At 34.6% G+C, this 71,323-nt stretch overlaps 8 protein-coding genes, 1 long non-coding RNA gene and 1 pseudogene across 12 annotated transcripts in view; 3 read left to right on the forward strand and 7 right to left on the reverse strand.

The window, feature by feature from the left end:
* Positions 1-1,514: 1,514 nt before the first annotated feature.
* On the reverse strand, positions 1,515-3,203 carry LOC114715649 (gibberellin 20 oxidase 1). The gene is made up of 3 exons (XM_028900508.1): positions 2,535-3,203; positions 2,115-2,436; positions 1,515-1,954 (listed from the first exon to the last, which is right to left on the reverse strand). The coding sequence occupies exons 1-3, from the start codon at positions 3,092-3,094 to the stop codon at positions 1,691-1,693; spliced, it is 1,146 nt and encodes a 381-aa protein (XP_028756341.1). The 5' UTR covers positions 3,095-3,203; the 3' UTR covers positions 1,515-1,690.
* A 12,821-nt stretch (positions 3,204-16,024) lies between these two features.
* LOC114715664 (uncharacterized) lies at positions 16,025-18,656 on the forward strand (annotated as a pseudogene).
* A 2,512-nt stretch (positions 18,657-21,168) lies between these two features.
* LOC114715650 (uncharacterized) lies at positions 21,169-24,588 on the reverse strand. Its single transcript, XM_028900509.1, has 4 exons — positions 23,708-24,588; positions 23,530-23,612; positions 22,303-23,406; positions 21,169-22,106 (listed from the first exon to the last, which is right to left on the reverse strand). Exons 1-4 carry the CDS (start codon positions 23,904-23,906, stop codon positions 21,420-21,422), a joined length of 2,073 nt encoding a protein of 690 aa, XP_028756342.1. The 5' UTR covers positions 23,907-24,588; the 3' UTR covers positions 21,169-21,419.
* A 4,729-nt stretch (positions 24,589-29,317) lies between these two features.
* Positions 29,318-34,782, reverse strand: LOC114715666 (MADS-box protein AGL42-like). 3 transcript variants are annotated; one of them, XM_028900531.1, is made up of 6 exons: positions 34,395-34,782; positions 31,656-31,737; positions 30,952-31,013; positions 30,711-30,852; positions 30,575-30,616; positions 29,318-29,761 (listed from the first exon to the last, which is right to left on the reverse strand). In XM_028900531.1, the coding sequence occupies exons 1-6, from the start codon at positions 34,574-34,576 to the stop codon at positions 29,657-29,659; spliced, it is 615 nt and encodes a 204-aa protein (XP_028756364.1). In that variant the 5' UTR covers positions 34,577-34,782; the 3' UTR covers positions 29,318-29,656. The 3 variants fall into 3 exon arrangements, with proteins under 3 accessions (XP_028756364.1, XP_028756363.1, XP_028756362.1); XM_028900530.1 differs by having other exon boundaries at positions 30,952-31,016; XM_028900529.1 differs by having other exon boundaries at positions 31,656-31,743.
* Positions 34,783-38,970: 4,188 nt separating this feature from the next.
* Positions 38,971-40,570, reverse strand: LOC114715663 (transcription factor TCP19-like). Its single transcript, XM_028900526.1, is given in 3 exon segments — positions 38,971-39,346; positions 39,349-40,323; positions 40,419-40,570. Coding segments are annotated over 2 exon segments (1,110 nt in total). The 5' UTR covers positions 40,267-40,323; positions 40,419-40,570; the 3' UTR covers positions 38,971-39,154.
* Positions 40,571-46,004: 5,434 nt separating this feature from the next.
* Positions 46,005-49,100, forward strand: LOC114715661 (pentatricopeptide repeat-containing protein At4g38010). Its single transcript, XM_028900525.1, has 2 exons — positions 46,005-47,925; positions 49,031-49,100. Exon 1 carries the CDS (start codon positions 46,132-46,134, stop codon positions 47,902-47,904), a length of 1,773 nt encoding a protein of 590 aa, XP_028756358.1. The 5' UTR covers positions 46,005-46,131; the 3' UTR covers positions 47,905-47,925; positions 49,031-49,100.
* On the reverse strand, positions 48,880-51,427 carry LOC114715660 (molybdenum cofactor sulfurase-like). The gene has a single exon (XM_028900524.1). It carries the CDS (start codon positions 50,916-50,918, stop codon positions 48,999-49,001), a length of 1,920 nt encoding a protein of 639 aa, XP_028756357.1. The 5' UTR covers positions 50,919-51,427; the 3' UTR covers positions 48,880-48,998.
* An 8,734-nt stretch (positions 51,428-60,161) lies between these two features.
* LOC114715658 (uncharacterized) lies at positions 60,162-60,995 on the reverse strand. The gene has a single exon (XM_028900523.1). The coding sequence runs from the start codon at positions 60,961-60,963 to the stop codon at positions 60,604-60,606; it is 360 nt and encodes a 119-aa protein (XP_028756356.1). The 5' UTR covers positions 60,964-60,995; the 3' UTR covers positions 60,162-60,603.
* Positions 60,996-65,480: 4,485 nt separating this feature from the next.
* LOC114715659 (uncharacterized) lies at positions 65,481-66,750 on the reverse strand. The gene is made up of 3 exons (XR_003737566.1): positions 66,739-66,750; positions 66,120-66,127; positions 65,481-65,555 (listed from the first exon to the last, which is right to left on the reverse strand). It is a non-coding gene; the product is annotated as an uncharacterized LOC114715659 (long non-coding RNA).
* A 4,436-nt stretch (positions 66,751-71,186) lies between these two features.
* LOC114715657 (calcium-dependent protein kinase 26-like) overlaps positions 71,187-71,323 on the forward strand; it is a 3,818-nt gene continuing 3,681 nt past the window's right edge. The window contains exon 1 of one of the 2 annotated variants that reach the window (XM_028900520.1): positions 71,187-71,323. This exon is cut by the window's right edge and continues 55 nt beyond it. The gene's annotated coding sequence lies outside the window, so the exon portion shown is untranslated. The other variant, XM_028900522.1, reaches the window with a different exon arrangement.

Consider the following 71,323-nt stretch of genomic DNA (forward strand, 5'->3'; position numbering starts at 1 on the left):
AACCCTTATTACTTCTTATATCAATATTAAATATTAATTAATATATTTCATTTAGTGCGACTCTAGGTTATCTGTAAATCAATACTCTACTTTGAAATATAAGTATGGATTTTGCATCTGCATATAGTTTGGGGGGCCTAGCTAGACAGAATTATTATGAAAGGACTCATCAGGGAGACCGCATATTATCATTTTCATTTTGCTTTTGCTTTATTTATTTATATATTTTCTTCTTCCCAGTGAAGGATAAAGATTAAAAAATAATCTGCAGAGGAATGTTGCAGCATTTAAAGACAGTATTTCTTCTGCGTCCAATTTGCATAAGCCTCCAAATTTCCAGGCATCATACATCTAAATACTAATAAAAACCAAAACAATTCCCCTGTGGATTTTTGTTCCCCAGTAACTACGAATCATTCAAACTGTGGGCCACCTGTTATTTTGGAGTTATTTGCTGGTTTTTTGACCTTATTCCTTAATAGCTCCAAGAGCTTCATAATAAAGAAATAACCTATATTGCTGCACTTGGAGCTGGAACATAGGATTCATTAGCAAATTGTCATTTTTTGTTAATTAGTCACGCTAATAATCTTTGTTTGGTTCCCTAAAATGGGTTATTTAGGAAAATATCAATACATAAAGGTCCTAGTTTGATAGTCTTAAGAGAAAGTTAATTGTTTTTTTCTTCTCACAGACGCCAAGATGTACACCTTTTTGAATATATCCAGAGGTTTGAATCTTTGACCTCTACCATCATCCCTCATCATCTTTACCACCTGAAAAGATATGCAATTTTATTATATTTCTATTTTAGGAGGTTTTTGGATGGAAACCAAACCATAGTTTCAAAAGTATTTTTACAGTTTACAAAGTAAATATGTGAAGAAGTTTGTCTTGTTTTTGTAGAAAAATGCTTTTTAGAAGCACTTTTAAGGGTTGTCAAACACCTCCTTAATTACATTCACTTTTCCATTTCATTCCATTTAGCAGATAATCAAACCAAGAAAATAAGAATTATGTACTGTTTGAAGCATTGGAAGCATAAACCCTTTTCAACAATGAATTAAAAGAAACTAACCCTATAGGGTTGTGTTCATTGGGAGCCAAAAAGAAGTTGTAATGTGTAATTAGGTACATTGTCACAAATTCAAATTAGAAGCAGTTTTTCTTTACAAAGAAGAAAAAAACAAAAGAATGAGGGGGAAAAGGTAGACAACTCCCTCTCTTAAAGCACTTATCAAAGATCGACGGCCTATTTGGTTGATATTTTCTAATAATTAAATGAAGTTTAGGACAGTGATCAGCGGTGAAGAATCCTACATGATCTCATGACTTATGGGTGGGCTTTAACTTCTTGTACCAAGTAGGTCCTCCTTGCTATAAAGCAAATAGAAAGAAGGGCTGCTTTTCTATTGGGAAAAAAAAAAGTGGCATAGATTTACCATATCACTTATTCATATTATGCACATTACATGAAGACACAAAATTATTGCAGTCAACAATCATTCTATATCTTCTAATAAAGGCTACAAAATCATTTTATTCATTTCTTATCACTCTTGTACATTCCCTCTTTCCCTTCATTACACAAAAACATTCACTTCTCCCTCCCTCCCCTGCTTCACCAAAACTCCTCTGTTTTCTGTTGAGAGTGTTAAAATCCAACAGACTAGTATTATCCTCTGAGATTTCAGGACTTGTTTCGTTGAACCCAGTCGGTAAATTGCTTGAGGGTGTTCATGTCTGCTCTGTAATGTTTCTGAGTGAACTCATGAAACATAGGCCATGTAAAATCTGGGTACATCCTTGGGCTCACATGGTCCACTAATTCACTTGGTGGAGTCACCACCTTATCATCTCTCGGGCACAAAAAGAAGGCAAGAGATTTTCTTGTTGTTTGGCTGTTCACAACTGCCCTATGCAAGCAACTCTTGTATCTCCCATTTGAAAGAGCCTATATCAGAAAGACAAAAAAGGGTTTAGAAGTTAGTCACATCGTGTATGAAATTCTAGAAGAACAGGCAAGACCTGGAAAAGAATGTTTTGCCACGAGCTGAACATCGAATGTGAGAAGAAAACGAAAAATAGAAGGAAAAAGAAAATCAAGAACATGCCATGAAGGTGTCGCCAACATTGACCACAAAAGCATTGAAATTAGGGCTAATGGAGTGCCACTCATTGTCGACATAAACTTGGAGGCCACCCACTTTGTCTTGGTGAAGAATAGTTAAAGAGGTTGGATCACAGTGAGGACCAGTGCCTAGAGTGAGGTCTGGTTTTTGACAAGGTGGGTAATAATTGAGCCTCATTATCGAATTGTTCTCATCAAAGAATTCCCTAAAGCACGTTCTCCCAACTCCGAGGCTCATTCCCAAAAGCTCCATTATAACCAAAGAAAGATCGCTCATGGCTTGGCAATACTCCTGATAAACCATCCTGTTTAACGATAATCATTTACTCAGTCAACAGATGAACACGAAGAGCATATATAACAACAACAATATATATATATTTGATGAAACCAATATGATTACCCGAATTGCTCGAACTCGTGGCCCATTTTTTGGCATAAGTAATCTTTGACGAGGTTTTGTGAGTGTTTGTTTGCTGAGAATTGGAAAGAGAGCGTCTCTTTCCAGGGGAGTTTAGAGGAGAATCTGCCAGTGAAGCTACTAGCATAGCCACAGGGCTCCCCTGGTTTTCTCTGAGCTCCCTGTTTCTGAGACAGGGGAAGCTCAAAGAAGTCGTCCATGAAACGGTGGGCATCAGAGATCAATCTAGAATCAATCCCATGGTTAACAACAAGGAAGAAGCCATGCTTTCTGCATGCCTCACCCACAAGTCTAGAAGCTTCCATGGCTGCAAAAGGGTCTCCAGAAAGAAACCCTCTGAGGTCTATGAGTGGAACAACAAGCTCAGGAGGATTCAAGCATGGCTTCTCTTCATCAGGCCATATAAACTGCTTTGGAAGATGATGTTGGTGCCTGAGAAGAGAGGCATCGAAAACCAGAGGCTCTTCCTCTTTCTCTTCTTTGGTTCCATGTTTTGGTGGGTGAGGCATGGAGGGAACGTTTGTTATGCAGTCAATTGCCATTACTTTAACGTCTGTCTGGAGCTTCTAGCTATGGTGGAAGAAGAGAGAGAGAGGGAAGAGAGAGAGTAATAAGTTTGAAGGAAGGGATGAAGGAAAAGCCAAGGCCGCTTCTGGGTGAGCAAAGGTTGGAATCTTGTATATATAGAGGGATGTCAAATTGTTAATTTCTCACTCCACTGTGGGCTTTAATTTTTTTGAATTTTTGAGCGTTTTTTTGTAGAGGAGGGGCCTAGGAGAGGGCATTTTGCAGGGTAGGCGCAGAGGATATACTAAAGAATCGGTCCCCAGCTTTATGGTACTTGTGTTTGGCCTTGTAGCCTGTATAACGTTTCCCTGGGGCAATTTTGTCACTTTGCTGTTAGTTATTCTCAGTCATTAAAGAAGTGTTTGGATGGAATCAAAATTATGATTTTAAAAGTCTTTTTACTGCATATGAAATAAATATGTGGAGAAATTTATTTTGATTTGTGAAAAAGTATTTTTTTAGAAACACTTCTGATACTTTCCAAATACCAAATCATGTTATGTATGTGAGCAGTTAGTTATCGAACTGCATCAACATCCTCATCATCATATACTGCGAGAGATCTTTTACTAACATAGATGCATCTCATAGTTAACATTATATATACATATATATGTCATTTATGAATAGAGAAAACATGACCCATTTACAATATTCAAAATTATAATTGTAACATAAGTATTAAAAAATGCATTTGATTATATGCCATGGGTATATAAATTCATTAGTCACATAGTAATTTACAAGTAATTATTTTGTAAAATAATACTAAACATATATATGTTAACTTTTTCATGCTCTTCCAAGAGGCATAGACAGCGTTTTTCTTTGGAAAAAATCAAGAGTGTTGCTACTGATAATCTCTCTTTATAAAAAGGAAAAAAAAAACTTAGATAATATTAAGACTCCTATGGCAATACATTGTTTTGACATACTTTTAAACTTTAAAATCATACTATTCTGCCGTACGTGTTGCATGAATTACATTGTAAAAATATGAATGAATTACTCATCAACTTATGTTATTAATTATAATTTAAGACCTTTTTAAACAAAACACATAATAATGAGGTTCTTTCATACAATATCTAAAAATTGTCATTTCCATTCGCAAGAACTTAATTCAAAACCTCATGTTCAGGAGAGTATATGAATCCTTTCATTGGAATCCATATTTGTTGGTTACAAAGATGAGTTTTACTTAATTCGATTCAAATTGTGTCAGGTCAAAAAAAAAAATTGATTCAAATTGTGAGGAGGAGGGAGAACAAAGCAAATAATTATTCGAGAACACAACACTATTATGATGTACGTATTTATTAGGGACATAACTAATGGTGCTGTCAAATATCAAATATTGAGAGACAAGGAGGGGAAGTTGAAGGGCAATTTTATTTTTCTTCTTCTTCCTCCTCTTATTTTAATTCTAATCCTTTATATTAAATTAAACTATGACGTTCTATAGTCATTTACTTTGTTGAGATTTTATCATCTCAATAACATTTTTTAAAAGGTTAAATTTGTACTGTTTAATTTAATTAAATTTAATCTAATGAAAGAGAGAAAAGAGATGAAGGGGTAGGAAAAGATGAGTTGGCTATTTAATGTCCTGAAAGCTGCAAGGGTCGAAAGATTTAAATGACCTTTTTTATGAAATTTAAATGATCTTTTTGTTTTTTGGCAAACATTTAAATGATCCTTTATATAGATAGGTGGGCAAAAACAAATAAAAGTAATTATTTATGCATGAGTTTGGGGCTATTTGGTTTGTTTGATATGATAGAAAATTGTGAGAAAAAAAATTCTTATCAAATTAATTAAGTTCGCTCAGTAAAAGAAAACGTTATCCGCTGGCCAAAAAAAAAGTTAAAAAAACATTATCCTTTTAACTTTTTGGACATATAAAAGAAGCCCCGGGCCACGCGTTCGCATTCATTATTCGTTGATATTTTAAGGTGATAGCTGACATTTTAATTATTTTTTTCGTTGAGGAAGAATTATTAAAAAAAGGATCAATTTTTTCCTTCAATGTTTTTTGAAGAAAAAGAAAACTCCCACATCCAATATGTGAATCAACATCATCGTCAAATTAAAGACCTTCCTGAGCTAAGGTCAAACCTTAATTACCATAGTAATTGGTTGAATATAACTATATGAGAATATTGGAGGCAACATTGACTTGGACTTTCGTTTTTTCAAATCCAAATTTAAATTTTGAAATTAGTATAAATTTTGACTAATTATAGCGCATGTCTGAGAAAAGGATTGGAAAGGAAGAGAAGAAACTACTATGTTTAGCTGAGAACAATTTCATTCTTTAACTGATTTATATAACGAAAACAATATCTTGTTTTAGACTATCGATTTCATTAATTACGGAAAAATTTAACGATAATATTTATCATCACTCGTCATCTGCTTTGACTGTTATACCATGGATCTCATTATTTATTTTAATTATTTATTTATTTTTAGCGAAGGATCTCTCATTATTTATTAAATGCAGTAAATTATGATAGAATTGATTAGAAGTTGTACTTAAGATTCTCCATTTCTCCCTTTTTATTTTGGTTACTGTAATATGCATATATGGATTGAGCTTTGGGGCCTCTAATGTGACTTCTTTTTTTTTTTTTAAGTATTTTTTTAACGTCCCAACCTCTTAAAAAATTTTTCTTCTTTATCAATTTTTTCTTTTAATCATTAAATTTTATATAAGTAACAGTTTGATATCTTATAAAGATGAAATGATGTAGTTTTAACTTTTAAAAAAAAAAAATTCTGCATTATTATTTTTTAAAAAATAAAAAAATTTAAAGCTGCATTATTATGGTAAGATATCAAAATGTTACTCATATAAAATTTAATAATTAAAAAAATTTGAAAAATTAGAACATTGCGAAAGACATTAAAAAAATGCATTGGAGATGGCACATTAGATCCCCGACCCCATTGGATTGATTGTGATTGGAGGGCACATGGGAGATCCATGCTATTTATTTTTTTCCTAATTTAATTATACTATGTGAGGTGATACGACGCCTTGGCTGTGTAGCAACTGGGATGGTAGTGAAAAGTGAAAACGACACGTTCCTTTAATTTGCAATTATTGAGGAGCTTTGCCTAGCTGCATATATCTATATACAATTAAGCAGCTTAATGTTCCAGCTTAATTAAGAACACATATAAAGTAGTAATAATATTAAAAAATTTAAATGTCAAACTTTTCTTATAGTATCAAAGTTACAAGCCACCGATACCTCTCGAAGTTATTATATATAATTGATCAATCCCTCCAATAAAATAAAGATACTTTTTAAAGAATTAAGTAGCCAGTAAATAAAGTAATAACAACAACAACAACTCTTCGAAGAGCATCATATATATGAATTTGAATATTCTTTTGTAAGATTTACAGATAATGGAGTTATTATTCCATGTGCGTTCTTATATAAATAAGATATATATCAAATCCACAAGTTTTCTCCAACATTGACGATGCAAGTTATTGGAGATGATGATGAAAAGATGGGCATAGGATTTTGCTAAATATTACAAGTAGAAAAGTGAGTGTGCCATTTTGAAGACAGAGAGGACTCATCGCGTTCTATCATTTTCCACTGAAAGATGGCTTCCTTTTTGACCAACATGGAAGATCATATCATATATATACATATTTGGTGGTGGGTCATTTTGAGGTTTGGATTTTATCACTAACTTATTGGTTCTTGCACTTAATGGATTACAATCTCGTTTGTCTTGTACCAATTAATTAACTAAATGAGGAATTAATTAACTTGATCCATCTGATGCAAGTGAGCATTTTTAAACAATTCATTTCCCAGTTGCAACAGTTAGTATCACTCAACATCTCCACTTTCGTCTTTCATTTTTATTTTTCAAAAACAATAAACTGTGATGTTTTAATCTCTGTCAACGATATATATATATATATATATATACACACACACTAATTATTGCAATTGACTTGAGTGCTTGAGAATTTTTGCATTGACATCAATTTAATTTTAACATTTTAAATACAAACGCATATTTATAGGAAAATATTAATAGAATTTTGACCTTATCTAGCGAAGCAGACCATTTACTATATTGATTAGAGTTGCGAGCTTCTCTTTCTATTATTGGGAAGTTATATGAACAAACACCTTATTCTTCTTTTGGCATGAGAATATTTGCTTTTGTTTTTCAAACAAAAATTTATGTGAGATACGCGTATTTCGGTATAAGGAAAATTATACTATGTTGTGGTCTCCTGGCCCAGTAAAGCTCAAGTATCTTACTTACATTTTTGGTAAATATGATAAGTCTGTGAGTCATTTCTATTAGCTGAAAGATGATGAGTGTGGTTCTCTATGACCTAAGAGTACAATAACTTTTTTGTAATTGATATTAATATGGAAATCTTGACCACGGCTGCGTCCATGGCTTCTCTTATAATCTGTGCTTTAACAGTACTATTTTAAGGGGGACAAACTTTTTATAAGAAAACGAAATAAGATTTTTTTTTTCTTTAACTGGTTTTTTGAAGAGAAAATATTAATATATTTTTGGTTATTGTTATTGACATGACAATGTACATATGGGGCAGAGAAAATAATAATATACTTTTGCTGTTGTTTGATATTGACATGACAATACATATACATGGGGCATTTTAATTGGTCCACATGCCATAACTTCAGAGTATGATCCCAACAGTTGGCAGTTGGCGCTTGATCAAAAAACAAATCAATTTCTTTTTGTATCAAATTTTTTTATTTATATCAGTTACTCAAAAATAAAGTACCTCAATTTTATAGGGAATGGATCCTCTGAAATTGAGAATCCACGACTTTTCCAAAGTTTGTCTTTTTAAGAGAGAGGGAGCGAGAGAAGAATTAGGGGATTTTTTTTAATACAAATAGTATCAACCCTGTCCTTGATAATTTTTTTATATTCATCCCATTCCAGTAATGTTGTAATATTTTAATGAATTCTTTTTTAAAAATATTTTAAAGGGATAAAAGAAAAACTGGCCGCAAAATAGGGGGAAAACAGAAGAAATGCTTTGGGCGGGGAGAGAGAAAATGGAGTCCATGGAAAAAAATTATAAATAATGTGTATGTTCAATGAGATCAAATCAAAATACTGAGTGGAATAAACTAATATGTGTATAATTGTAATTAAGAACATCTTAAGAAGTCTATAGCAGTATTTCATATTAAAATTTAATATAATGCCCATAGAATTAGAAACTAAGGAGAGAAATATATATACTAACCATCCTTAAAGGAGGGAAACAAGATTCCCTCCTCCCGTGTTGAAAGGGAACATTTTATCTTGATTACTTTAGTTTAAAATATTTGTGAATGAATGGTTTTTTTAGGTTATAATATTAAAATGTCAATAGTGGGTGGACACTTAATGTAAGAATTATACTTAATAAATACTATACAAGTGGAAGGGTCCATAAATTTACCGTCTTAAGATCTTTAAATAAGAGGAGTAAGTTTTTTCTCGTAAGATTCGATGAAAAAGAAAATTATACATGTTATATACGTGTATATTGGTATTCATAATCAGGTTCGATACTTTCCTTACAATAATTTAAAAAATCTGATGCATGATAAGATAGATCAATATATATATATATATAATACTTTGGCTCATCATGTAACGCAAGAGATAAGCATTTTTCGCCAAAAGGACTGTTTTAAAAGGGAAAGTTATGACAACTCAAGAAATCTTATCGAATCCTATAAATATCTGAGCCAGAATCGTATGGTGTTACTTTGTGAGTTGACCTGCATAGTTGAACTTGCCTTTGCCTTTTTACTTTGAATGACACCCCAAAATTACTCCTACGTTTATGTGAACCATTAATTATTGTAATCACCAGACATTAAAAGACTCCAGTATTGATTCCTCATACATGTACTACCTCCGGTCCTTAATATAAGATCTTGTTTGATTTTTATTTTGATCCTAAATATAAGACCCCAATCCACTTTGTCTCTTATATTTAGACTTTTTTTTTTCAAAGTAGCCCTCTTGATAATAAGAGTTCTAGTCAATACACTTGATTAGTAAGGATATTTTAGAAAAGACAACACCTATTTATGACAAATAACTAACTCAACTTACTTTCTTAATCTCCTCAAATTAGTCAAGTGGCTCTTATAATTAAGACCGAAAGTAGTGTTAATTATCCCATCAGCCAACAGGTTCAGAACCTCTCCTCTCCTCTTCTCATCCTTTTTCCTCCTCTCTCTCTCTTTTTTTTTAATCGTTAGATTAACATATTTTAACAGTTTAGATTTTAATTTTTTTAAAAATCATTTATAAATTTTTTTAAAAACATTTAATGCACTTACAACTCATTAGAATTAAATTTTAATATAGTTTGTAATTTATTATTTATTTATTTTTATACTTTAATATTTTAATAATAGTTTTAAAAAGATTTAAATCTGAACCGTTAAAATATTAATCTAACAGTTAAAAAAGAAAGAGAAAAGAAGAGGATGAGAAAGGAAGAAGAGAGGTTCTGAACTGTCAACTAACTATGAGACTAACCCACACACTATGAGACTATCCCATCAATTAAATATTATAAGTAATTCATTTATCATAATTAATATAGCGTATTGACTTTTGATAGAGGTAAATATAGGCAAGAATTTTCATATCTCCATCTAATGGTGTGACTTCCATTTAATTATCTTTTTTGATTCATGTGTAGTGGTTAAACTAGACTCATATTGTTAATCGAACAAGTGCATCAAGAAATGGAGGGGCTGGAATAGAAATTCGATTTGGGATTATGTGGACCATGCTCATGATTTTTGACAACTGAGAATTGATGTGCTCCATGTATTAAAGAGAATTTATAATTTTCTAGGTTTCAGTCATCGTAACTCAAAAAGTCATGGTTCTGAGTTCAAAAACATTTCTTCAAATTTAAATATTTTTTAGGAATATTTAGTGTCTGACTTTCTTAAGTAATTTTTTTATCCACGAATTTTGAACTATTATTATTTCTATTTAAGAGGAATTGATTTTTTTCACTTAATCCCACAACTGTTCGTTAATTGTTTTTTAATCATAGCCTTGTCTTTATTAGTTGGTTAGAGCGGGTAATGAAGAGAATAGATAAAAATCAAGGATATACTAGGAAATTTAAAAGGAATCCTAGCATAATCATCATATTGCAGTTTTTCAATTGATGTGTTAAAACCTTAATCTATTGCGACATATATACATGTAAAACAATTGGAGAGAGTATTGTTATTTCTTGAGAAATATAAATTTATTTTATTAATCTTATCAATTAGGTGAACCTATCATGCATTGCGCAAATATAGTCCAAATAATAGATTCTATTATAGTTTCACAAATTATTACATCAGTTGTAAATACCGAAATTTTATTTCCTGTTTTACAGTGAGAGAGATACAGGGCAAGAGAAAAGATTATTCAATATATACTTAACCAGTTCAAGTATTTATCCTTATGAAACAAGTTTATTTAAATGTGCCGCTCCATACCTTTTGGCCTCAATATATCAAAAGAGATGAGTCAATTATTACCATCAACAAAGAATAGTCTTACATATTTATTAGAATTTTTCTTGAAACGACATGAAAAAAAAAATTAGCAAAGGGTTCTATCTTCATTAGGTTTTGTTTTTGTAAAATAAAATGACCGCCGACAAGATCGGTGGCTCTCCAAAAAAGTCATTCTTAAAAGAGTAAAAGACAACTTTGAGGAAGGAATAAATATATGTATATAAGCAAAAAGCACAGGAAATGATTAATAATCAATAATACAATTAACATGATAATAGTGTAAACTTTTTCACCTTTTAGCTTGTGGCAAATAATAACAGGCATGCATAATTTGTCTTTCAGCTCAATTCAACGTACAAGTTTATTCTACCTAGCTCCTTTGCCTTTCCTTCAACACTCAGTTTTTGCACATTGCCGACAATATCTCGTGGAGAAGATTGTTCCCTGTTGCTAGAGTCCTCTTTTGTACAATGACATCTTCCTTATTTTATTATATTTTTTCACCTCCTTCTTTTTACAAATTATTTCACCAAAACTTGAATTTCCTTACACGGCTTCACCTAATATGCTTGCCGTCTTACCTTAAATAAGTATATATCAAAACCATTCCTTCTGAAGATCATGGCACATAGATGTTGCAATTTTTACCTAACATAAAATATTACTATAAATTGACTAATAAATTACTCTAATTTAATCTTCTTATCCAAGAAAAGGAAGGAGGAATTGATAAGAAAGAATTCTATATAATAGGTGAAAAGAAAAAGTCATCGATATAAGATAAATCAACAATTATTAAATGAAGATGTGCAGCTAAAAACATCAAAAGTTTTAAAACTAAAACAAAAACTCTTAAACAACAATAGTTTTGGAAATTAGAATTGAAGGAGTAAATCAGGTCCTTATTACCCTGTGATGAATCAAACATATTCTTCAGAAAATTTCTTTTCTGAAGTGAAAAACACGTCAACTGATATTTCGTGAAGCTTATAACTAAAAAGGAGAACCAACTGAATCTATATTTTGTTATTCCTTCATCAAAAATATTGTAGCCTTATTTCTCATAATATTGCTGCTGGAGAAAAAGAAAGAAAGAAAGAAAAACATAATAATACAGATAAGGATGGAAGCATCACTAGCTTCTAGTGTGAATCGAGTCAAACTTTGTGTTCCCCTACTTTTGCAATTTGTACCTTCTATCTGTTATGCCTACTGGCATATCTTCTTATAACTTTGTGAACAAAAATCCATCTCTAGTACTTTCTGAACAAAATTGATGAATGAATTATGGCATTTATGGCATCACAATTCACTCAAACATAGTTCCAACAGTAGACTGCACATCCGCAGGAAACGACAACCTTTTTCTCAGTCTGCTGCCTATTGAAATCTTCAGCCTTTTGTCAACTCCATTTTTAATCATGCTTCCGCTTGCTATTATATTTTATTCCCTTATTAAATGATCACCAGTAATAATTCGAATCCCAAGGAGATAATGTGGTTTTTGTAAGCCCAATACTTCTGCGTTTGATATGCTTAGATCTTTCTTGTGGTTAATTGTGAGGTTAAAACTCAAAAAATGTGACCCATGTTGTGTTGATGATGAATTGTACTAATGAGTTTTTTTTTTTTTTTGAAGTTAGAATAGCAGGCAAAATAAAACTCGCAACCCTCCATTTAGAGTGAGAGCATTCATGTCATTAGATTGCAAGGTCATTGGCAAATTACACTGATAAGCAGTATAAGTTGGTTTACAGGCGTTGTTCGGATTAACTAGCTAGCGATGGGTGGGTATTACATGTATAATGAGGTATATGTTCTTATTGCTAAGTCCTGACACACCATCTATGTGTGCATGTATCTACTGTTATAGTTCCATTGATGTAACACCCTTAATACACATAATAGATATCAAGGTACGCAGTTTATAACTTGATTATTTTTTGTCTTCGGACTCACCGGTCTATGGAGTTTTGTAAGAATCGCCAGGTAATATCTGTATCTCAATCCTACTTTTCATACTAGCAAATATGTCCCCTGAAATTCTGAAACTGGCTTTAATTTCCCCAGCTTTTTCCCCAGGAAAACTTTCCGTAATTGTAGTGCCAGAGACAATATCACACTACTATTGGTCTTCACTTTAGGACAAACATTATAAGGCAGAGAAAAAGATATAGATGTGTTTGTGGGAAACATGACGAAGTCCACTAGTAAAGGCAATTATACTAGCATCATGGTGTGTAGTTGTCACAGTATCATGCAAAGTACTGGTAGGGCTAATGAGCAATAATTATCTGCAAAGAAAATTCCGTGAAACAGAAAAACCTAACCAGAGTTTGAAACTAAGTATCAATAACTTTATTAATTAGTTCCCTCTCATCACAGGTCCATATGTACATTATGATTTTACTTTGGATTCTCGCATTACTTTTGTTTTGTGCCATTCTGTTGTTGGTGGATTCTGGTGATCTGGTGCGACATGTAGCTATCAGAAATTATTATTGGGAGGCAAACCAAATATCCCCATTTGATTTTGGCCCATCTTCAAGTTCTTCAAGAAAAAGCTTTATTATAGTATAATCCAATTGATCGACGGTGATGATGACAACCCTAAATGTTTTGTTAACAGGTATAGCTAGCTAGAAAATATATGACCAACGTAGCTTCGCATTTCAGCCTTATTTGTGACACTGATAAAACAAAAACCCAAGGTATATTTATGTGTTGTGTTTAAAACCATAGCTTATTAGTGCTGATTGTTGCGTAGAACTAAACTAATTATTAACTCCTTTCAAAACAAGGAAAATAATCTTTGCTTTTCCTTCAATTAACATTGTTGACTTTCTATATTTTGCATCTGATCAATGAAGTCTAATACTACCTTTAATCGTTAATACGAGAGCTAGTTGACTAATTTGAGTAAAAAAAATTAGTTAAATTAATTATTTATAATAAATAGGTGTTTTCTTCTTTAAAATACTATTATTAATCATGTATATTAGCTAAAACTACTATTTGATGTAATATTTAACATGTGAAACTACTGCAAGGATTATCTTGAGAAAAAAATAAATAAATATGAAAAATAAAATAGATCGGAGTCTTATAGTTAGGACCAAATTAAATATCAAATTAGCTCTTATATTAAAGATAGGAGGTAGCATATATTTGCTTCACTTAACATGCAAAAAAAAGAATATGCTATATATTTTTTCTCGCTTTAGTATCAAAAACAAGGTCAGAAGAAAACTGAAATCTTCTTCTGAAAGATTTACAAAACGCGAGTCTTGACTCACTCTTCTAGCATTGAAGGAAAAATTCATAGAACTTCTGAGAGAGAGAGAGAGAGAGAGAGGGTGGAATAAACGTATTGAATTCCGCAGGGGATTAGGTTTGAAGACAAATTCAAAGTGGTTGTCTCATTTTCAAAATATATTCAAAGATAAGCATATATCCTCTTGGTAATAATCGAGTACTGTATGGAATATGGCGAAATGTATCCCTCTCTTTCTCTTCTTTAATTTTCTGGAAGAGGAATTAATCAGCAACATATATGCTGGCTCATATATAATTTAAATTAAAAAAAATAAAACATATATATAAGCTGAATAATGACATATTACATGTATAACTAGTGACCGTTTCCCACACAAGATGGTCGGAAATTTGTCTCTTCATGGAATTCTGACCAGATCATCAGATCCCTATCATCACCAATCACCTTGCTTCCTTCATATTTGTGATCTGTGACTATGAATGAAGTACTTCAACCTCTCTTTTTGCTCCTTCTCTTCATCTCACCCACCAATTTATGTCTATCAAAAAGATACACCAAATCAGTTTTCCCTGTGTAAAATATTGACCAAATTTCATTTGATAACTTGAATGATCGTTATTAAAATTCTTCCAATATTTATTATTTATAACTAATTATATAAGAAGTTCAACTAGAATTCTAGTTAATTCCTTGTTTAAAATTTGAACTCCCAGCTCAATATGCGCTTTAATTATATTACCTATTACCAGGAAACTTTTCAGAAAAAATCACAAAAAAAGACCATCAAAATTAAAAAAATTACACACAAAAACCTGTTCATAAAAATTATTGTCAAAAACCCATACTATTATTGTCAAAGCTTATACTAATGTTGTAACAGGTTCTTATTTGCAATTTTTCTATTTCAACAATCTTTTTTTTTAAAACGATTTTTCCAACTTTACATGAAAGAGCACTGTATAAAGAGTTATAATTATAATCGTAATAGTTCAGGAACTCTGATTTTACTTAATAAATTAGCCACGATTAAGAGTTAAAATTAATTTACTCTAAAACTCAAGCTTAAAATAAAGAGGTTCCACTTGATGGAGAAAACATATTAAGCGGAAATCTCAGCTGAAATAATATCATGTTGAACTGCAAGGAATTTATATATATGTCAACACATCAATTCCTAGCCTGTTCCAAGAACTCTTCATGATTGTATTTCTTTGGTCATAAATAGATTCAGATTAGGTTTAAGAATAGGAATCAGACAAGCGTTGGTTACGCTAAGGCAGCTTCTTTTGCAAATTGTGCCACTTGGTCTTATGGGTTTGATTTGATGAACCCAGTTGCATGAAACTGCATGGCATCATTTCATAAAAATTTCATAGATCCATATATACTTATTTTAGAAGATTGCATAAAATTAAATCTGATGCTTATGCTGTTAAAGAGATAAAGTGGTATAAAGAAATGATGAATCTGACTGTCATTACTCCTTTGTCTTTATAAGTTTTATCAAATTTTTTTCAATTGAATTATATGCGTAGATATGCTTTTTGGGTTGAAAATGACACTTTGGATAAACAGAGTTGAATAAGCTCTGAAAAGGGACTCTACTTGCTTTAATTTTAATTCTTTAGAAATTTGAATTCAAGATCGAAGTCAAATTCAAATATCACCAACAATTCTGCATGCCCACATAAAAATAGAAAAACAAAATAAATAAATATAATGGGCCCAATATATAGCGGGCCATATCCACTTGCCCATACTATATATCTATAGGCCATAATTTGTGAACTCGCTGTCCGACAGCCCAAAAGCACAAAACAGAAAAGTAGTCCAAAGCGGAAAAAAAAAAGGGAACAGAGGAAATACAACTGGTCTCATTAACCTTTGGAGAAATCTAATGAAGACATGGAATGATGTTGAATGATCTTAATATTTTAGCTACATGCAATACACGTACATTGATATGTTTTTGGCAAAATTGCAATAAAATCCTAAGTTTTATGGAAAGAAATGACAACTTCTCAGTTGTCATTAAAATTTTTTGATAGTGCAAAAAAATGGTTTCCACCAACCCTTGGCTCCAGCCAGAGATAGGACCTGATGGTCTCCCTAGGGAAGTTCCCATCATTACTTACACCCAGACGGTTCTTTTCCTTTCCTCTTCTTGCATTCTATATATTTTCATTCTCTGCTTGCTTGAATGTTTCTATTTTTAATCGGATTTATTGAGGCCCAGCAACTTCAATTGAAGAAGTAAATTCTTCTCTTTTACTCTTTCCTTCCTCTCAATATATTATTATTGCCCTGCTTTCATTTTTTGTTTTTGGGTTCGCATATTTGAAGCGTTGCTCGCAAGCATATTCCAGATACATTGAAGAGAACTATTCTAAAATTCGTGATGTGGAGCGTGGGCTTGCAAATCTTACATTGGACATGAAGCTTACAGCTGGGCCAAAGAAAGCAAGTTCCCATGTTATCATTGTTTCCTGCCCTTTAGGCACAAATAATAATGATAAAATAAATTTTCTATGGCATAGTTATTTGACTCTGCTTTTGTTTGTATGTGCCGCATATTTAAAGGGCTTGAACTTCTGAGAAAGAAAATAGAGCCATCAACAGAGGATTCGTGTGGCCAAGATAAAGGAAGAACGGGCACGAATGGTATGTCGCTTTTACCATTTGCTTTACTCCGTGTACTGCAATTTTCAGATGACAATGTCTGGGTGGGTATATAGCTACTTATTATGGGGCATTTCAACGTGCAATTATCTACGTCGATAATGAGGGGAAATATAGCAAACTCACAAGGTTGATCATAAACTCCTCGATAGATATGCTTAAAGTGAGTTTATCTTATATTGATATGCTGACTGTCCTGTTCTGCACTTTCACCTTCCCCATATACTAAATAAGCAGCAAGTGCTAAAAGTGATGTATTGAGATGCATTATTGCTCAATAACATGTTTGGTCTCATATATGGAAAGAACTACTTTTTCACTTTTACTGAGCAAGCATTTAGATTCATAGTCAACAACTCACTTGAATCATGGTAATGAATATAGAAGCTTTTATATAACTTCACTTGTATGATTATTCTTGTTTCTCTGTGTATTCCCAATGGGGGGGGGGGGTTCTAGAAATTTCACTACTGAACCGTTATTTTCTCTAGAAAATGAACTCAGATCAAATTTAAACTCAGATCGGTTCATCATGACTTTTTACTTATCTCTTCATGTAACCAAAATGCTTTGGATGATAAATCGAACGCATAATTCCACTGAGCATCATCAATTCCTTCCCAAATATAGTACACACTTGATTGCTTGTGCTGCAGGTGTGAGAGTCAGCGACTAAAGCAGCAAGAGTTGAAGAGCAAACAAAAGAAAAGCTATGTGAAGACTTGAGCAATCTGGTAAGTTGATTGTCAATGAAGAGATACTGCACTACTTTTGATAGATCATTTGGTTCTAATATTCAGTTATAGGTCCAAGAGAGTAGTAATTCTCAGCTTTCCCGACTGGAGGAATTAAAAAGACGATTAGAAGTTATGAATCCAGAGTCGAGCATCAACAACTGTTCATCAATTAAGTTTCTTTGCTTTTTTTTCATCATTTAAAAGTGGATGGCTTAGATGACTTTATTCTTTGGTGGAAGGCCTAGATCAGGGACCTTGTTTTCATGATCTGCGGTATTATGTAATATGAGCTTTTCTTTTTAGGGTCAAACATGCCCCCCAAATGCATACTTCATACTGAAAAGAATAGTAAATGAGCCTTTGAACTCAATTACTTTCATGTCCCACTAATAGCGGAAACAATTTTGGCCATATATCAACACCTTCAAGAGGCCAACAGGCTTGATTTACATAACACTGTCATCTTGACAGTGCTAATGGGGACTTGGAGCAAATAAATTCTTTGGAATTTAAACCGGAAATTAGTTCTGCACTCCATAAAATAGGCCCTTTTGTTTGTTTTTCTCTTCATAATATTACTTTATCTGTTTTTTTTCACTCTCCTATAACATCGTGGACTAGACATACTGACACTGGAGACAAATGCGGAGCTTGCCGGGTCAATTATTGGAGGACATATTCAGGCCGTTGAGAGCAAAAGTGGAAATAAATACCTAACTGAAAAGGTTTAGGGACCTAACCTATTATTTTTGAAAGTTCCAAGAATTCTTTGCAAGCGCCCCCGAAGTTTAATTATGCATTTTTTGACTTGTTAGAATGAGAATAATGGGTTGATGGGGAGGCGAGCTTTCTCTGGCTTTTATGTTCTCCACTGAACCTTGAGTGGTTATTTTTGCTTGCTGTTGGTCCTTAATGCATGCTTTTTTTGTGTATGCATATGCATATCATGTCAGTAAATGTAATATTGCACTTGAATTAGGATGGGAGATCAGCAAGTTCTTCTCAGGATAGGACAACACAATGTGCTTCCTCTGTTCCCAACACAAGGAATCCGAGCGGGGAAGTGGCTGTGAATGCTTCCAACCAGAGAAAAAATCAGAAAGTTTTAGTGACAAGTGGGAATAATCCGCAGCCTCCTAACGGGGAAGAAGGAACAAATAACAAGAGGATCAGCATTCAATTTAAAGGAAAAGGAACTGGTGCGGCCCTCAAGGCTAGATCTTCGGGTCCTGGTTGGGCTGATGCTGGTTTTGATGTGGATGGCAGAACTTGAAAGTACTATTACATTATGTGACTGCAATAACAATTTAAGATGAGAAGTCATGGCTTTCCTGTACAGGGGGCATTTCTCACTCTCTTTTCCCAGTGTTTATCCATTAACCTGGAGATCTTTGTATTCTTTCATGGCCAGCCTGTTGATAAAGAAATTGAGTACGGACTCTTCGGATTACTATCTGGTAGCTCAAAGTTTTGGACCTCTTGGGTTCCTTTTAAGTAGAATCAATGACAGCGTACTTGGGCCCCTTTGATGATGTCTTGACTCTCGAACAAAAATTTGAATAACACAACACTGCACAGATTGTGGCCCCCTAAAACACACCTTATAAGCCTCAAACACAAACTAAGTATGAATTGAAGCAATCATATTCAAGTAGAGAGAACTCTTTGTTAATTGACTTTTTTCCTTAAAAAAATAGAATTTACCATTTCAAACCAAAATCAAAATGACTGAATAAGGAACAAAAGGTAGCACCTTTGTGCGAGTGTAGGGAAATCAGAAAAGGTCACTAGGTGGCATGCATCCACACACGAATGATGAAAATAGGAAGGTTGTTAGTGGCAAGTAAATATGGCATTTAAAAGTGAAACCAAAATCAGATATTGATGGCTAAATGGCTAAAGGGAAAAGGCAGAGGGGGTAGGGTCAGAGTGATTGGTTTGAAGCAACATTTCATGGGTAACGTGAGAGGATGATTGAAATTCTTGGGAAATTTTCAAGGAAGACGACATTGTCAGAATGGCAGCCATTCTGCAAACAGAGAGGTGGGACAAGGGCGCCTTTGATACATCATAAATATTCACTCCCTCTTCCTCTGTATCTTCCAATTAAAATTTTGGATCTTAACCTGCGTCTTTAACCATGGGAACTGGAATGCAACCCCACAAAGAACTAAGACTTTGAGGCATCGCTTCAATTTCTGTTTCGTTCCTTTCATGCTCTGTTCTGACCTCACTCATATCTTCACATTGAAAACTTGTTTACTGTTGCATTTAATTTCACCCAAGCTTTTCACCTACTGTTCATGAGCATGTCCTTCGAGGACGACATCCCATGAAATTGGCACGACACATGGACAATTCGAAACAATCCAAAAGGAGTTGAAATCTGAGCACTAAGGAGTGAGAGTGTATATCACATACAGTTTCGAGCTATTAAACTATTCCCTGTGCTTGCTTATAAAAAAAGAAACAAAAGTGAGTGTGATTTTATTTCTTATTATAAGAAACAATTTGCTTTTAAATGATGAACAAGCACAAAACCAGTGAAAGCATCATGGTTTTGACGATAATTTGAAGTCTAGGAAGTAAGAATGGCAGAAAATGCAGGAGCCGAAAATATAATGAAGACTCAGTTGACAAACCAGGAAAAGAAAGAAAGTCACAGACAAAAGATTTCCAATGAGCATTGGTGTTACCCCAAAACTGCAAATTGACCAAAACAAAGTGTAGAATTATTAGGCACAGTCTGTTGGGTTTATCATGATTCATTGCATGGCTTTCCGTTTTAACCATTACGATTAGACACATACATGCTTCCTCTCATGCGTCTTAGTGAGTATTTAGGATACCTTTATCATAAAATCATTTTAAACATTATGATTTAGTTTTCATTCAAACACTTCTTTTTAAATTCTCCACGCTTTCTCTTTCTCCTATTGCTATCATTTTGGCAGGCCTCCCTAATTTTAAAATATAGCGTTTGTTAGATATAAAAATTGAGTGTGATGTAAATTATGTTTAGGTGAAAACCAAATTATGATTTTAAAAGTGTTTTTACGGTATACGAAATAAATATGTACAGGAGATTATCTCGTTTTACGGAAAAATATTTTTTAAAAACACTTATTGGTATTACCAAACACTCCCTTAAGATGATTTTATGATTTTAACTAATCTTGATTTTGATGAATTGGGTAAAAACAACTTTAAAAGAGTGATGTAAACATTAAAAAAAAAACCTTTTTAAACTCAAAATAAAATCTTGCCAATCGATTTACACAAACCAAGAAGTTTATTTTCTTTGTTAAATTTATCATAAAACTCACTTTCCTTCTTATTTATCCCTACTAAATCGTTAATTTTTCCTTTTAAGAGTCTTCGTCAAGAATTAAAATTACTTCTTTTGTTGTTTTAAAAAAGGATTCATAATTAGGGTCAAAATTGAAAAAAAATCATACAAACTCCTCAATGTCTCGTATTTTAAGAAACAATCCAATATCTTGTATACGTTGCTTAGAAAATTCGCACAAAGTCTTACACTCAAAATCAAGAATACTAGTACTTCGAGTTCCGTAGAGTAAATTACTTCTAGAAGTAGCAAATTTTTTTTTTGGCCATTAAGGAGTAGTAATTTTTTTTAACCATAGAAGTTGCTTTACATCAAAATTTTTAGACTAACTCAAAATTAAACAGATCACATTTTCAAAAATAAAATTCATGTACAGCAAGTTTGAATCTTGAAACTCGAGAGAGAGAGCAATGTTGGGATTTTCCCCTTCTTTTTTTTTTTTCCTTCCTAAACTAGTATTGGAAGTTGAATATTGAACATTTTAATTTTTATTGATATGATTCCTGTTGTCCCTAGACCTGACCAATCAAAAAAGAGTTCCGTCCTGGCAGTCAAAATTCACGTGTCCAAAACCCGACCTGCACTGGACCCCACCATCTCTTCACGGGAATCGCCCATCCCTGCCCATGATGATGCCTCCATGTGACGCCCGCTCTGAATCTTGTTCCCAGTAAACGACGTCGTATGCTACTCTAGGCCGCATGGCCCAAGCGCCTCATGCAAGAGCATCTCCAGTATGCTCCTTTCGATTTCTTCCACTAACATTCCTTCTTCTTCTTCTTTACAAGCTAATCCCTCTTTCGTCATCTTCCCCAAATCCTCTCTTTCGATCAACGCATCAATGTCTTCCAGCACTTCACAATTTGCTTCCGGGAAGCTTCGTATTCTTTTGCACACTGCTTCCGCCATCAATTGGGAAGCTAATACATCAGATCCGGGGCAACTACTGTCTTGTTTTCCCCATGGTTTTAGAATCTCCCCCAGAATTTCATCAACCAAATCAAACAGTAATTTCCGGTTGCATCGGAGACCTAGTTGATTGTTTCTTTCTGCGACGTTGCTGACGGAGCATACAGTGGAAGCGGAGGTGGGGCAGTAGCACTGTTCGAGATGGTGAAAAATCGAAGAGTGTAAGGACACTCGATTTCTGGCACCTTCGTTTTCCTCAGTGGTACGGCTCAATATGTTTGTGACGTACTCAAGCTCTGATGGTCCACAGGCTCCGGTTGTGGGTGCACCGTTAGGTTTGTCGTCTTCTTCGTCGTTGTCTTCTCGGGTGGCGAGTATCCATTTCGCTTCCTGTTTGTACGTTTGGCGCGGACAACTAGATAACTGTGTGCTGCGTTTTGATCGTTGAACATCTGGTTCCTGTGGCTGTTTATTTTATATATATATATTTGGAGGGAGGTGAGAGAAACGGGAAATTTGAATGGTCAGAACGGTGTGGTGGTTTACTGTTTATTACCATGTAGGTAGTAAAAACCATACTGCGCAATGCGAATGGCTGAAATTTACTAGTAGCAACCAAAAAGTTCGAATCGAAATAGTATAACTATTCAATTGTCGGTACCTGTTTCTGAGGAATTTTGGTCTCTTGAGGAGAAGGATCTGTCTTGACGGGACGAAGATTTGGTATCCTGGTGAGGTTGAGAAGATTGCTTGTTCTCTTGCTTTTACTCTTGGTGTCACTGGCTCTGGTGGGTGATGGACCTGGAGGGCGAACGAAAAGCTCTTCCTGCTTGTTTCTGTTAAAATCTGATGTTTGACGGGGTTTTTTGAGCCTTGCACTAAACCTTTCATTGGCATCTTTGTTGCATTTTGGGACCGATTTCTGGTTTTGCAACTCCTGCGCGGCAAATGCTTGAGGCTTTGACTTAGTCAAAACTCTTCGATTCTGCTGTTGAATGTTGATTGGTGGATGTGATGGCAGTTTTACTGGGTGTGAATTTTGATCTTTTGGGTTGAGTGGCGATGGGAGTTTGGTGGTTGGCTTCTGCTTCGCTTCCATAAATCTGAGCCTTGGGGAAGAACTAGGTGGACATGGGTTCTCTCCGGGACTGGATTCATCTTTTACTTTCAGTGACGCCTTTGGAGATTTCTTGACTCTGATTTGGACAAGAAGTTCCTCTTTAGGTTGCTCTCTGCTTTTTACAGTGTTGGTGATGTCAAGCCCAACTCGCCGGCTCACACTTTCTTTAACCTGTTTAACGATTTGTCTCGCATAATGGCTTGGACTTCTGCAGCTTTGCTCTTCGAATTTCCTTTTTGAAAATGAGAATCTAGGGAGCTCCGACTCCTCACCAAGACCCAGATTTTCTTTGTTGATTTGGAGAGATAGCCTAGGATCAGCATCAGATCTTCTTGCAGAGGATATTCTAGGAGTCTCAGGCAAGGAACGAGAAGGGGCAATATCACTGCCTGTACTCTTTCTGGGTTTTGTTAGGATGTTTTGCCTCTGTTTATAACGGTGAAGGCGCGAATTCCCCTGCGTGTTCGGAGTAGATATACATGATGAAGAAGAAGGAGGAGATTGAACATCTGGAAGAAGATCTAAACCCATCAATCTGGCAACCAAAGTTGGTGTTTTTGTACATGGAGAGTTGCTGATTTCTGATGAAAGATCGCTCCCACTTCCTCCCTTGGCTCTTCTGCTCGTTTTAATTTGCATTCTCTTCTGGAGTTCCAAAATCAACAAACTATTCGGTGAAGTGGGCAAAATTTCTATCACCATTGTGATTACTCACTTGACAGCATAAACTACTCAAAACAGAAAAAAGGTTGGAATGGATAAACTTACCGGAATTTTTAAATCTTCCTCTTTTGAGATAAAGGACATTGTACCATCCTCTGATTCGAAGCTATTTCTAGGTGCTTCAGCTCCTGAATAATGGAAAAAACTATAAACCATGACTCTAGAAACGAAAATGTAGTCGGGAGCTGGGACCAACATCGTTGAAGAGTAGTTAGAAGAATACCTTTTGGGATGCTCTGGGCTTCTGGGTTGTCAGAGGGAAGCTTGAAAGAAGGTTGCTGCTGTTGAATGGGAAAGTGGAGAGGATGAAAATCAAAGAACTGAAAGAAAGCACACATGCAGCCTGACGGGTTCTGTGCATCTGCGTCTCCTCCTTCCCCTCGTTTTGATGATCTTCCAGTCCAATACCATTCCTTCCCCATAATTGGTAAGCTTGTTAAGCTTGTTATGTCTGCCTTAAGATGACGATGACGATGACCTCGAACTTGAGAAACAGGAAAAAAGATATGGCCTGGAAAAAGTAGTCGTCTCAAACAAATGAGGTTGAAAATGACAGTACCAGAAGCTCTCTTAGATCATCTGAAGAGAAAGACAGGGATGCAGGAGGCTTTGGCATGAAAAGCTATGCAAGCTTTTAAAGGGTATATATTATGCAGATGAAGAAGCGAGAAAAGCGGATCCTTTGAAGCATAAAACGGTCACATTTGATGTAAGGAATTAAGTACAATATAAAGAATGGGGATGCAATCTGAGCGCTTTTCAAAAATTGAGAACCATGTCATCTCTCTCTCTCCCCCCCTCCCCATCTTTCTATCTTTATGGCACTCACTTCCAAGGTTTTACCAGACCAAAGCCCTGCCCTGTTATTGGGAACAGAGATGGGTAAAGGAATTAAGAATTGAGGAAGATGACGATATCCCTATCTCTTGCCCTGTGACTCGCACACTAAAATGTGTTGGGTGTGTCTGTGTGTGCGCGTGTTTTTACTTTTTATATATATAGAGAGAGAAACCCACTCTCCCCTTCCCTTTGCTCACACAACAATGTGATTCCCACACCTTGTAGTTATTTAATGAGAGGTAATATTGGGGATCTGCAAAATCACCACGACCTCTCTCTTTTCAAAACTATCACGGAGACATGCTTTTCAATGTTTATCTAGGAACTAAATAAATTAAATCAGGTTCTTATCAACAGAACCAATCCTTAAATGAATGAATAGTACTATCTTTTGGAAAAATATGATATTGTCATGGTACATTCTACTTCCATTCTAAATATAAGATTTATCTATAAATTTTTGATTTGGTTTTGAATAATTAGGTAGTTTTATTCCCTGCTGTCTGATATAATTTTCTTTCTTATAATTACTCTATTTATTATAAATTTTAATCTCTGGACATTAAATTTTAATCATTAAATGGTAGGAGTATTTCTTAGTATAAAAAATTCTATACATATTAATTAAAAACAACCAATTTAACTTTTTTTTTTCAAGAATTTATGGATAAGTTATAAGAACCTGGAAAGACATATTTATTATTCATCCATAACTATTCCGAGTATTGCACTTGTTTTAATAATATAGAATTATTATGTTTTCTTTTATGGTGAAGAATGCAAGCCGATCATGATGACTACTGAATTTGATTATTGAATTGAGAGTGCTTTATTAGAAAAGTACCAAGAGTGAAATAATCTGTTACTGACTTATTATATTCATTATGGCAGGTAGCTAGGCAATGTCTTAATGTGGTGGTTTCTCTGAGAGACAAAACAGAAACACTGTCCTTTGCTGATTAGTTTTCCTGCTAAGGGAGGCCTTTTTTCATTTAGAGGAAACATAGATTTGGGGGTCACTTTCAACTTCTTTTGAAAAGATTCATAACTAGTTAATCTAACTTTAATTTAGTGTTATAATACTGATTGTGTACCTCTTCTCACAAACACGATGATTATGATAACTTAAAGGACACATCCATCATTATATTATTAACTGGATAATCCTTATTATTGTGTCCTCTGACATACTCCTCTGGTCCTATTTACAAGGCACTTTCAGCATGTTTCACACACACTAAGAAAAACCTTAAATTTCATTAACTCATTTAAAATTTAATGACTTTTCAATTTTATCCTTATTTAATATGCATTATACCTTATATAAACAAAGTCAACACAATAATAAATGATAGGTAAAATTATACATTCATACAAAAAATTTTCTCTCTACCCTATAAATAGGATTAAAAGAGTATATAAATTTGAAAACGCGGTTAAATATATGAATATAAACTGTTAAATATTTTAATAATTATAAGTATTTTGAGACACGAAGCTACGACATAATACATGTTGTTTGGAAGCATGCATGAAGCACTCGATGAAATTGCAAATATTGATGTCAGGTCTCAGAAAACGACCCTTCCTTCATCCTCTTTAGGTCATCTCCTACAGCACGTAACATTAACTCACTGTCATTAAATGTCCCTCCATTCTATTTCCAATCAATTTCAGCGCCATCACCGTTCAACCTCCCTCCCTCCAAGCCTCTCTCTACTCAAATTTCCTTACACCAACGTTGATCTGTTTTTCCCCCTGCGAATCCTTACCGCCATGTGTTTTGCAGCTTCCTACATTAATTAGGATTATGACTTCATTAATTACTCCTATAGTAATCATATGTATGAACAGGGCCCACAACCTCATCATTATCGTCATCTCTTTCTCTGCTTCTACTGTAAATATATTTGAATATTTCTAGTTTTCTACCCTGTACCTAGCTCGTTACACACACATACACACTTATTAATTAGTTTCTCACATATATTTATTTCCATCATCGCTGGATGCTGCTGCTGATTAAATGAGGTGTGGTTTTAATTTCAAAATGCATGCATGCTTCTCGTCTTCAATATGAATGTATCTGCCTGCAAATTTTTTGTCGCTATTTTCAACTTCCCGCCAAATGTTTACATTTCCTCATTTTCTCTCTTCACTCTTTCTGATCTCTGATCCATTGAATTTGTCATTGTTACTTGTTATTGTGTGTGTATGTATGCATGATCAACATCTTGCTTTGATTAATTTGACCCACATATGATCACAATTAAACCAAAGTACTGTGTTCATATTGATACAACTGAATAAAAAATTTTGTTCACAATAACCTTGACAGTTTTTATAAGAATTACTACCTTCGATCTTTAATATAAGAGCTAAATAATTAATTTTAAAAAAATGAGCTAAGTTAATTAATTGTAACAAATATGTGTTGACTTTCCTAAACTATTCTATTTAATTATGTGCATTGAAATTATTCTTGGTAAGAACCTCTTACAATCAATAGGGATATTTTAGGGAATATTTAAATTGCATGACTTATATATGTGCTGTATTAATTAGATGAAAATTAAGAGTTAATTTAAGGCATGATAATTCCACCTACATACAATTTTTTGAGCGAATTTGTGAATAATTAATTCCTCTGATGTCTCAAGTCAATGTCCTCGTGAGACTAGACAAGTATAGACTGTAGATAGAATCACGTGCTCTCTCTCTCTCTCTCTCTAGTCTGTGTATATAACGTTAATCTGCCTTTGCTAATCTCCGCCTTCAGGTGTTTTTAATTTTATACATACTAATAATCTAGTGGCTTAGTGCTATGAAAGTTTTCTTATAAATAGAACTGTAGAAGAGAGCTTGTTCAATTTCACTTGTAATCTCAAATTGTTATTGCCTGACTTTTAATTGAAAAAAAGAGATATTTTAAATTTATTATGAGACATCAAGAGTAACATTTTTAAATAATTAAAATGTTTAAATAGTTTTGAAAGTGCAGTGTTGTGCACGTACATGAGCCCCAGTGAAAGTTTGAAAATTATAAGATGCTTCGAGGACGATATCAAACCCTAACATGTCAAACATGTAATGAATGGTGTCCGACATGATGTGTGTGTGTGTGTGTGTAGGAACGTTCCATCTCCAACACATGAATATTCAACGGAATAAATAATAATTTTTCAAATACACAGTTGAAATTGAACATCTTATCCGTTGTAACATTATGCGAACAACATGACACATATGTTAATGTAAAATATAAATTATAAATAATTTATTAAGAAAAAAAAAACAGAGGAAGCACATGAAAGTCATATTCGGAGCAAGAATCAGTAATTGCGCAAAACTTGGCAGATTCCTCTTACATTATTCCTGACCCATCTTACACCTATTATAAGCCTCCTCCTTCTATGTCTTATTTTTTCCTTCAAATCTTGAAGTTGGTCCCTGTAATTATAAAATTACCACCCCAACTACTCTTCTATAGCAGTTCATATTTGTTCTGTTGTTGTCGCTTGTGACGTTTCCTGTCTTGTCTTGATTACTATAATTAATATAATCAGATGAAGGATTAAAAGTTTTATTGTCCGCATTAAATTTATGCTACGCATAATTTTATATATGATTGTTATTGAGAACTCAAGATTAATTTGTACTATAATATCTATTGATAGATGCATTGATAATAATAATTAAAAAATGTGAAAATCTGCGAGTAAATGGAAGAGCAAGCTAAATGATTGATGAATTATACACCAGACTACGGCAGAGAGTAAAAAGTGTAAAAAGAAAAAAGGGGGAAAAAATCCTCTTTTCCTTTGAGAGAATTGTTTTGTAAATAATTTGAATGATGAAAAGGTGGAAGAGGCCAAAGAAGACAAAGGGTATCAAACCATTTAAGCAATCACCAGAAGGGAAAATTGACAACTCTTCTGATCAAAAAAGGCTCAGATCTGCAAAGATAAGAACATGACAGCCAAAGAAAATTCAGAGGAGCGTCTGTTCTATATATAAATATGGCTATCTATAATATACTTCAAATGCCATTCAAAAAAAAAAAGAAAAGAAAGAAATATAGGTACGTAGGGTCCTAATGGGGTAGACCAAATTGCGTCGTATATTTACACCAAGTTTACACAAAGATTTTGATGAAGCATATGGAAGCCTGAAAGTGTTGTCTGAAGAAATAGTGTGTCTTTAATTATTTCACAGAGTCTTCAAAGCAGCCATTATTGTTGTGCATGGCAAAGAAAGTGATGCATAGAGTCACAGCGGAGTGGACCCATCATTGCCTGTTGTGTGTTTGTGTGTGTGTATTTTGTTTCAATATTCTCTTTCAAGAAACATTATAAAAACTTGAACTTTCTGAGGTGTGGGGCCCATGCACCCAGACACCTACTAATGAACCCCATTCTCATTGTCCTTAATTAATTGAACCCTATCTTAATCTGGACTTAATTAAGATGTTGCTCTCTGTAATAATATATATATATATATATCCACTTTCTCGTTATCAGAAATTTAAGTATGCATGGCCTTAACAGCATAATTGTTATCATTTCCCGACCGAGTGGGTATTATGATAAAATTCTTTAACGAATTAAGATTATCAGAATTGCAGATGGATCATTATATATTGAACCATGTATCGCACAGGGTGTGTGTGTGTGTGTGTGTGTGTGCCACTGATATTGATAAAATGGTGCAATGAATTATTTGAATTTGCTGGGAAAAAAAAGAGAGAAAAACAAGGGAGGGAAGATGAGGAACGAAAGAATCCAAATATGAAGCACGTGATGTTGCAGAAGCCAAAAAAAAATGGACGAAATGGAAGTAATGAGGAGACACATTTATTTATTTATGTTTACTCAATTCGACAAGATTCATAATCTGCACGAACCATGTCACCTTCAAACATAGCCAACGACACAAATTTAAACTAAAAAGCACCTGAATCTTAATACTTACAAGCACAAAACGATACACGGGCTTTGAATTTCAAAAAAGATAGATGGAGATCGATATATGATATGGTACTGGTAGGTGAGTGCTATAAAATTACACTTGGACAAACAAATTTGGTCCCTTTACACTAAAAACGACATCATTCCGTATCTCTTCTCTTAATATAGACAACAATCTTATTTTTTACTTCCTCGTTTATTTCACTTCAGACACAGACAAATGTTGGGAATGAAAACATAAGCCGGATTGAGAATAGAATATCGAGCTTAGAATGAAGACTAGAGAGCAGACAGATTTTACAGCATGAAATTAAGCAAAGAGAATCACCCTCTCTGACAGACACACAGCAACATGGGATTTATGACTACGAACATCGATTTTGTGGGAGTCCAATACATAATTCAGTTTCCACTTCTGCTTCTTTGTGCTTAGCCCATTGCTGCTGGCACTGTGTTCTTCCACTTCCACACTGCATCAACACCAACAGTATAATTCTATAAGCCCAGAAAATCACAGTTCTGGATCTGCTTTATATACAAGCTTCTGTACAGTTGTAATGGCCAAAGTGATGATATTAACAATTTCATTAGCTTTGTGTTACTGAATCAAAATCATTCTGAAATTGAAAATACGTGGCTGGCATGTTGATTGCTGATGGGTTTTCTTTTTCTTTTTCTCGTTGGTTTTCTGTATAAAGTCAGTTAGTGGGGTCTTGAAGTTGACTTTCAGTTGTTGAGCCCAAATGGCAATGAAGAAAAGCAGCCCAAGATAACCCGTTTTCCCAAAAGAAAAGCCCAAGGCAACATTCGGTTTGAATGCTGCTTGTGCTGTTGTGAAGTCGAGAGTTAAAAGAAAAATCAAAGTTATAGATACGTATTACCTCTATTGTTCTTATTTAGAGTTATCAGGGATACATCTCTTCTATAAATTACTTTTTTCTTATACTTTTTTCCTCTCACTTCATCTAATTCTATGTATGAAGGGGATTGAGTCTTATTAACCAACACAAGGGCAATGGTTGTTTTTAATCAGATATAATGTTTTCTATCGGAGGAAAAAATTAGAATTAAAATAAATAGGGAGAACCATCATGAGCTCAAAAGAATGTAATTACCAAAAATTTCACAACAAATGAGCGGCATGCAAAAACAAGTTCTGCCATAGAAAATAACAATAGCAGGTCTAGGTCTATATTGCTCACTCGTTATTGAAATTTTTTTTGGGAGATTACACTCATTTCTTGGGATCTTATAGTTTCTGATACACTCAATATATAACTCACCAATTTACTTAAGCTGGCGTTCTCTTGGACCAACTCTATTTCCTGAATTGAGGTATAAAATATGAAAATGTGAGGCATTAAATGTAGTGATTACTAAGAACTAGGGTTTCGGTTGGATATAAAGGAGATGAAATACCTCGTGCTGTAGTTGCTGAATTTGCTGTTGCAATAGCAGTACTTTTCTAAGCCTCACGTTTTGCAAACTTGTGATAAGCTGATTCTCCATTTCTTGCAGTTCTTCAATTGAACATGAACTCAACTCTTGTCCCATTAGTTTCCTAATTAATCAACACACCCAAATCGTTCACTTACTTTCCCACAGAGAGCGAGAGAGAGGCCTTAATTTATACGACAAAATTTTGAAGGAGTTAGCTGACCTTTGACAAAGTTGAAGATGCTCAATCTTCTTGGCCATGACTGCAGATTCAAGCTTCATTTGGTGCTGCATATATACATACATATATATATATATATATATATATTAACCACAAGTAGGCACTCAAATAAATGAGTCTTTTCAAAGGAGCAATAATTAAATTCTCTTTCTCGCCAACCCCTTCAAAATATCTACATATTAACTCCGTTCCATAATATAAAAACTAATTTAACATTCAATTTGATCTTAAACATAAAACTTTAATTCACTTTGTCTCTCATATTTATCTATTTTTTTTTCAAAATAGTCCTTACAGTAGTTTACATATTAAAGGTTTCATCAAATGATAGTTCTAACTAATTCACACATTAGTAAGGATATTTTAGGAAAGACAATATATATTTATTACAAATAAATAACTTAGCTAATTTTCTTAACCTACTGAAATTAGTCAATTAGCTCTTATATTAAGGATCGAAAGTAATATATACGTAATCACAAGTTAACCTTTGGGTCTTAACAGAATTTCCCCTTGATCTTCGACATATATATTTGGTGATTCATGATTGAGGCCGAGAATGAAACAACACAGAAGACTAGTGGGTTATAAGAAAATCCATGATTTCCGCCAGGAATTATAAGGCATACGGATTTCTTTTTCGCTTCTTAATTAAGAACTTTAAAACTGAAACGTCGGAGTCTAACCTGGCTGCATTGTTCATCTTCAAACTTGTCGGCCACTACTTGATCGCCTTTGGTGTATTTCAAGTACCGTTCCAACGTCTTTCTGATGCTGTGAATTTTCAAATACCTAGGAATTAGCCCTCATTCGGATTATGTAGGATCAAGACCAAAATCCAAAATGATCATTTTGTGTATATCCTTGAAATTAATTAACCTTGATTAGGAGGAGACATTCGTTAATTATGAACTATGATCATCATCAAAGCATCAATAATAATACATAGAAACAAGTGACACTTATATAGCATGAAGACATGAAATCTCTTCATAATAAATAAGAATCAAACATTTAAACGCGACTACGTCATCCCATAAACCATCCCATGTCAGTTGAGTCATTGAACATAAACGCAAGTGTATCCATTAACTCAGAAAACATCTATTGAACTAACATATATATCTCTTCATGTCATAAAAGCAAGAAAAGAATCGGAAAGATGACAAATATGATTTCACTCAAGAGAATTCATGGAATTAACCTTAATGCACAAACAATGTTATTAATAACAAGCTATATATATTTTAAATATAAAATATTTAGACAAATTAAAGTGATCACTATCATTAGTACACACATACAAGCAAAACACACACCCACTAATTCAAAGTTATCAAGACACTATTTCCGCACTGATCATTGATGAACCAGTCACTGCGGCGGAATTAATAGGGGAAGATCTTGTATAAACATACGTCAATCTGAAGCAATCTTTCACTGTACTAGTTTTCAGCTCAAGTTGAAAATGACTCGTACCTTTACCTTCTATTTAGCTACTGCCATTTATGAGTGTACTCTTTGCTTTAATACTCTACGCAACTTACTCTAACCTATTAATTAGTAATCGTCATAATACTCAAGTAAAGGTTTGAAAACGACTAGCTTAAAAGTAACACAGTATTCATTGAACAAGCTGAGAAACATATACAATATAAATTCATAATATCTAAGTTCACAACTAAGACGATGAGTATGAATATCAGAATATTGATTGTTGAATGTTTAAGTTTTGGAAGACTCAAATTTTATTAAGTGTGTTTTCTTAATATCTACACACATTATTTGTCCTAATAGGCATCATGAGCTACCCGAAGTTCTAAGCAACCATTGGAGAATTAATAATGGGGAAGTTGAACAAAGTAAAATGGGAGAAATTTTCAAGAAATTAAACAATATCAAAGCCAAACATGTGTACGGAATGTACAGAGCACAATTGTCCATGATTATAGTGTGCTAACAAATAAATAGAAAGTGAAACAGAAAATCTCTCTCTCTATGTATATATTTCAAAGAAGGGTGGTAAAAAATGTATATATATTATCTTGGCCACTGCAAAGACGAAAAATGGTGCTCATTCTTATGAGTTTGTGACCCCTTTTGTTCTGCAAAACCTCCCACCTTTTAAGGTGCGTGTGTGTGTGTGTGTGTGTGTGTAAATGGAAACTTGAGAATGGAGTTTCCCTCAAGTGATTCCGTTCAGTATTCCATTAACATCAATTCAGCTGCCCAAGTAGAGCCTTCTGAACCTGCATTTTCTGCATTGTTAAACCACACGACACTTTCTTGTTTATTTCATTATTATCTAAATCACATTGATCCTCAAAATTAATTTGCTTGGAGATATGACTATAAGCCTTCAAGGAAAGACACTGTGTAGGGGCCTGATCTATTTAGCGAGGACTAGTGAGGCATATCATTAACAAAGCATATAGCTCCAAGTTTACATATATAGAGTATATATAGAGTACCATTCAAAAAGGTTTCTCAGAAATATGGATCAACTTTCAAGGCGGATATATAGAGTACCATCCAAAAAGGTTTCTCAGAAATTGTTCTGCTGGGAGAGAAAAAGTTCACGGTTGACATACAAAATTGCACAGGTAATTGAGATGCTTTATTGGAAAAATAATTCCTACAAGCTGCAGATTCGTATCGTACCCACTGGAAAGAATTAATTAACAATTCAGTCCATCAAATTTGACAAAAAAGCAGATGTAAAGCTGTGAATATTGACCCATTACTCAGACCTTGAAGAAATATAAGTCTACGATGTAAGGGGAGGAAAATCTCATTGTAAGCCTTGATGATCCAATAAAATGGTCCCGGCCGCCGTATCTCTATTTCACAGAAGATTTTAAGGGGAAAAAATCTCCAAGTCAATCTGATATATATACTTGGAGTCCAAGATGATGAAGTGATATATAACTGTAAGGGGCATTAAGGATCTTAATCTAATTATGGCCTCTCACAGAGAGTGGATAGAACTTTTTTTTTTCCTTTTATTTTCTGGGTTTTTGCGGGTGTGCGCACCATAACAGTCGTCGTAACTCTGTAGAATGAAAGCAACAAACAAAATATTTTGCTGATAAAACTTGAAAATACAGAAGACATTCAAGCTCCTTCAATTTTTCTTCTTATGAAAATGAGAAATTGTGATCATTAATTAAACAGTCAGATATGAAGGATCAAAGGAACAACTCACAAACACAAAACATCTTGAGAACACACGTCCATCCTACCCTATTCCTCATCAAGCACAGCACTCAGTAGTCATACATGCGATTTCATTTCCAATATATGTAACACACAGCTCTCTAAATTAACCAGTAGTTAATTGGGAATTTCACCTATATGTGTGTTAAACCACAGGATTCAACTAAGTGAAAGTATATATTTCATCTATAGAGTAAAGGGAAACGTACTCAGAACTTGAGAACTCATAGAGTCTGCCTCTTTGTGAAAAGATGATCACAGCCACTTGGGCGTCACAAAGAACAGATAGCTCATAGGCTTTCTTTAGAAGCCCGTTTCTACGCTTTGAAAATGTTACTTGACGACGGGTTGTATTCTCTATCCTTTTCATTTGAACCTTCCCCCTCGCCATTTCTAAGAGATTCTCCAGAAAATAAGGGCTAGAAAAATAAATTTACTCCTCACTGAAACCCTAGATGGAGCAATAATATCTACTGATCAAGGTAACAGACCAGAAACTAATCCTTTTTCACGGGTTCTTATTTGCTAAAGCAAGCAACATATGAGAAATCCAGAACCCAGATGAACAGCTTCTGGTTCAGTAGTTGATCCTTGAAAAAGGTATGATAAGATATTGAAAACAAATAAAAACCCCACAATCTGAAAGCAATATTTGCAGTACAAAAGCAAACCAAAGGACCTTTTTCTGGGAAAAAAATTGTGATACCCAGATGCACCAGATTAAGTTTAATGAGAAGTGAGAACCCGGAAAGATGGGAACTTAATAATCTGGTAGTAACAGAGAAAAAGATAATGGGAGTATGAAGGTCAATGAATGATGAATTCAAAAACCATGCGGTTATAGAAAGAATACTGGTTTGGATTCACAGGTTTTGCAGCAGGAACACTAACCCAGAAACCCTAGAAAGATTCAAGGTTGTTCCTAATTCGGTTTTAGTCCCAAGCATCTTTATCCTTCTATTCTTGTCATCCTGCTAAAAGTTGACAACCCCCCCCCCCCCCCAATTACTAAAAGCAGAAGAAAACAGAGGAAAGAGAAGGAATGAAGTCAGAGAAAAAGCCAGCCAACAGATTAACAGAGAAGCCCAAAAGTAAATTATGTGCATCCTTTTGAGTAAGTAAATGAAGAAGTGTGTTGAGTAACGAAGGAACAACCCCATAGAAGGAAAAAGCAAGGGAAAATGAGAGAAAGTGGACAAATCCCGCTCATCTCAATTTGACATTTCTAAATTTTAACGCCTCTTTTTTTGCCGGCAACATTTTAGCATCTACGTACAATAAGATGTATCTCCTTTTTCTTTTTTTGGATGAGTTGATGTGTCTCCTTTTTCGGCCAGCTGTTTTAATGTCAGTAATAAAATAAAGTTATTTCGAAAACTAATGCCGATATATTTAAGTGATTGCCTTGGTCCAATAAATATATTTTTAGAACAATACGTTTATTTTCAGTAAAAGCTTAATGACAATATATATTTTAAAATAATGGCAATATGATACTTCTGCCATTACCTCTTATTTATATGTGTTTTAATCATTTCCCTTTAATGTGTAAGAATAAATATAATATTAATTGTTATTTTTTACGATCATATTCTTATTTATTCTAATTTTAAAAATTGAAGATAATATTAAATATTAAAATAAATTAAGGATTGATTAGAGAATCTTAAAAGTTCTGATATATTAAGTACTTAATTACTTTTCCCAGAAATATTAATTAGTTAAATTATTTTCTAATCCGTATATGTATTTAAACCTTAAAATGCCCTTAAATAGAAAGGCATTAATTAACACACATAGTAAATGAGATAATGGGAAAAAAGACATTCCCGCGGTCATAAAATAGAGCTGTTCTTCTTATTTTGTCAAGCTTGAGAAAGACCTTCCAAGGAAAAAAAAAGTTTAATATTTTAAAGTGGTAGGTTTTGCTCCCAAAAAAAGAGTTATAAAAAGTACAGTCCTATGACCCATGAAAATTGATCCACTTAAATACAAAGTATAGGAGTATAGATTCAAAAGTTGATAATATGAAAACATGGTTAATGAGTAACTTATAAATTTTCCATGAAAAGAAACGAATAGCTTGTAAATATGTTTATAAATACGCCTTAAGTTGACATGTCCCGATATAAATATTTTAAATATTTTTTTAAACATTCCTTGTTTTGAATTTTTAAATAATTTTAAAACGACACCAGCCAGCATCATCTTCGCTTGCGTTGCTCTCCATTAATTTTAAATCAAAATAAACTAACCACCTTTTATTTTACTTAAATTATAAAATCTTTCCTCTATTTTACCCTTAGAATTCTGTTGTTCGGGGTATGTCCGTTTGATTTTCTTCACGCTGGAGCGATTGACACGTGTGATATGCTTGTATTCGTTATAGTGTGAAGCGAATAAAATAATGGAGAATATTGTCCACTTGTTCACAGTATGCTGAGGAGAATCCAATCAAAATCCCATATCATATCGACCTTTCCTTTTCTTTTTTTCGGTCGTGATTACGATATGTCGGATGACAAACTTCACAGAAATTAATTTGTTATGTGAAATTGCATTTTAATATACCATAACAATATTCTTATGGTAAATAAAATATTAAAAAAATCACATAATGAAAATAAGAATGAATCATTTTTTCAACGCCGTGTTGATGCGAGCAAAAACAAAAGCTCATGACAATGAAACTTTGAGAATAAATTAAAAAAAAAAATTGACTGAGTTATATTTGGTAACATAAAAGAAACAAAAGTATCCGACATAATTTGAAAACAACACGACTAAATTGTAATGCACAGAAGCAATTAAACAAACAAAGCCAACAGAATTGAAAGAATGTGAAAGTGGGGCCATCGAGGTCCCTCCACAAACGTCGATTCGGCAACTGTAGTAGTATAATGACAATTGGGTATAGCAAATTTTCAAGAATTATGGATCCTGAGCCTTTTCACAAATCTGCTCCCACCAAAGTATATGTGGTTCTCGTTTTCGCTTTGGATTATGTGGGCCCAGCGGAAGCCAGAACAACAACTGGAGCAACAATGGTCATTTGCAAATATACTATTTCAGCCTCATGTCCAGCCCAAATAATGGGCCGACATGCTCATTCCCAAATCTCCCATTTGGGCCTTTATTTCTTCACCACCTCGTTAGATTTTTGGACTTTCTTTTTTTTTTTGGTGAAGAGATTTACGGACTTCTGTGTGTGCGCACGCGCGCGTGGGGTGTTATTTCTAAAGTTCAAAATGGACCCAAAAGATTTAAAATGAAATGTAAATTTTCTTTTGGTTTTTTTGGCCCAAAAAAGGGGATTTTGTTTTCCAAAAAAACAAATCAGAAGTGAAATATGCATGGTGATTGTTAAAAATAGCATTACTTGGTGCTGTGACGATATATTACCAGCTTCAGTCCCGAAACTCTCTTTAAATTCAATTTTGTTCATCTGTCTCGAATTAAAATATATACACATATACTCACAGTCTCCAATCTCTACTATTCACTCACTGCCGACTACCACTACCTGACAGAAATATGTGAAACAACGTCGTTTTGGCCCTTGTATATTTTCCCCATGGAACGGCGTCGTTCGAGGCATAGGAGGAAGGAGGTGCAGTGAATAGAGGAGAGGAACGGGACGCACAGGCACAGCACAAGGATCCATTTACTTGAGGATGACGCAAGACGAGGGGCAATAAAACCGATGGTTCCACGTGTGTTTCCATGAACGAGGCGGTCCCCACAGCACATCCAGCTGTCAACAAGTGTAGCTGGGGCCCTGCCTGCCTGGGTTCCCAACCGATAAAGATAAGCCGATGCTGCTAATTAATTAATACAACACACTAATAAAGCAGACGAGAGCAGGGGACCACAGCCACGAGCGGTCCCACGCAATCCTAGGGACACGTGCCTCAACCTCAGCGTTCACATGATCGTCTCTCGTGGCCCAAGTCCAACCACTCGGCATGGTCCACGGACCCCCCTCGCTTTTCCCCAAGTTGAACCCCCTTGCTGGACCCCACTACCCAACAGGGCACGTGCGCTATCATCCGCACGTGACGTACCTACTCGGAGGCACCCAATTCCCGCACGCTCCTAACTCGCACCGTCTCGCCCCTCTCATCGGATTATTGCCCCACCCTCCACCTTTTTGGTGGACCCCACCACCCCGCCTCACCAAGACCAAGTCCTCACGTCCTCCCTGAACCTGAGGTGGGACCCCTCTCCACCAACAATTACTGTTTCATTGCTGAGTCCCCCGCATCAATATTTGTTTTTTCAAAGCTAGCCCTTGACAAAAATACTACTAATTTTGTGGTTAAATCAGTGTTAAACATACCAGGTAAAAAAAAAAATCAGTGTTAAACATGCTCTCCCTTGATCTCAAAAAATTATCATTTCTCCATGCCATGTACTCATATGTGGTATTAAATTAATAGCTATTTTAATATCCGAAAATAGACTTACAATCATTCTATTAACAATTGTCATCTTTCTACTACCTGAAAAGAAGCAATCACTCGACTTAAAACTAAGAAATTTGTATGATTGGCAAAATGCCAAGATCCATTAAATATCCCCACCCATTATGACCTCCAACTCCGGCTAGAAACAGATTTTTATCTGAAACACTTGGAAAGTTAGAGGTTGTTCAATATTGTTCATCGAATTGAAGATATAATACTTATTTTTTGGTGTTCAAAAATATAAACTTCTAGCAAATTTGTTATTTTTTATGAAAAAACGATCAGTGATTTACACGAAGTAAAAAGAATTGGCGACAGATTAAGCATTACAAATTAGAATTTTAAAATTATATTGCTAGCTAAAATCAACTAAAGGTACAAAACCCAGAAATCTAAAACTGCAGTGGGTCTTTTTCTTTTTTTTCCCTTTTTCTGCCTTGCATTTTTTTAAATTAAAAAAAATCTCTAGCCTTTTTCATCTAAAAATGCAAAAACTTCAAATTTCAAGGCTCTGAACTCGGCGGTTCAGAATTCGCAGATTGACCCAAAAACTGCAGTTCTTTCTTGTCGTAAATTTCCAGAGAGAAATCCCTGAGCATCTGAGTCGCCGACGTCGTCGTAGTAGCTGGAGGAGCACTAACAGTCGGACTCGTTCCTGAGCTCAAGCTAGGAGCCATCGTCGACGAAGAGTTCGCAGAACCCGAAACGAAGTACCATTTGAAACGTTTATGGGACCTGAAGAAGGCCCTAATTGTTCACTGGGATGCATCATCGCAGAGACGAAGTTCGAAACGGGTCTCGCTTGGACATTGAAAAACGGCGTCGCACTGGCCGGAATCGCCCAGTATTGTGGTTGATTTGCTGAACCAGCAGTATTTGGGAACATCAAGAAGGGTCCCGACGCGTTGGTCCCACCCACTGGCCACAAGGGCACAAGTCCTCCCGGACCAACACCGCCTCCGGATGCACCAACTGTTCCGTATGAAATTGGAGCAACAGGAGCTAGCCCTGAGGAGATAGTCGTTGGATCGTTCACGTCAACGAAGTCACTATTCGATGCCCGTCGTCTTCGTTTTCTTGGGGTTTCTTGTCCATCCGGTCTCGCGGGGGAGGAGGTTGGGATCTTTAGGGTTCCACCAACGGAGACGGCGATTGCGGGGATGGTTCCCGTGCCGGTGGCTTCTATTATAGCCTGTTCAGCGTGCTCGAGCAACCAACGGATGGTCTCTCCGTCTGACTTGTGGCCGAGCTCTCGCGTGAGCTGGAAGATCCTGGCCGCACAAGTGGCCGGCATTCGGATTCTCCTGCCACGCCCTTCCACTTTTGTGTGGCGGTCCTTTGAAGGTTTCTTGGCTGGCACCACCGCGTTTCTCCCCGGCGTTGACATCGTTAGCGGCATAGGAAGAGACTTGTCCGGGCTCTGCTCTGTCTCCGTAAACTCTTCTTTCAACGGTGCCGCAGGCGGCGACGGCGGCACTGGTTCTGGAAAATGTGACTCCGCCCCTTCCACCATTGACTTCGTCTCAGAAGGAGACATATCGGCACTGTGGCTTTCTTCTTCGTCATTAAAATCCTCATGCTTGTGTTCGATTTTCTGGGTCTGTTTCCCTTCCATCTTAACCGAAGAGAATGATCCAAGAAACTGAAGAATCTGCTAGCACCAAAAACCAAACTTAACGGAAGCCCAGAAAAATCACCGAGGGAATCAGTCAAAAGAGAACATATTTATAGATTAAGAGCGCTAAAAAAAAAATTTGAAGAGCTTACTGGCTTTTGACGCAGAGGACGGGAATAGAGAAGCAGAAGGCACTGTGAGCTTTGAAGTTTTGTGGCTGCGAAGGATTAGACGGTCTAATTGAGAATTAGAAAGGCCATTTTTTATTTTCACTTTATTACTTATAAAAAAATAAAAAGAAAAAGAAAAAGAAGGATGTAAAAGCAACAACAGAGAGAGGGAGGAGAGGAGAGAGAGAACAAACCCTAGCAGTGGAAGAGAGCCCCACTTATCCGAATGAAGAAGAGGGAGGGACCCTCAGATTCAGGGCTCTATTTATTTGCCCCGGAGATGAGATCAACGGCTGGAGACTCTCTGCAAAAATCTGGGCCCCCACGATGGCGACGCGGAGTGGACCCTAGGTTTACATTAGTATTACCTTTTGTGGTTAGGTTACAAATTGTATTTGTTTGGAAATAAATTAGTACAGAATATTTAAATTATGTACTTTATGAATATTTTACAATGAAAAACAAATCTTATTTTTACAGCGTCATTTGGTTTAAGATACCTAAGCAAAATATCTTCATCATTGATATACATTCACTTTATTTAATGTCAAATTAATATGTTAATTTTTGATTTTATTTCATTATATTAATTCTAATAAACCCTATCAAAAAAAAATTCTGATAAACTATGAACAAGGGTAAAATTCCAGACTATGCGTAATGAATGGGATAGCTGCCTAAGTAAGACGATTTATAACATCTTGTTTTAATTATTTTCCGTCTATCAATACCTTCCTGTCTTACTTTCGCAATGGCTTTGGCCAACTACGGGGCAGTATCAACATCCTCCAATTGAATGCTTATCTTGGAGGGTTTATACCTGAATTCTTCCAATCAAGTTAATAATCATTAAAAAAAATTGTCATACTACCGGACATCGATCTTCGCATACTCTTTTGGAGTTGATATAACACTCCAGAGAGTAAGTCATACATATAGGTAGAGTAAAGACTCGCGTCATGTATGAGTTAACTCTATGACACATCAGATTCTTCAATTATACATAATTATGTATCTTATTTTTAAAATATTAATATATCATGAAATTTAATTCTAAATCCAATGAAAACGACTAATATAACTACCGATCAAGACATCTTTGTTAACAATCTATTCAAACAATCTAATAAAATTATTAATAGAGTATAATAATATCGTACAATTCATGTAGTGAATAAAACCATTCTTATTGTTATTTAAGATTGGGGTGGAAATTGATATTAAAAAAAAAAATGATACCATGACGTTGGAGACAACTTGCCTCCAAGATAATCCTGGAAAAATTCCAGATAGCAGTCGCTGCTGTAAATTTATTTCCAATGGCAACCCATAGAGATGTGAAATTTCACCACCCCTTTTGAAGGTGAAATGAAATTAATTTCTGAAAGAAAGAAAAACCTCTAAGTAGGGCTGTACATGGACAGGACTGAGCAGGACGAGACCCTTACCTGATGTCTAGCCCAAAAAATGAACAGACTGAAAAATACAGTCCGTTGCCCAACTCTGTTCATGAAAAGCCTTATTAAGTTCGGGCTAGGTAAATGTGGGTTGGGCAGGGCGGGCTTTCATACTCAACAGGTCAATATACCACATTAATTAACTAATTATTTATGTCCCTTTAAATAATCTAATGTAACTTTATATTAAAATGGCAACTTGGCCTTAATTTTGTTATTAATAATTAATATACTATGAAACTACTTTTTGTAGTAGCTAGGAGGAGTGGACCATGACAAAAAAAAATTGTTTGTATATTTTATTAAACTTATTTTTTTTTTAAGTTTCTAACTCTTAAAATCATTCAAAAATAAATAAGTATAATGAATACTGAATATTGATGCAACAATATGTTTGATTCAGGAAATAAATATGAGGCAAATAAAATATATGTAAATAAAATTATATATTATTGCGGGCATGGCCAAATAGACAAGGCAGCATACCGTGCCCGATGCCCAGCCCTGCCCAACAATTTGCTCAGCCCGAACATATCCAATAGTTCTTTTAGGCCATTTTTTTTAGGGTGGGTTGGGTATTTTTTTACGGGCTTGGACTGGTATTGCGGGACAACTGGGTTTCATGAACACCCCTACCTTTAAGTAACCTTGCATTCACCATAGATATCAGGGAGATTGTAATAGAAATAAGAAGATTCATAAGACATGTAAGAGATTTTACAACACAAATAATTTAATTTCTAAGACAAAACTAATCTCGTCGGGAGGTGACAAGTAAACTAAATAAATTTACTATTGGAAGAAGGGATTTCACAATACAAATAAGGTGATTAAGAAAAATAAGGGTATATATTTACAATTGAAGTAAAGTATTCACAAGAAATTAGGTAGTATACAATAAAAATAAGACCATTCAGAAGACATACAAGGGGTTTTATAGTGCAAAGAAGCTCATTTACAATAAACATATATAAGTATTACACTATCTTTGATACTTAATATAAAAGCTCATTTAACTTTTATTTTAGTCTTAAATATAAGACCACATTTCATTTTGTCTCTTATATATATATCTATTTTTTTCATAATAATTCTTATAACAGTAGTAATTTTAGGCAATATACTTGATTAGTAAAGATATTTTATGAAAGACAACCCATATTTATTACAAATGATTAATTTAACTAATTTTTTTAATCTACTCAAATTAGTCAACTAGTTTTGATATTACCTCCGGTCCTTAATATAAGACCCCTTTTGACTTTTTGTTTGGTCCTAATTATAAGACCCCAATCCATTTTGTCTCTCATATTTATACATTTTTTTCCAAGATAGTCCTTCTAATAATGATAGTTCTAGCCAATACACTTAATTAGCAAGGATATTTTAGGAATGACAACACTTATTTATTACAAATAACTAACTTAACTTACTTCCTTAATCTCCTCAAATAAGTCAACTAGGTCTTATAATTAGGACCGGAGGTAGTATTAAAGACCGGAGGTAATATCAAACTAAATTTAGGCATTTACAAGCAAAATAAGACCATTTACATTTGAAATAAGAAATTTTACAGCGAAAATAATGTCATTCATCCTGAAAAGAGTTGTTCAGGTAATTTTAACATTCAGAAATTAATTTCATTTTATTCTAAAAGGGTGTAGTAAAATTTTATATTTTTACAAAGTCTATTGAAAGTAAATTTGCTACCTCGGGGCTAGGTAAAATTTCCCTAACAATCTTTCACAATTTTTTTTTGATACACACAATCTTTCTCAACCCAACTGGACAATTTGGAAAAATAATATGACTATCTCCCAATTTGTCATGGACTTGTGTACTGGGCTCGAAAGAATCTTTCCTCGAGAGAAAGACGAAACTTTTAATCATGCCAAGTTTATTACTGTCTTTTTAATATAAAAATTAATAGACTAATTTAAATAAATTAAAAAATTACTTAAATTAGTTATTTAGATATCATTTTTTTAAAATATCCTTACTAATCAAGTGTATTGTAAAAAAAATAGATAAATATGAGAGATAAAGTGAAGTAGAATTTTATATTTAGAATCAAAATAAAAACCAAACAAATTCTTATATTAAGAATAAGAGGTAATATATTATAATACCCAAAAAAAAGAAAAGCTTACTATATTAGTCTGTGTTGATAAATTTTTATCATAGCACTATCATCTAATTATATAATTATTTAGGATCTGTAAGTAAATGAGAAGCAGTCCTGCCAATTGTCAAAAGCATATTTAATTCCCGTGCAAAACTTTTCCACAACTCATCACGATGCAAGAATAAGCACGAGTCATCCGCAATGTCGAATGCGCTTTCACTTGAAATAAAGTTTTTATTTTGTTAGTACCATGAAATACTTGAGCCACATGAAGGACCCAGCGGCATAATAGCATAAAAGATTCCTGAAATTGAAAGATCACAGGTTTAATCTTATTTGTTACTACCTCTGACCCTATTTATAAGAGTTGATTGGCTAATTTGAAAAGATTAAAAAAAATTAAGTTAGTTATTTATAATAAATATGTATTATTTTTCTTAAAATATCTTTATTAATTAAATGTATTGGCTAGAACTATTATTGTTAGCAGGATTTATTTTTAAAAAAAATATATAAATATAAAAAATAAAATGAATTAGAGTCTTATATTTAGAATTAAAATAAAAATCAAATAAGGTTTTATGTTATGAAGTGAAAGTAATATATCATATAATATTTGCTCCTCTAGTTGACAAAATAGATTCGCGCCGCTTCGATCATAGGACGCGTGCAAGCCAGTTGGCCTAACATTGTTTTCCTTCCAACTCTCTTGTAACCGACACGGCTTCGATCACAGGATCGGTTTTTGTTTTGAAGTTGCAGATATAACTCACGATTTTGCTGCAATCCACAACCTGTTCAGTTTCATTCATCATTGCTCGTTGCTCGTTGCTCGTTGCTGCAGCAGCTGTCCAGCTCCGGCCAGCAACCTCATTTGAATCAACTCGTGTCACAAAATCTGGCAGCGAAGGAGATTATAGCTGTCCAGAGCATATCCCTTTGGAAGAAAAAGAAGCAGCTCGTCCCCTCAAGGATTTTGGAAGAAGCAGAAGCAGGACAGGACACAATTCTTAAACTTAACTCGCCTTAAACTTTGCTCAATCTCATCAACACGTTGGGGTATAAATTTCCGTTCTTTGGAGCACGGAGGGATCTGATGACTGTTATTGGGTCATCAGAATAAAGGACATCCATGATTATTAAATCGGATCATTCACATCAACCAGAAATCTCTGCATGGTTTGTGCACAGATTCTCACGCAGGGGTCTTATATCAAACTGGATCGTTATTCAGACACTTACGAATGATGTGACTTAGATGCCACCTCTCCATTACTTAATATAAGCAAACGGATGAAGTTGAGTAACCATGCCAAGAAATGATTTTGTGCGCGAAAAAAAAAATTGTTTTTTTGGATTTTACTCTCAGGTATATAATATAAGAGCCAGTTGACTAATTTAAGTAGATTAAAAAAATTAGTTACGTAAGTTATTTGTAATAAATAAATATTATTTTTCCTAAAATAACATTGCTAATCGAGTATATAAAATAGAACTACCACTATTATAAGGACTATCTTAGAAAAATAGATAAATATGAGATACAAAGTGAATTAGAATCTTATATTTATAATCAAAATAAAAGTCAAATGAATTCTTAAAGATAAGAGATAGCATACGAATGAATAGTTGAATGAATAATTAAGAATAATGCGTTTGTGACCATCACATTAATTTCATTGAAATTTGTAATACTGCTTATATTTTGATAGCAAATGTTTCTTTCATTTTTTTTTAACCTGAAATGTTACTTTCATTTTATTGTTTATGCCCTTGTGTAATTTCATACCTCTCTTACTCACCAACTTAATTTCTGCGTGAAAAATTTTGCTCGTTTATTTACTAGAGGGAAAAAAAATTAAAAATTGGTGAAAAACGCACTCACAATCCCCGCGCCAGAGGCCAGATCATATCGCGTCATTCTCTCTTGCTCTTTTCCTGCCTAATCGCGCTTCACTCTCTTCTGATGGGTCTCCCGTAGTCGGACTCCTCACGGGTGGTTCAATAATTCCTACGGCGAAAGGTGGGCTGATGGAGACGGTCATCCAAACGTTCTTTTCTCAAATCCAAAAGGAGCTATCTACGTAATGCTGATGGTCATCTGGTCACTGACATGAACCAGGCTACGCATTCTGTGAAATGGGTTCTTTTAGATTTCCTGCATAGATGCAATGACTTGAGGACCTTCAAGCAAATCCATGCATATCTGTTAACTTCTAGTCTTGTTAGTAACGACCTAGTGATTACGAAAGCCGCCAACTTTTTCGGAAAACATGTCTGTGAAATCCAATACACGTGCAATTTCTTGAAACATTATGATTGGAGCTCCAGCTCTTTCCCATGTAATTTGTTGATTTCTGGTTATGCCTCCGGTGAAATCCCCTGGGCTGCGATATCACTTTATAGATGGACTGTTAGAAATGGGTTTGTGCCTGATGTCTATACATTGCCAGCTGTTTTGAAATCCTGTGCTAAGTTTTCAGGGATTAGGGAGGTTAGGCAGTTTCATTCGGTAGCTCTCAAGAGGGGCTTATGGAGTGATTTTTATGTGGGGAACACCCTGGTACATGTTTATGGCACGTGTGGTGATTGTATTGGCGCAGGTAAGGCGTTTGATGATATGCTTGTAAGAGATGTGGTCTCTTGGACTGGATTGATATCTGGATATGTGAAGGCAGGTTTGCCTAATGAGGCCATTGCATTGTTTTCAAGAATGGATGTGGAGCCTAATGCAGCAACATTTGTTAGCATGCTTGTAGCTTCTGGGAAATTGCTCGATGTAAACTTGGGGAAGGTGATTCATGGAAAGATTTCAAAAGTTACGTGTGGAATGGAATTGATCTTGGGTAATGCTTTGATGGATATGTACATGAAATGCGCGTCTCCATCTGCAGCAAAGCAAATATTTGATGAGCTCCCAGAAAAAGATATTATTTCTTGGACTACTATGATTCATGGGTTGGTGCAATGTCAACGATCCAAGGAATCACTGGACTTGTTCTGTGAAATGCAGAACTCTAGTTTTAAGCCTGATAGGATTATACTGACTAGTGCGCTTTCCGCTTGTGCAAGCCTTGGACTTCTTGATTATGGCATTTGGGTCCACGAATACATTGAGCGTAACCATATCAAATGGGATGTATTTATAGGAACAGCATTGATTGACATGTATGCAAAATGTGGTTGTGTAAAGAAGGCACAACGGATTTTCAATGTGATGCCTTTTAGGAATGTTCAAACGTGGAATGCTTTTATAGGCGGTCTAGCAATAAATGGATATGGGCAAGATGCACTGAAACAATTTGAAGAGATGATCAAATCTGGAGCAAATCCAAATGAAGTGACATTTCTTGCTGTTTTGACAGCTTGTTGCCATTCTGGCTTGGTAGAGGAAGGCCGTAGGTACTTCCATCATATGAGAGATCGAAGCTACAATCTCTCTCCTTGGTTAGAACACTATGGTTGTTTGGTTGATCTATTCTGTAGGGCTGGATTGGTGGGGGAAGCTCTCGAGTTGATAAAAACAATGCCCATGGCACCTGATGTACAGATCGTGGGAGCTCTTTTGAGTGCATGTAATACTTATGGGAATGTTGGGATTTCTCAAAACATGCTAAAATTTCTTTATGATTTTGAATACCAAGATAGTGGCGTATATGTGCTTCTATCTAATCTATATGCAACTAATGAGAAGTGGGCAGAAGTAAGAAAAGTGAGGAGGTTCATGAAGGAGAAAGGAATAAGCAAGAATCCCGGTTCAAGTCTAATAAGGATCGATGGTAAGAATCATGAATTTGTCATTGGAGATAGTAGCCATCCACGAAATGAGGATATTCATGTACTATTAAACATCCTTACCAATCAAATATCCCTTGGGGCATGTTGATACCCTTACTTGATCAAACAGGTATGTTTGGCCCTACTTAAGCTCAAATTATTGGTTTTGTGTTGAAAGAACTCTAGACTCATTACGCTTGAGAGCTTTAGACTAATTACATGTGAAGTGGTAACCCTCCATTAGTAAAGTCCCAGAGTCGCCCCTTATCCAATTGAGCTTGGCTTTTATGTTGAGATTGAGAGAAACAAGTCTGAAATGGCAGAAATCTGAATTATGTCAAGTATAATCAATGATTGCTTATCGGTTTATGTGCTGTAGATGATTTTCAAGTAAACTCTAGTCTCTGTCAACATAGTGCAAAATCTCTCCCCTTTTTTTTCCATAGGGCAAAGTTCATATGACCTGCAAAATCTCTGATTGTTCATACAACACATCGGCTGCTATTTGTTTCCCTTGTCATATGATTGCTTATCAGTTCATGTGCTTTTGAGCATTTTAGTTACTCTCTCCCTCTTTCCTACGAGTTCTTTCTTCTCAAATTCTCCCTCCTTTTCCTTCTCTCCCCCCTTCCCCACATTTTTTTACATCAACCATATACCCTTTGATCAATTACTTTACTTATGCAATTTGTCAACTATCACCTCCTCATCTCTGAAGAGAACTTCATGAGATAACCTTTTTTTTTTTTTTTTGGGGATGGTTAACGGAATTAACAATGGAATCAGTTGCATGCTATATAGTAATTAAAATCAGATTGTTAATGTCACTCTTTCTGCTGGAACTCGGTTCTCTCAGTAAATGTAAGGGCATGCTATTTTCTTCTGTTCTCTGTTTTTTCCCCTTCACACTTGGATCTGATTTTGCATTCAATATCTAGTTGTAATTTGTCATTCAATGTTCAGCATGTAGTTGGGGAGCTTGCTGAGAACATATGCAAGGACAAAATGTTGGAAACAAATTAGGCAGTGTTTTGAGGGGGAAAAAAAGGAATTTTATATATGGCTTCTGAACCCGTGAAATAAATGAATGAACAAGTTTATACTGATCTTTTTCAAGGAGAATTAAATTTCCATGCATATGAATCTTCAGCCGATTTCACATTCAAGTCTTCTAAGATTGATTATCCAGAAGAATAAATAAAACTAGATTTCAATTGTTTTTTGATTGAGAGCAGTATATCTCCATCTCTCCTTCTCCACAAAGTCTGCATCAAGGAATCGAGCAACAAAAGCCCAGAGTTTGTGCATGTCTTCAAAATTAGCTAGAAAGCCTAATGCAGCAGTAACGACAGTTATTCCCAGGTTATCTCTATATTTTTTGTTACCTTCCTGCCCTCTACTTTCTTTGGTATGCTGGACTCTTCGCTTCTCTTCAGCATACTTATCTGCAAACCAGATATGGTGTAGGAACCCATAACTAAGAGAAATGTTGCTTCTGTCAGCAAGTCTCTGTACAAGAACAGGCTCAACTTTTTCTCCTTTCCAATCAAATACATTGAATGCCAAAGCAGGCCCTCTGTCAAATTTTATCTTCGGACCATAAATCTTGACAAGGGGAACCCCTTCTGTTTTGGGGTGCTTAAGCTTCAATAATGAGTTTACCAGCCAATTTATTAGGTACCTTGCTCTGTTAGTAATCAGTATCGGCCCCAACAAGTCCACTTGGTCTAAACATCTGCATTCAATATCAAGGTACTCATCTTCTCCATCTTTAGCTTTCCTCTCTTGCTGGCTCTCAATAGCGTCATGCATTTCCTCGCTTGCAGAGCTCTTTGGAGATTTTGATTCTTCTGGTGCCTTTGTGCGCTGAAGCCCAGATGATTCTCCTACTTTTGTTATCTTACTGAAGAAAGAGCTTGAAGAAGCTAGTTCTTCTTGTAATCTTGATGGTTTTTTTTCAAGTTTTATGTCCGTTCCTGAAGAATCGTCTGACACTTGAAATGGTTGCCTTTCTGCTACAAGATTCACAATTCCTGCACTAGAGGAATCTTCTAGAATGGATATGACTGATTTCTTTACAAAGAGGCATCCAAATCCTGACGGGTTTTCCCCAAACACCTTATAGAAGGGACATATAATAAAATCTGGGCGAAAAAGAGAGAGGCCAAAGCTGTCCATTTCTTTAGGTCCCAGTGCACATGCATCAACTAATACGTGCCACCCATTCTCCTGCGCTATGCTCATCCAGAGATAAGGGTATCTAGCTCCTGTTACTCTAGAATGAATTGGGAAAACGAAAAGCCCCCTTTTTTTCTTCTTCTTCCGCCTGCCCGCGATCATCTTTCTCAATTTAGCAGACTGAATCCTGAGTCGTGACCATTTAAACTCTGCAGACATAGCTTTGGCTCCTCTCTTCTCCGAGGAGCTAATCATTGTTTCTATTGCCTCACTTTCATGGTCATAAACTGTCAGAAGCTTGCGACAAGCCTGGAATGGGTAAGATTCAGCCACGAGTTTAAAAGCTGCTGTTCTATTTGCTGTGAATAACATGAAGTAATCATTATCAGAAACATTCAGGAAACTCATGATTCTTTTCCTCAATGCGGACTCAAATGCTGACTCTGGTCCACCATGAAGCAGTAGAGTCTTGATATTCCCAGTTCTGGAGGAGATACTAAACAATGGGAAATCTGAATATTCCGGTGGTGCTTTAGAAATTGAAGGAGAAGAGTCTTGGGTTTTCGAGACATCAAGGCGTTGCAGTTGAGAGTAGGAGAAGAGGCCAATACCAATGTAATCAAGGCAAGTATGATCAGAAGCAATTAGATGGGAATACTCTTTGGCTCTAACCTGGTCAACTTGCTCAGTCTCAGAGTATTGTGGATAAACCTTGATGAATTCACTGAACGAATCTTGCAGAGATGGAAGAGACTCATGATTAGTGAATTGGGTGTTTGGGAAGATGGAGGAAGCAGTTTCAGTAGCAAAACGATGGCGACACTCTGCACAACTATTTCTGGGTTTGCCTAATTCTCCCTGAGATGCTGGAGAGTTGAAAAATGGGGATGGGCAGCATCCTTGAGGGCATTTGTGGGAGGCCTCGTTTGGGTCAGGTGATGGCATGTTTTTCTCCTCTTTCCTTTGCTCGGTAACACAACTCCGGTCTTCATGTATCAATTTTGACGTTTCTGCTGCTCATATATATTCGCTGCCTTCTGGAATCGGTTGGTGACTGAAAAAAACGGAAAAATTGTTACAGAAGTTGCTGTTAGTTTATTACTGTGTCAGGATGTGGCTGGCTGGTACGGCAGTATAGGTAGGCCTTGACAAAGTCATATAGCTTAATTATCTCTTACAATTTTGACTTCGTCTTCCAAAGTTTGTAATGCTGAAGTCGTAACATAGAGCCTCTTAGCTACCTTCGGCCAGAAAGGAAGAGACGCAAGTGGATTGCAATAACAACAAATGGACCACAAAATGGCCTTTGGTGGGACAGCACCATCGATGAAGTCCAAAGCGGACCCTTTTTACTTCAATACTCTTCTTCCTTGCTACACTCAAATTACCTTCTCCTTGCTTCATGCTACTTCCATTACTTAATATAAAAGTTAGTTTGATTTTTATCTTGATCCTAAATATAAGACCACAATTTGCTCTATCTCTCATATTTATTTATTTTTTTCTTTTTAAGATTGTCTTTGTAGTAATGATAATTCTAACAAGTACATTTAATTAATAAAAATATTTTAAAAAAGACAACACATATTTATTATAAATAACTAACTTGACTAATTTTTTTTAATCTACTCAAATTAGTTAACTAATTCTTATATTAAGAACCGGAGGTAATATTTCATAAGCATCAACTGGCGTGTGTCTAGTTTTTTTGTTAAAAAAAATTATATGATAGAGGTGACCAATAATTGGATAACTCGTTCTAGATATACCCGGTCGTTCGCCGCCTGCTTTATTAGAGATATGTAAAGAGGAAAATGTTCTTTTGTTCTTTCTTTCTTTTTTAAATAATAAATTATGTTTCAATGTGGGCACGTAGAATGATCACGCGTGATCATTATATATTAATATAGTTTTCCAATATAATATTAATAGTTGAATAGCTATTATTGATTTGTTTCGTTCAATTAAGGGCAAGTTTAAATGATTAATTAATAAAGCATATCCTGGTTTGCTGCTTTGCGAATGGAATTTTGCTCAGAATGAAATTAGAATTAATTAATTGTGTTTGATACTTGCACGTTTCATTTCAATGATAAGCTTTTGAGCGGGAGTCTAGTTCAAGACGCATTTCAGTTTGCGTCCAAAACCGCACAAAAACACGGAAACCATTTTAACTCCAATTCATTTTTCATGGAACTTGAATTCCATGGAAATAAATCATAGACAGCCAAGCTTTAATTTTCCGACACTTTCTGCCATTGGTATATACAAATGAAGGTGCATGCAACTTTTGGTTCTATCAATCACGAATTCAATCCTGCTTGTAATCTCAAGTTGTTAGTATCTATTTTTCTAATTTGTGGCTCTGGGACTCAGGCCTTTGTTGCTTGCGTGAAACAATTAATAATGAGTTATATAAATGAAAAATGCCACAATGATAAGAATAGGAATAAAATCTCACCCATCATAGACTTAAATAAAATAGGATAAAGGCCTCCACTGAATCATCTAACTACATCCATAAAAATTATCAATATCCTTCAACTCAATAACATTGATGAAGTTACCTTTTTCACCAAAGGTCACGTACGTCTAAGCTGTACATTCACAGGGCAGTTCTCCTTTGGCGAGTTATTAAACAGTCTGAGATGAATTTGCAGCATATATGTACTATAACTTGCCAAAAGAGACCCGCCCTATGACTGATATGCTTAATTTTTGCCTTCTGTAAAGGTTCCCTCAACCGGGTTTGCTTTTCTAAGTGATATCCTAACAAGTTTTATAGGCATCAAAGCTTAACAGTAATTAAGTCATATGCTTATGGCATCTTCTCTTCATTAAGGCTTATACTTTTGGATATCCCTGCTCCCTTTCTGTGAAGTGATATTATATTGGACGCTGATCATTATGATTTACAAGATCACGATTCTGATTCTGATCTTTCAAATTGTTATAAAAGTTGGCACGAAATTAGAGTTTATAGAAAGATTTTTCAAGCATCTGAGATATTTTTTTACTTAATTTTGATTTGGAGAGGAATTTAAAACAAGAACATCATGGAGATGCTCCAACATTATATGAAGTAGCGTCCCTTAGAGTCTTAGACCACATTGCGCCAAGTTCATTTAGAAAGTATCACTTGCAGATTTTGATTTCACTTGTTAACATATTCAAATTTAGATAAATTCTTCAAATCATCCACATACACGAATTTTTAAGTTTGTGTTTTTTATAACTCTTTCTCCATTGGAACTCTTATCTAAAATGTTTAGCACAATGTTGTTACTGTGTAAGCTTTGGAATTTTCTGCAGGTTTGTGAACTGGCAGTCACTCTTTGCTCGATTGATAGAGAGATTTTTACTGCATTTCTTATAACAAGTTATACTCACTTAAAATTTCACTAAAGTTTAATTTGGACCGCATCTACATCCAATAAGTATGTTAAAATTTGACTTGGTTTATTCGGCTCTATCACAACCCCTTGAAGAGTAATCACATGCAAATAATATTGGCTAAGATACAATGTTAGTCCCTTTATTTTATTTTAGGTTTATCTTTTGTCTCAACTTTATTTAGTTCTAATTTGATCTCTGAATATTTGTTTAGCTTTTAACTTTTGCGTTCCTAAATTTTATTTGGGTTCAAATTTAGTCTCTAGCATTATCGTATGTTTATACACAAATCCATATTATTTTGCGCATATTGCTTGCAGTTCTTTAGAGCTTTTCTAAGGTCATGTTCTGCAAGAATTCAATAGAAAAATGTGGAGAAAGTTGGTTTGTTGGTAAAATATGCTTCATATTTTACTTTTTTTTTTTTTTGAGAAAAAAAGTTAACACACCATATTGGAGTCAGAAGAGGTCATAGGGTGAACGTAAAATTCCACGTAATTCTACCTAAAATATATGAAAGTAAAATAGACTGAAATTAGAATGAAGCTAAAGAATCAAGAAAAGGTTATTGATTAGTCAATAATCAGTGGGGAGCTGAGCTTTTGGAAGAAATTCTGGTAGTAGCGAGTATCGGAAAAAATAAAGTCCTTCATGTGGCTGATGGCACATGGAAGGGTTCATACTGTTTACCTTCGGTTTTGCAAAGGTTTGAGCCCATCGAGAGAGCGGCCATGGAACTGTAGGCAAGAGGAGAATCAAATGCACTTACTTCGCGACTGTCTGAGAGTGAAAGAAAGATGGAAGCGATGCTGATGCCTTCTTATTATAATAGTTTTTTCACCTTGCAGTGAGTAGATTGGATCAATTGGAATCCTCTCATGAAGCCGGACTACCCAAACACAGAAGTCAATTGGTCCGTGCTGTCCGGCTATTTGTGCTAGGATGTCTGTGTGGCAAGATTTAACAGGCTGTTTGACTCTGAGGGACCTGTCGAAAGTTCTCAAAGTAGTCGAGCCTTTTCAGAACGGTTACTGACCAAGAACTCATTCAAAGGAATGGATTTCTCAACCTCTTCCCTCCAAAAATAAATAACCAACTTGACATTCCAGAAGATGCTGTCAAATTGGAGGTGGATGGATCTATGTTCACGAGTGGGCAATGTGGATGTGGAGGAGTTGCTACGACCAAGGATAATGCTTGGATATGTGGATTTGGTTGCAAACTTTCAGGGGTTCCGCCAGTGATGGCGGAAATTCTAGGAATGATTCGTGGTCTACACTAGTGCTGGACGAATAATTTCAAGCATGTCTTCCTGTTTTCTGACTGCATTAAGGCGGTTAACCTAGTCTATAGGGGATGTGATCCTTCTCATCCCTTCCGAGACATTATTGAAGAAGCTAGAGGTCTTGTGAGCAGGGATTGGACAGTTGTGCTAAACCATGCAGCGTGAGAGGCATTAATGTTAGCTAACCAACTTGCTAAGCATTCTCATGCTCTACTGGGAAACTACCGAATGTTTGATCACGAGCCATCTGGAGGAAGTCAGTTGGATATTGATAATGGAGGCTAATTGATTTCCCTTTGTGTTTTTCTGTTTATTGTTTTTTGCTTTATTTGTCCTGATAGTTGTTTATAGTCCTTCTCTGTATCCTTCGAGTCTGTTTGCACGTTTACTTTGCTTTTAAGCTGTTAACGCAAGTTTTCAGTTTTATAGTGGGGGAAAAAAAAATCAGTGGGCACTTTACATATACACAAGCCTAATATCTGTTATTTAATCTATTAAAAATTGATAACTCTTAACCTATACATAAGAACTTCATTTTCCCCCGTGCCCTCCCCCCCCGCCCCAAAAAAAACCAATTTTGCCTTCTTATTATATATGGTCCCTTTTTCTTTTTCTTTGTTCTTCAAGTTAATACGAAGTGCCAGGCCTTTTGAAGATGATGGATTAATCAAATGTCCAGCGGCCTAATAATGAGCTAGCTAGCAATCTAGCATTATCTTGAGAAGGCAATGATCAATGTTTGGTTTCTATAATTAGACGGTTAATTAATTGAAGGGGTTAATGATGGATAGTTGGTATATATACATGGATCAATTGTTCATCGCAAAATGGTTAATGATGAGTTCGTATATATTCAAAGCTCAACGACAAAGTTGGCGAGAGATTAATTAAAGTCATTGTTGATCCTTTTTCCTTACTGCTTATATCCATAGCTTGATGGCATGTTCTGCAAAACCAAATTAGAAATTGATTTATTTATACACTAATTATGAGCTTTCTAGTTTCCGGGAAGTGAATCTATCTTCAACAGTAGTTATCTCGAGCCAACCCCATTAACTTGAGCAATCTTTGTGTTTAATGCTCAGTGAACGAACTACTTCATCTGCAGAAATACATGAACATGCAAAAATCCTGTCATATTCTAGCAAACTTGTCACTCACAATTCAACAAGATGTTGGAAAAGTTTTGGGGTATATTATCAGAAAATATTGACTTTGAGTCTCGCATCAGTAATCAAAGACTAAAGAATCAGCTATGTTTCTTACCCTTTTGTGTGGTGTGGCAGGAGAGAGTGCATGTTAAGCTAAAGCAGTCACAGGGCAACTCTCCTTTGGCAAGAAATACATATATCTATATCATCAGATGGTGATAATCTCCTGCCAAGAAAGAGAAGCCCTATGGCTGGTTTGCTTATTAGTGAATCATATTCACGGCCCACGTCATCCATCTTGTAGCTAGCTGCTTCTGCAATCTGCATTTTCTCAGCATTGCAAGCGAATTATAAATACTTCAAGTCAGAAGCACTGGTTATGGAATAAACCAACGACGGAAAAGCATATGCTTGAGGCTTATGCTGCGAATATCCTCTCTTTTTTTTTTTTTCTTTTTCTTTTCCTATCTCTGCACTTTACTAAACTCCCCCATGGCCGAAGCTCTTAAATTCCATATCTTTGTGTGAGCCCCAGGAAAAGTGGGTGAAAGTGGGATGCTTCTTCCATTTTATGGTGGTTCCTGGGGATGGGATGGGATGGGGTAGGGGCTTTAACAGGGCCAGGGATCTTGATGCATCACAGCATATGCTCGATCATGCCTTATTCTCTTCTTTTTCTCATGACTGCTTTTTCTGCCTTGGCTTTTCAGTTTTCGTAAGTTTAACCTGCTTTTTTTTTTTTTGTCTTCTCAGTCTTCCTCCATGGTAAAGCCGTATAGGGCGTCAAGTTCACGTGCAGTTGCAGCGGCAATAAAATATTGCCTTGGAATATATTCATCAGATGGAGGGTTTATGATGGTCACTCTCTTCGAATGAGAACAAATATTTCAGATTAATATGACACTGCGGATTCAAATACGATTTGGATTGTCATGTAAATGTGGTTATCCAGTGAGAACGGATGAAGATAATGTGTATGTATGTTTCGTGTATAATTGTTGATGGTTTCTGCTTTCTGATCTAAAACCAAACACATGGTATAATTTATTTACGAATTTATGGCATTTTGGATCTTCAAAGTGAAAGATCTTGCAGTCTAATGATATAAAGTTTTACTAAAATAACAGATCGCGAGTTTGATACTATTTGTAATTTGAATCTACTAGTATCTGTCTCTTTAATTAATTTGAACAAAACAAAAAAAAACAAAAAGATGTGAAGTCTAAATTTTTTTTTTTTACTAAAATATAATATCCAGAGACAATCTTATTCAAAGCACGTAAGGGATCAGCCTTTTCTACTACATCTAACTCGTGGTAAGTCTAAAATTTTTTACCCCAAAAGCAGTTGGGGTTTCTATGTTTGGGGCCTCTTGAAGGAGATCAGGCCCAATACCCCATACAAGCTCTCAGCTTCCAACTGCTCCATCCTCATGCAAGTATCTCGTGTTTATTAGTTGGTCCTTAATATTAAAAGCTAATTTAGTTTTTAATTTAGCTTTAAATATAAAATTTTAATTTTAATTTTTTTCTCTCATATTTACTTTTTTTAAAAAAAAATAGTTCTTATGACAGTTATATATGTTAAAAATTTCATCAAATATAATTATAGTTAACACATGATTAGTAAGGGTATTTATTACAAATAACTAACTAAACAAACTTTCTTAATCTACTCAAATTAGCCGACTATAATATTATATGATTATATTTTCTCAAATAAGAATGTAAAATTGCTATTAATATTTATTGTATTTCCAGAATAATAGCATCATAATTGTTTTTTGAGATTTTTTTTAAATGCCCGCAACGGAATACTGGAATAGATGAATAAAATTTTTGAAATTGGCAACCAAATGGGAGTCAGATTCAAGAAACATGGCATGTGGTTTTTGTTTGTATCGAATTTGCTGTCAATTGCTTTATTATTTATTATTTTCTCTTATTTCGTGTTTCTTCGTTAAAATTAATAGTAACTCTTCAACGCGTACCGGCCTAAGCCAGCACCCTCTCCAGGTCATCATCCGGAAATTGCTCCTCCAATCATTTCTCCTTCTAAATTGATTTTGGACATGAACTTTCCAATGGGCCGTCCAAGCATCCATGGCCCAATTTCATTGCTCACTGTCATAAATTATTAAATTTTATACCAAGTCTGGTACAAGAGTGATCCCTCACATCCTGATAGATTAAGATTTTAATTTACCTTAAGAGGTATTTGGAATTAAGAAAAAGTATTTTTAATTTTTTTTTATATAAATCAAAATAAAACTCCTCTCACATATTTATTTCGTCATTTTTAAATCCACATTTAATTTTTATTCAAACATTCTTTTTAGAAGAGGTGTTTATGTTTAATATTCGACCATGTTTCCAATAGAATGGTGTATGTGCATAGCAAGAAAAATTATTAAAATTTGTTTTATTGTATTCCCGACTATCCTAAATGTAATAATTATATGATTAATATGAAGATATTAAAAAAAAAAGTTAAATTAATTATTTATAATAATTATATGTTGGTTTTACAGAGACACTCCGATTAATTAGTACCCCCATTGATGAAATCTCTCTTTATTATACATGTAATTAGTAGAAAAAATTCATATGTTTAGAGGATAAAGTGAATTAAATTGTTAATAAAACTAAAGCAAACATTGATAATTCTGAACTTTCATGTATGATATATAATATGCTTTAAAATAATGAATAAGAATCCAACTGAGAATGTTCAGGTGTTTCGAAATCTCCTGATCATTTGACGAACAATACGTGTATATTTTAATTTATTCGTGATTTTCAAAGTACCCCGTGACTTCCCCAGCTGTTTGTGGCGCAATGAGAGGCGGCATAATTCCCTTTTTTTTGTTTTTAATTGTCATTCTAGCAAATTTAATTGTTTTAAAAATTCTATTGCTTCACGCAAATGTGTGCTTCGTCGCCTTTCAAACACCTAGCTTATCAAATTTTATGTGATATTCTTTTCGTTACAACTAATTATGCAACCAAATATTAACAGGAGCCTGATGGCCAGGAAAAAAAAAAAATAACAGGAGCCTCATTAAACAAGCCCTGGCTTGAAAAAAAAAATTCCATGAACTCGATATCAAAATTTAATAATTTTCCGATTTCACCATTATTTAATATACATAAATAATAAATGAAAAATATAGTTATCCTTTCATGTGAAGAAAAGAATGACATGACTTATGAATGTAATAAAAAGTCATTTTATTTTATAAACGGGATGAGAAAAGTAATTAATAAATGTAATAAAAGTAATTAATAAAGCTTGAAGTCCAAAATCAGTTAAGAGGCAGAGATTGTTGAAAGATAAAAGTCTCCCTTGTGAGAAACAGAACTCAACTTCTTTTTTCTTTTCTTTTTGATTTCTACTATTAATGTATACTTAATTTTTTTACGATTAATTAAAAATGACTGTTTTTTGACCCAAAAAATAAATAAATTGAGTCGAGTTTTCCACAAAGGAGACTTCTCTTGTATCTTCTAACGAGCTCTGTGTGTCTTAACTGATTTTGGACGTCAAGCTTTTATTCTTTTTCCTCTGGGTCTGCCAAAACCATTAATGAACTAATTGACTCCACTTAATTAATTTGTCACATACCAATATTAATATTAATATTATATATATACATAAACATTTTCTCACGGATATCAAATAGTGTCCGCAAAATTAATTTATGATACTAGTAAACTACGGATTTTATTGCACATATATTGATATTGATAATGATTGATTTGTTTTGTAACCAGTGTCTGTTTCATGAAATATATGGGTTTGTATGTCTTTTTAAAATCAGGAAATTCACATGGCTGAAAAAATATAAGGAAAAAAAAACCTAATTCTCTAAAATTAAGTGACCAAGTCTCGGTGCTCTTTGCTGAATTGAATGTTTCGACCATAGAAAGAAAATTTAGTTTATCTGTACAAATCGTTATATATATAGACTTATAATTGTGAAGCAGTACGGTAATTGAACAATTAATGAGTATAGTTTAATTAATCATGTTATAACCAAAGTGATTTTATTTAAGCGTTTTAATTATATATAGACTGATCGAAACTTAAAAAGTAGGAATAGCGAAAAATTCCAAAGAATTTATGATCGTTGATTCAGACTCAAGTTACTTTCCATTGCCGCCTCCTCTAAATTTTTGGCTTTCCTGACGTTGAATTCTACGACACAACGTAAAGAGGGGGAAAAAAAAAAGCCACCAATATAATTAAAACATATATATATACAAGCAATTACGTAATGAAAATGGCACTTCTCGATTGCCTTAGCATCTCCGCCAAACATTACCAGAACATATTTCCTTTTCAGTTAAAACATTCACCTTCTTCCAAATATTCATCATGTCCATTCATGGCCTAACTCAAGAAATTAAAAGCAAAACCCTCCCTAATTCTTCTGTGTTTTCGATGACAAAGAAACTAACAAAACTATACAAAGGAAAACAAATAAGCCAGACCAGAACTAAGAAGCTGAATCGGAAGAAAGAATATGATGGATTGAAATGGTTGTACAGCGCTTCTTTTATTTCTATTTCCATGAGAAAATCAAACAGACCACTGAGAATTTCCAAGAGAAAAAGAACAAGAAAAATTTTCTGTATCTCTGAACCCTGGGTATACAGTAGAAAACAGAAGGAAGCTGGAGAGGATCGGAGGAGCAAAACAGAATAAATAACAAGACTCTCTCTCTCTCTCTCTACATGCGTGCGCGCGCGCTTTGGGTGGGTCTGATTAATTAATTAAAGGTCTTCTACCTGAAGAATAATCATCGTCGAGAGTTGATGGGTGTGATTTTGATGACGAGACCCGGGAAGACATCATCTGGATCATGGATATGGGGATTCCGCTCCACGATGAACGGGTCGCCGCACTTGTCACTGATGGTGTGGAGGGTCTCGCCTTCTCCGACGACGTATATCTCGTCGCACGGCCGATCACCGAGCTGGTTTCCTCTGAGGGGGGCACCAGGAGAGGCCTCTTCGTCGTCGACCAAGGAGGTCTCTCTGATGGTCCCCAATAGTATCAGAGTCAACAACACCACGCCACAATACCATGAAGCCGTGTCTCCCATGCTTGTCGATCCCTTCATAGTTCTCGTTCTAACAGATGACCAGCCTGTTCTCATATACACATATGTGTATTACAATAGAAAAAACACTGTACGGGGAGGTCTGAGAATTCCGAGAAATGGCAGAGGATAACGGGCTCTTTATATATAGCTTTGAATTGAAATGAATATGGTTAGGGACATATGTGAGAGAGAGAAAGAGAATCTTTTTCTTTTTTTCTTTTTTTCTTTTTTGAGGAGGGGGATTAAGAGCTTGGTTTTAACTTTTAAGTGTGGGTAAAAAGTGGGGCACCTTATTTTCTATTTCGTCCTGGCTTGTGGTGGATTGATTAATTAAAATTATCATATTCACTACTGTTAATTAAGCCACGTAGTGTTTTGTCAATTTTTTAATCATGCCCAAATAATTATTTTATTTTTTGAAAATTAACTTGACAATAATTTGTTTAACTTGAAAATTTATGTAAGTAATGTAATTCTTCTATGATAAAAATATTGATTAACTAATTCATATATTCACAAAGGGTGTGTACGTTTGCGATTTGCTGTACATAAAAAATAAGAAGTTACTCCTCCGGTCCTTAATATAGGACCTAATTCTTGAGTTGGTTTTGGTCCTAAATATAAGAGTCCTTTTTCAGATTTATCAATTTTTTCTAAATTACCCCTATGAATACTCCCTCAACCATAATCAAGTAAAAGAGGGAGAGGGGGTATTAAAAAAGATGATTGTGGTGTTTTAGGAAAAATGTGTCACTTTTCTTATAATTAACTAACTTACCTAACTTCCTTAATCTAATCAAATTAGTTAAATGGGTCTTATATTAAGGAGCGGAGGAGTATTATTTATACCTAACATGATGATAATTAAGAAAAGTATATGTGTAATTTTGTGATTAAGAAATGTGTAGGGGAATTTTGGTTGGTGTTTCGGGTAGAAAGAAACTTGGGTTTAACGACAATACGAGAGAGAAGTGGGTGATTAGTCGTTCTGGTGTTCGCTTCGTGGGGGTGAAGTTGGGTGCAACGACATCAATCTTTGTCGTTTTGTGCCGCGTGGCATGATCCCATATGGTCATTAGACTCGGTCATAATTAATTTAAGAAACAACTTCTTATCTATTCATTTCACTCAATATGTATGTTATGGTGGTGTCAATTTCACCTCATTTCGGATGCAAATCAATTTTATGGACCATAAAATTATGTTAAAAATGTTACTACTTTTAAACGGGTTTAATTAATGGCTAGTTCTTGAATCGTATATGATATATAGTACTCTTCTAGTTTCTAATATAGAATCTAACTATTGAGTTGATTTTGATCATAAATATAAAACTTATTTATTATATTTATCAATTTTTCTTAAATTACCCTTATGGATCTCCCTCAATTATAATCAAATAGAAAAATGAGAGATAATATTAAAAAAGATGATTATAGTATTTGAAAAAAAACATGTCATATTTTATAATTAACTAATTTACCTAACTTCTTTAATCTAATTAAATTAGTTAAATCAGTCTTATGTTAAAGACCGGAAGATTGCCATATACTACCAAATAATAGGTATTTTAGGCTGTGTTGATTAAATAAATTATCCCGCAGGATAGAGGCTGAGGAGAGTCCGCTGGCTGTTTGACACGTGGCATATTCATTTACCACCAGATTCATCACACAGCCCAGTGGCCGCTGGTGGGTGTCCAAGTTGGTGAGTTCACCATGATAGAATCATGAGATCACAGGATAAAACTTTATAATACATCTTTTAATATAGTTAACTAATTTAAATAAATTAAAAAATTCTGTTAAATTAGTTATTTGAATAAAGAAATATTATATTTTAAAAAAATCCTTAATAATTATATATTAGCTAGAATTATTATTTGATGGATTGGAGTCTTATATTTAGAACTAAATTGAATATCAAACTAGTTTTTATATTAAAGATCGGAAATACATAGTATATTATTACTATATGTGTTGGGTTGATATATGCAAATATATATAATTATGAAATAATTAATTCATTGCACATGAACAAATAATAAGCGTTTGAGACACCCGTGGCTCTACAAAAACTAGAGATCTCCGAAATATCTCAAGTTAATGGTGATTAATTAAGTTAACCATATGGTTGACTTAAGAGACATATATGTTCTCGTAATAAAATTATTTAAAAAGGTGGAGGAGTGTACGTCAGACTTGTTACTGAAGTTTTTTTTTTCCTTCTCTATTTTGTTTTCTTGGATCTTGGTCGGGAAATAAAGGTGTTAGCTAGATAAGATAATGTAACACGGATTAAGAGAAACTATACAAATCTTTAATTTCATATGAATTACTATAATCTATCAAATGAACTCTCTCGGGGGGAAAAAAAAAAGAATCCTTGAATTAAATCTTAAAAAATATTTCTTAAAATTCTGTCTTTATTGGTGAAGGGGAAAAAAGGCATCCTTTTCCTTTTGAATCCACATTTCCATTTTTAGTCCTTTCAGTGTCTATATATGTACTCTAATTGACACAGTATTTTTATTCCCTTAGAATATAATATCTTAGGACAATCTCCTTTCACTGTTTTGGTGGGTCTATTTCAACCTACTCTTATCTGTTTTTCTTTATTCAACTTTAAATTAGGCGCAAGAAATTAAATGTAAGAGATTTTAATCCTAAGATTAATCACGACATGAATATATTTGTTAGTTTCATCTGTATTAGATTTTTTTTTGAAAAAAAAAAATTATATGCCCAGTACGTTTCCAAGCACAATAAAATATAATCATTTTAAAATAATATTTTTAGTCTCAAAACTTTATTTTCAATCTTAGATTGATCATTTGAGTTTAAAAATTTACACAGCAACTTAAATAGAAAAACTCTGACAATAACCCTTATGGGAGGATGTAAATTCAAGTAACCTACTCTTTTTTTTTTGGGGCCAAAAGTAACCTACTTCTTTAAGTAACATAAAATTTGAAAGCAATTAAACTCAAGTTATCAAAATGCAAATTTAAGAAATTAACCTACTTTTTAATTAAAAAAACATACACTTGGGACCAAGTCTAGGTTTTATTGGAGTAGGAGACAGCAAATACATGAAAAACGTTGAAAGCAACTCAACAGGGCTTAGGAATATATGAATATATGAATCCAAACAAAAGGAAAAGGCAACAAGCTAAGCTCTTCTGCTCTTGGCAGAGGACAGGGAAGTTGGATTGATGCTTGTGGGTTAGAGAGAGAAAAAGGGGTAAGTGAGAGGAAAGACGTGCGTAGTGCCATCTTAAATGAATTTTGTATGGCCAAAAACAAAAGCCTAAAACTTAATTACGACCTTTGGGAAAGGAAAGAAAGAAGAGAGGTGACGTGAATCAATGAGGAAGATAAGGGTCGCCTCTGACCAATTCCAACGTAACCAAATCCCCGTAAAGGCTAATAGTGCTGCAGTTGAGCCACACTTTGAAAAATGCATGCTTCTGTGGGGACATTTTGACTCAGTCCCTCACGAACATGAATCATAATTTGGCACCGAAATTCATACTGATCAAACGGACCTGATGGTTTTGCAAAGCAGATCATATGAATCAATAGTTTCTTTTTTTGGATAAAATTTTAAGCAGCGGTTTTGGCTCATCTATAAATTAAGGACGAGACGCATGTTTGGTCACACACAATTTAGCTGCCTAGTCAGACATTACCCTTTGAGTAATCTCGGTATGCCGAAGTCATTAGTCAGGATAGAGCATTAACTACGTGAGAATTAACTTCAAATTGCATGCTTTACTGTGGGAGGCCTCCCACAACATCAGGATGATATCTCAGGAATCGAATTCGTTCTTTTTGGGGAACTTATCTGACTCTTCAACTGTTGAACCCATAGGAGAGAGGCGAATCCATAGGTTTTTCTATGCTTCATAAGCTAATATTTGTTGGATGCTTCGTATTGGATCCTTCTCTTCTGTGTGTTTTGTTAAAATATAATATAATATTGCAGGACGCTGGAGATTTTGTTGAGGACTTGATGTGCAATCAAAGGACCCGTTTTGGAATGAATTATAAGCATATTTTCAGTTGTAATTTATGAAATACGATATTAGTATGTAAGAAGAATTTTGTCTCGGTTTATATGAAACGTGTTTATAAGTGATTTCAAACGTGGTTCCAAACGAGACCCAAATCAGCTTGTTGCTTTTCATTACTTAAAGGCGTTCCTATTAAATCCTTCACAATTTCTTAATCAAGCATGTACGTTGACCTGTTTAACAAAAGGAGTAGGAGAGATGTTATTTTTCACATGCATGGCTTGCCAATAAATGAGAAACTTTCAGCTATTAATTTCAATTATAACTATTAATTAATATGTTGAATGTGAGCCCCGGCACCTTCGTATACGTCACCATATAATATTAATTTTTTCATTGAAATTAACAACATAGTGTTCATCATCATCACCTGAATGCATATTATATTAATACTTTACTATGTAATACTCTTTTTAGTCCATAATATAAGAAGTTAGTTAAAAGAAATTTGTGTTCCAAAATATAAGACGTTGTCAGAATAATTAATATGATTTTTTCATTTTTGCCCATACTAAATACAAAAGAGAGAGGAGAGAAATAAGAGATAATAAAAGTGTAACATTAAAAGCAACTAGAAAAATTTTATCATTTAATTTTAAGATATATATAATGACTAAACTTTCATTTCTTGATATGTGAGAAAAGTTAACTAACTTTTTATATGATGAACCGGAAGGAGTATTATTGTTTGCCACCAATTTTGGATTTCGTCTTTAAATATTTATCGAGAGAGAGTGAGAGCCCATTGTGTTAGGATAAGTACTTAATTAGTTCTTCAAGTCCGGACTAATTAAATTTCTTTTTACTCAACTTATAACTACCGTTGGATCCAAGATCGATCCTATTACTCGATTTTTAAAATTTTGACAAAGTGATTGCATATAGCCATATCAGGCTGATTATGTTAAATTTATCTAAAATCTTAATTAGCAAAGAATCGTAAATATTAGTATTAAGTATATCACTCCTATTTTATTAAATATAAAGTAGGGTTAAGGTGCGTTCAGCACCCCGAACTATTTACCCAGGTGTGTCTAGTGGCTTAAAGTAATTTTGGATGCATCCAGTGTCCTAAACTAATTAAAATGGTGCGTCCATATCCCAGGCTAACAGAAATGTTATGTTTAACTGTTACTTTTCTGACTCAGCTTAAAGTTGACCCTAGATATTCTACATGGTAGACACATGGACACCCGATGTATATTATTCTTACTCAAAAGTCAATTTATTTAGAAGAAGAGGAAGGAAATAAATTCAATTTTGAGTAAGAATAATACATATCAAATGTCCATATGTCTACCATTTAGAATATCTGGGGTCAACTTTAAACTGAATCAGAAAAGTAATAGTTAAACATAACATTTCTATTAGCCTGGGATATGGACGCATCATTTTAATTAGTTTAGGATACTGGATGCACCCAAAATTACTTTAGGCTACTGGACGCACCTAGGTAAACAGTTCAGGGTGCTGGGCGCACCTTAGCCCTATAAAGTACTAGCATTTGAAATTATTTGAACACTGAAAATATATGAAAACAAAGAAGATGATACGGAAGTAATTAATGACTTATGTCACTACGGTGCATTAATTAGTTGTTGTTCCTCGCTAACATGATGTGTAACTGTGCTTAGTCGTCGTGCTTGGTGATTAGTGTTGATCCTAATTAGGTGGCGATGGCCCTTTCAAGTTTAACATCATCATAGCATCCGATTTAAAATGGGTTCTCTCATGCGAAGTTGATTCTTTGTTACTGTCTTTAGGGATGCATTCCATTTGAACCATCTTGGGTCCCACATACCTTAATCATAAAATGAATAAAATTTAAAAAACATATCCGATGTTGTCTTTGAAAATGTTACAAATCACACCCAAGTATGAAAATTTGGAATTGCAAGCAGCCTTGTTGATTGGTCTATCTTACATGTGATACCATTAATTTGTGACATATTTGTCATCGGCATGTGTTTTATCTCCCACTCCACCTAAACTAATCGCATTAGTAATTTAATAATCTTCATTTTCATATGTAGATATCCGTCACGTTTTGGACCACGCATTCATCATTTCTTGACTTTTGCTGCAAGAGGTTGATATTGCCTACGCACAACTGACCCTGATGTTTTAACCAATGGCTCTTAATTTGTGTGGCTCTAGCTTGCTTCTCGTTCCGAAATCTTAGTTTCTTTCTTGTCCATCTATTTTAACTCTGGCTAGCCTAACTGACACTTCTGAGTTCTGAGGCTCATATTCTGACAAATTTTCTTTCTGTAGTTTAGGTTTTAAGGAAAAGACTCTGTTGGTTCAAAGAATAATAATAATAAGGAAAATAGTCTGTCATAAGGAGACTTTCTTTTTCTTTTTTTGCTGATCCCTTTGTTCACATTGCTCTGAACAAAAGTAGTTACCGGTTTGGATCACCTCGTCATGATATCGGGAATTATGGTATACCCACAGAAGGTCAGTATACCCTACAGTTCTCCAAGGATCGCGGGGCAAAACATGTCACTTTCAACGTCATCAGAAACTCAAGTAGCAACCCAAACAAGGGGAGGGGAGCAAAATCCCTCCTACCCCCTCCCCTCTTTAATGAGAATGGAGAGCGTTTCGACTCAACAAATGAGAGCATAACCCTGTGGCAGCGCCCGCAAATATTTGGTTTGAGGAAGAATGCAGGGCCTAGTTGGGTGTGGTGGACTCAAGACTGGATGTATCTTACAAAGTCCAATGGATCCGGACCTCGTGCTGGCTAGCTGATCGGGTTTTTGTTTAAAATCTTTTTTCCCTTTTGGATTACTCCTTGGGCCCCCAAATAACCCAACAAAATGGCCAGAACACTCCCACCAGTCAGTTTACTGGGAGCTTTCAAGACCAACGTGATCGCTATAGGAAGGATCCAAATCGCCACTGAGACAGTTTTGGAATGTAAATTTCCTTTTTCCTCTCGCGCAACCAATACACGTTTAGTCACTTTCACCCCTGAGGCCTCATTACCTTCCTACTTTGAACATGGGGGAAAACAGTTTTAAGAGGAGCCATCTCTTTTTGACATATATCCGACCCGGCTTGAGTTAAAATTAGTTGGTTTACGATGACTTTGAAGATTTGATAGTTAAAAAATAAAGACCGACCCGAGCTTCAAGAGCATTATTATAACCCAATTTTCAGAATGCCGTTACTCGTGAAAAGACAACAAACAAATCACGTGTACACGAAAAGTAAAGAATTACTCTGTCGTATTATTATATGGAGGAATGTTAATAAAGAATACATGAGAGCCTGCAAAATAATATTACATGCATATTTGAATAGAAACTAAACCATAAATTTAAAAATAATTTTACAGTATACGAAGTAAGTATTAAAAAAAAGTTTGTCTCAATTTATGTGAAGGCATTTTAAAATTATTTTGGATATCCCACACACTCCCTTACTATTTGTTTAGAATCACCTGAGCATTTTTTTAAAAACAGTTTTTTAATTAAAATTTATAAGATTTGAGATAAGTATGTGAGATAAATTAAACATTTCTCATTTTAAGATCCCTTTCCTTAACTAATAATGTGTTCTCTGAATGAGAACCATATTAATAAACATAACAAAACGCATCCATTGATGAATTTCTTTTATGCGTTTTGAGTTTTGACATATATCTAATATGAATATTATCTCCCTCGATCAAATTTTTTAAGGATTTATCTCGTGACATGGTGACAAGTTTTTGAAAGAATTAATTAAGAAAATATTAATAAGTTTTCATATCAAATAAACAGTTATATTTATTATAAACTGTTTTATTGTTATTGAGATTTGTTTTCAGCAATGATATATATATATATTTTAAATCTCAGACTTCCTAGCAATTGTCACAATTTTGTTTTTCCAAAGCAGCAGTGTTGGGGGACGGAGCGGCAAGGTAAAGATTCCGTCAGCATGACGCATGGTTTTCCCTTGAACGACCAAGAATTTCACAAGCGCCGTAGTGCTGGGAAACTGAGGACGCATTACCAAGCAGCCAAGTTGTGCCACGTCACTGTCATCCCCCCATCAACATCTCCAGCTGTCAGCTGGAAAGCAAACTTTAGCTGCTCGACACGTGGCAAGATCCATTAAAAATAAATGCGCTTCATCCTCTCAGATTTTTAATTTGTTAAAAGGTACAATTGTTTGGCCTGCTCAACAAACTCTAATTTTATTTTTCAAGTATTTTCAGTATTTTAATTTTATTTATAATATATTTAATATTTTAATTTTTTTGTGTCCAACATTGCGTAGTTATTTTTTAATAACATTTACCCTCTAATTTTTAGAGTAGTAAAAGAATGCGAATAAAAAATTACATCAGAATGATGATCAATATCACCTCAAAATTTTAGTGTTTTTTTGTGAATCTTATGAAGAATGTAACTATCTAAAAATTTTACAATAAGTAAATAATAATTGTATGTTTCTCAGTCGTTATTAAAATTTTTTAATAATTATATTTAACTCTTTATTTTGAGTGTTGTTTTCCCTTGTTATGAAGAGTTCTTGAGTAGATAACAGATCCCATGAGGATTTTGTTAAGCTTGAAGTAGATGGGTTAGTCTTGGCTAGTGGAGAGAGTGGATGTGGAGGAGCTACCTAGGATGGAGACAGTAGATGGATAACGGGGTTTTAACTGCAAGCTTACCAAGATTCTACTAGCAATAGCTGAATTAATTGGTATCATCCATGGACTGAACCTTTGTTAGGCCATAGGTTTTAAAAGTGTCCTTCTACTTTTTGATTGTATAGAGGCCTTGAATTTGATCCTTAGAGGTTGTGATAACTCTCACTCTTTTAGAGATATAGTAGATGATGATAGGTCTCTGTTTTATAGGAATTGGAATGTTTTGATTTGTCATTTTTTAAGGAAAAATTTAGAAATTGTTGATATTTTAGCGAAATTCTCACATAGCATGAAGGAAAAAAAAAGAGAGTTCTCGGACACCTTTCGTACATCCCAAGTTCCTATGTTCATTCTTATTTGGCTGTCCCTACTTAGGATCACCTGCTAATTATGTCAGTTCCATGGAAGGTACTCTTCCGGTCCTTAATATAAGACTCATTCAACTAATTTGATTAGATTAAAAAAGTTAGGTAAATTAGTTAATTATAAGAAATGTGACATGTTTTTCCTAAAATACCATAATCATCTTTCTTAATTACCCATCTTCCTCTTCTGCCTGATTATGATTGATGGGGTATCTATATGGGTAATTTAGAGAAAATTGATAAACATGAGAAATGTGTCTTATATTTAGGACCAAAACTAACTCAACAATTGGGTCATATATTAAGGACTGGAGGAGTATAATTTTTTTTTGAAAAAAATGAAATATAAATGTTCGCCATATCAGTATATAGGTAAAATATTTTACAGGGAAGGAGGATTCCACTTGAGCATAAAGGCATGATGCAATTTTTAAAAATACCCGAATGATGTGAAGTTTTGAATAATTTTGATCAAACCCAATGTGGGGTATAATCGAATAACATGTATATATTTTATTATACCTAACAATATTTATTTATAAATCAGAAACAAGGTAAGAAGGATTCTTCACGTTAAAATAACTGGAATGCCTTTGATTTATCATTTGAAGCCAGAAAAAAAGCCCCGTTTGGGCATTAAATTTTGAATTCTCTTTCAAATTTTTGTTCTTTGAAATAAGCTGGTGAGATAAAGAAATTAGAACACTAGTTTCCTCTATAGGCCAGGAAATAAGCTGGTGAGAATAAATCAATCAAGTAATGAAAAGTAAAAGTATAAATTATAAAGAGAAAACAAATGTTAAAATATAGGAAAAAATAATTTAACTCTTACTGCTGGAAAACATTCATTGCGTTATTTTTATCTTTTATATGATTTTTTGTGATAATTTAATTATAAGAAGAGACGCAGGTATGGTGCGTATGTGCGTGGATATATATATTTATATATATATATATAATATTTATACAAAGCCCAAGCGAGGAGAACCATAGTGGAAACAGCACATTGTCACATATCAATATCATAATTTGGCCCACCAAAAAACCATATCAATATCATAACGAAACAACTAGAAAGAATCTAATAATTGCATTTAAAAAATAGATAAGAAAATAAAATTAGAATCCGAAAATCAGGAAAAGGGATTAAACTAAATTAGAAGTCGGTATTGGAGTCCGAGGAAGAGGAGGAGGAAAGGTCGCTTCAATTTCAAAGACAGAAGCGACGAAGCCACCACAAGTAGGGCTTGCCACCACACAAGAGCCCACCGGGGGGGGAGCCCACCGGAGCTGAGAGCCACCACTGCTCCAACGGACTCCTTC

The sequence above is a fragment of the Neltuma alba genome, unplaced genomic scaffold (assembly GCF_004799145.2).
Source record: "Neltuma alba isolate B1F8T4 unplaced genomic scaffold, ASM479914v2 tig00011604_pilon, whole genome shotgun sequence".
NCBI lineage: Eukaryota > Viridiplantae > Streptophyta > Magnoliopsida > Fabales > Fabaceae > Neltuma > Neltuma alba.

Excerpts from the sequence above, each read along its gene's own strand:
- LOC114715649 (XM_028900508.1), bottom strand. The coding sequence starts at position 3,094 with ATGGCAATTGACTGCATAACAAACGTTCCCTCCATGCCTCACCCACCA. Across the intron at positions 2,437-2,534 it reads CACGAGTTCGAGCAATTCGG|GATGGTTTATCAGGAGTATT; the intron begins GTAATCATATTG and ends ATCGTTAAACAG. Across the intron at positions 1,955-2,114 it reads ATGTTGGCGACACCTTCATG|GCTCTTTCAAATGGGAGATA; the intron begins GCATGTTCTTGA and ends TTTCTGATATAG.
- LOC114715650 (XM_028900509.1), bottom strand. The coding sequence starts at position 23,906 with ATGGGGAAGGAATGGTATTGGACTGGAAGATCATCAAAACGAGGGGAA. Across the intron at positions 23,613-23,707 it reads AGCCCAGAGCATCCCAAAAG|GAGCTGAAGCACCTAGAAAT; the intron begins GTATTCTTCTAA and ends TCCATTATTCAG. Across the intron at positions 22,107-22,302 it reads CCAAAATTCCTCAGAAACAG|CCACAGGAACCAGATGTTCA; the intron begins GTACCGACAATT and ends TAAAATAAACAG.
- LOC114715666 (XM_028900529.1), bottom strand. The coding sequence starts at position 34,576 with ATGGCGAGGGGGAAGGTTCAAATGAAAAGGATAGAGAATACAACCCGT. Across the intron at positions 31,744-34,394 it reads TATGAGTTCTCAAGTTCTGA|CATCAGAAAGACGTTGGAAC; the intron begins GTACGTTTCCCT and ends GAAAATTCACAG. Across the intron at positions 30,617-30,710 it reads TTCAGCAACTACAGCACGAG|GAAATAGAGTTGGTCCAAGA; the intron begins GTATTTCATCTC and ends ACCTCAATTCAG.
- LOC114715661 (XM_028900525.1), top strand. The coding sequence starts at position 46,132 with ATGAACCAGGCTACGCATTCTGTGAAATGGGTTCTTTTAGATTTCCTG.
- LOC114715660 (XM_028900524.1), bottom strand. The coding sequence starts at position 50,918 with ATGCCATCACCTGACCCAAACGAGGCCTCCCACAAATGCCCTCAAGGA.
- LOC114715658 (XM_028900523.1), bottom strand. The coding sequence starts at position 60,963 with ATGAGAACAGGCTGGTCATCTGTTAGAACGAGAACTATGAAGGGATCG.